Raw genomic sequence first — 72089 nt, 5'->3', positions numbered from 1 at the left:
ATAGGAACAAAGTTGAAGTAAATTTCTGGTTTTAATTTTTGAGTATTTGTTTATTATTAAGTTAATGATAAGATTTAAAAATCTAAAATTTATAAGATTTAGGGAACGCTATAAAATTTTGGTTAGTCCTATAATATAATACACATATTATTTTATTTTTATATATTTTATTTTATTTTATATTTAAATAATAACTAGACTAAATTATCATTTTATCTTCCGATTATTGTATTCACGAAATTTGTCTTTCTATTTTAAACTTAAATGATTTGACCTTCTCTTTCATGTTTTTTATAAAAAAATTGATGAAATATTTATTTTTTAATTTATATTTTTATTTATAAAAATTTACAATAATTTGTCATGTTTCATAAAAATACTTATTATTTTAAAAATAAAAATATTATTAATTTTAAGTATAAAAAATGAGAAATAATCAAAACTGTTTAAATTTAAATAAAGAGATTAATTTTGTAAATAAACAAGATAGATGGTTAAAAATTGCAATTAAATCGAATAACTATATTATGTATTCTAATTTAGTAAAAACATTATTTTTTATTTTCTTTATGGCAGACGATAGACTAAATTAAATGTCTTTCATTTTATTTTTGTATAAGAATTTGTTCTAAATTATCATAAATTAAGGGTATTGAGTCTTTAAATATTATCTTATGAATTAAATTTAAAACACTTAGCAAACTAAAATAGTGAAACAGTGACAAAGCTGCCTCCACTATTATAGGAAAAATTACAGACACGCAGCAAAGAACATGTGGATATGAACAGCAACAATTTAAAACTAGAATAGGTTAAAGGTACACGTGCCCCCACCAAGACAATGTAGGTGACATGATATATGAGGAAAAACAAGCATGCTTATGTATCACAGTTATGTAGGGTTCATTCATAGTTCTCTTTTATTGGTTTCTTGCTTTGAGAATTTCTTTTACTGTTTTTGTTGATATGTAACTATGTCCATTTTAATGTTCGATGGCTTCTTTTATGTATGGTCACACCAATATGCTTCCCTTTTTAGATGTGTGTTTGGTTGGGTGTTGATTATTGAATATGTTTGTTTTTTTTTAAATGATTTTTATAGTGTAATATATTTTAATGTAAAAAAATTTACGAAGAATTTTTTTATAAAAGTTTCAAATAAAAATTTAATTTAAATAGTTATTCTTGATATTTTATTATTTTATTAAATAAAAATTGATATCAAAATTTTAAAAAATTATTTAATTTTAAAACTATTTATTTTTGTAAAATTCATTTTTAGAAATACAAAAAAAATCTATTTTTTTAAAATTAAAACAAACGAAAATTCAGAGAATCAAATTCATACAATATTATACCTCCTAGATATTGAGATAGAATTAATTAGGTTAAAATGAAGAATTGGATTAAGGTGTAGAACCATTTGTTTATTTGGATTCTGAAAAATATATGCATTAGTACTTGTATTCTCATTATTATTTGTGTTAATCCATACTTCTTTTATAGGAAAAATTCTTAGATGAAAACAACTATAGCACAAATTTATACATAATATTTTTATTAATTAAAAAATAAAATAAAATTTTCTCTCTCCTTTATATCACAACCATCTCATTAATCTAATTAAAAAAGAAATTGAATTTTAAATAAAGTTAAAATTTTCTATCTTCTTATTGGATGTTTCTAAGAATTTGAATTGATGTGTGTTTCCGAGCAAGTATTTCTCCTCTTTTAGTCTATTATAACCAAAATGCAAGTGTTTTATTTTGTTTTAAAAAAGATATCTCGTAAATAGATTTTCTATTGGTTTAAATAGTCATTTAATCTTTGCAAGTTGACGTATTTTTTAATTTGGTCCCTGAATCTTTTTTTGTTTGGAAATGATCCATGAATGTTAAATTCTTTTTGTTTTAGTTCTTAAAATTAAAATTCGCAGAAAAATGTGTGAATTTCCTACCGATTTTCCTTTGAAATTTCCTGTGGATTTAAAATCTGAGGGTTTATTTCAAATTTTTCTACGAATTTTCATTTTAGGGACTAAAATCAAAATTATTTTAACATTCAGGGACTATTTCCAAAAAAAAAGATTTAATAAGCAAATTGAAAAACACGCTAACTTACATAGACCAAATGATTATTTAAGTCTTTTCTATTTTATCTAATTATTATGATATTATGTAATTACGCATTCGAATGAGTGAAAATTCAATAAGACATATCCTTTTACTACTTTGTTTGATTATGTTTTATAGTTTAGATAATGAACTTTCATTTTCACTACTTTGATAAATTAACTATTTTGATGCAAAATACACAATTACAAGAGTGAATAACGATAAGACTACATTAGTATTATTTATTAAAAAATACTGAGATTTTAGAACTAATTTATATAAGATTTATAAATGGAGTCTTTGTTGTTGACCAAATGACTTTAAACACAATAGAGTGGATTAATTATAATTAAAAAACTTTTCAAAACTTAAGATTTTTAAAAGATTTTTGAGTTATTTTTAAGAATGTAGCAGAAGAAGAAAGAAGTTGACAGATAAATAATTAAGGTAAAGTAAAGAGATAGGGATAAGTAAGGAACACACCTGATTTATCATGGTTCGACATCAAAACTATGAGGTCTACGCCGTGTCCCCAATAATAACACCATGAGATTTTCCACTATCAACAAATCTTTTATTATAAGTTCAACCCAAAACCTCTTGCATCAAACTTTTATCTCAAGTTCAGCGTAAGTTTTATATTATATAAGTTCAAGAGAATAACACTCTTATGGTTTTACAAATAAAGATTTGGGTCATATCTTACCATAGTCGATTAGGTTCATACCATAATCAATTACTAAGCATAACACAATTCATAATCGATAATACCAACTTCAGAATTGATTATATATGAACCATAATGATTGTTTGGTAAAAAAGATTTTTGTCTTTTTCAAAGATTTTTTCATAAGTTTTTAGAATGACATGAAGTTTGAAAAAAGAATCTTAAGTTTGGATAAAGTCTTAATACTTAGAGAGAAACATGCTAATTTTACAATTGGATCCTAAAAGATATAAAAACTTGAGCTTCACATCAGAAGCATGTTTTGAACAGACACGTGTGTTTTTTATGATGTTCATAAAATTTGATCTTTATCAAATCATTCATCTGAAATTTTATTTCACGTTTTTTATTCATGTCTGTTATTTCATTATGTTCATTATGTTTAATCTTGTTGCATATGTTGGGATTACAAATTGGGGGATCAACACGAGAGAACATTTTTACATTTTGAGGCTTTTCTTTAAGAGCATCACATCTTTGTGAGAGACACATCACACATCCACCCAAAATCTTAAAGTAATAGATATGTGGATTCTCCCACTTATAAATACTTAAATCTCCACATTTCTAACCAATATAGATCTTTCTCACACTACTCTCACTTTTTTTCTCAATAACATCATCATCAAAACATGGATGTATGTAGAACCACATCCTTTATTCCAAGATGTGACACTACCCATATATGGTAATAGTAATTATAACCAAGTGTAATTTAAAAGATATGATTAAAGTACAATTGCAAATAAAGGAATACATATAAGAAAATGTTACGAAAAATTTAATACAACGAAAAAGAAGTGTAAATTTTTTTTTTACACTTCCATTTTTTTTGACACTATTCATTTGTTTCCTCTTTTTATTTGAAAATAATTTTTGCATAAAATATTAAAAAAAACACTTAAAACTAAATCTAAACTAGCAAATTAATTTTAAAATATAAACCTAAATAACGATTATTTTATGTATCATCCTTCACAATATTATGTAATCACAAAAAATTTCATAGGGCTAATGAGAATAAACTTTATCAGTCCAGTAGTGTAGATAATAGATTTAACATCAATCTTTTAGAGATTTAATATCTGATTTTTTTCAGTGTTGTTGTTATCGATATTGTAAGTATGATTTTAACATCGGTTTTAAAAAAGGTATGGTAAATCGATTTAACATCGGTGATAAACTAGTATTATAAGTGTTATATATTAGTGTTAAAACTAACATTCGACACATTTTTACTCCTTCAAAGAGGTGTAAACACTTATAAGTCGTACCTACTTTTTCAAAAAATCGGTGTTAAAGTTTATTGGGGAGTAATTTGTTTAGAAACCAACTTATGACACCTATTTTTACCTAAAAAAGATATAGAACATATATATCATATCAATTATCTCAAAAGTTGGGTGTTAAAAGTTTAACAAAGTTATTTGATCAAAAACTAACCTTTCATACCTTCTATTTTTCTTAAATTAGTTGTATAAATTTTTCTTATAATGTTTGTATATCGTATGTATCACACCTGTTTTTTAGTAAAGTTAGTGTTATAAATGACATCAAATGTGATTTGGTTTTAAATGAACCATCAACAAATATTATTCTCTAAAATGGATGAGAAAAAATACATAACATAACTGTTTAATATTCTTAATTCAAGTTGAGGTCACATATGACACCTACAAAAATTTTATTATTGTTTTAACAGATCAAAATTAAACTCACAAATTTTGGTTTAAATTTAACAAATTATACCAAAGAGTGTAATGTAAATCCAAATTCAAAAACAAAATTATATTTAAAAAATAATGTTAATTCTTATGAAACGTCATCTTTTATCGAATTCTCTATTTCTTTCTTTTCAAGTTGATGTTGTTCTTCAACTATTTGCAAAAATAATTGAGTCCAAAGTTGTCGGATAATATTAATAACATTCTTGTCATATGATGATGGATCATCATATATCTACAAATGCAAAAAATAAAATAAAATAAATGAGAACATGTTAAAACATGAAGTGATGCGATTTACATATTAAGCATTGAAATCTTTTGTTATTACCTCATCTAATCTTTGAAATATACCCGTCTGGATAACGTCAAAGATATTTTTCATTACATGATAACCACAAACCCAACTATTGTCTTGTCGACGTACCTACAAATTAAATAAATAAATAAATTATATATATATATATATATATATATATATATATATATATATATATATATATATATATATATAATTCAAATGAAATATCAAAAAATTTAAGACAATTAACTTGCCTTAATAGATATAAAATTAGATTTTTTTATTCATAATAAGCCTCTCAGGATGTTATAAACTCTCATAGCCCTAATAAAAAAATATATTTAACAAAAATATAATTATGTTTAACAAACATATAAAGCTAAACAATAGAGAAATCTCAATATAAATTTTGAAAGAGACATTTTACCTTAAAAGTGTGTCTCACACCAATACATTGTCATCAATAGATTTATATCAATACGTTTATTAATAAAGACAACTAAAAAGAAGCTTATTAATAAAAAAATTAAATAGTATTGATAGAATAATATTATCTTCCTATTAATTGTATAACAATTAAAATTATCGTATAAAAATTAAAATTGATTAAATTGTATTTAACAAGTAAATTTTTTAAAATAAAGATGCAATTGATTTTATTATCAATTAAATATTACACAAATTGATACTGATAACTTTTTTGGTACTAATTGATAACTTTAATTTAATAAATGATTTTACATATTCAAAAAAAAATATTTTTCATTTATAACTTAAATTTTTGATACAATATGTCAAATAAATTTGTGGTACTTATTTCTATTCTATTTCTATTCTAACAAATTTAAAATTTGTAAAATATAAAATATTACGAAAATTTCAAAATTTGTTTTTCTTAGTTTGCACACCAAAAATTCAATTATTAATTTATTAGGGTGAGCGAGTAGTTTGGATAATTGATTTAAATTATAGTGATGGGTGAATATTTTTGGGAGCAGAGGTAAAAAAAATTTACTTCCATAATGATGGGTGAATATTTTGGGAGCAGAGGAAAAAAACTCAGCATGACATGACGAGGGATTTTATAAACTTTTTTATCTATACAATTTTTTGCTAAAAAAAATGATTGAAAATCAATTATATTTGACCTAATAAAGAAAATAAACTATTAAATATCATAAGTCAATTCAAAAAGGGAGGTCTAAATCTGAATATTTTGCATAACCATGTTTAAAACTTCATACCTCTTCAAATTGACTTTTCGTTTCTTCAATTTCGAAGTGAAGTTGTATTACAAAACAAATCAAAATAAAATAATTATCACAATCCATGACCAATGAATTTCAAATTAGTAAAACATATTATGATGAAAATCAAAATATGTTATCTTTGATTAAGAACTAATCACAACAAATAATACATAGAAATCAAATATCAAATAACAGAGTTATAACTTTGAATCAAAGTAATATGAAATTTTATTTTCAAAGAACACAAATTAAACAAAACTAACTAAATTAGAGTGAGGGTTTAAGAAAAATAATTATGAGTCAAAGGACATACCACGAGGATCTTGACACGGCGGCGTATGGCAAGCGGAAGGGAATATCGATTCTAATTCGATAGTAAAATTGATTAGAAAAAGATTGAAACTTAAAAGAAAGGGATTACGTTTGTGATTATTCAAAACTGATTTTGAGAAAGTTTTTTATTCTGAACATTTTTTGAGAGGACTTTTCAAGTTTGATTGACTGAGAGAAGAATTAAGAGAGAAAATGCAATGGTAAATCGTTGGTCGTGAAATCCTAATATGAGAGCATAAGTGTTTTATGTGATATGCAACTTCAAGTTTTACAATAGGAATTTTCTAAATTTTAGCGGCAATTTAATTATTTATTTATTATGTATATAATTTTTCCAAATCAAATCAGATATAAACTTAAATTTTGGTATTCACGTCTAATATTTCTAAGGTATGAATATATATATATATATATATATATATATATATATATATATATATATATATATATATATATATATATATATATATATATAATATATATATATATATATATATATATATATATATATATATATATATATATATATATATATATGACTTATTTTTTTTAAAAGTAGATATCTTACATTAAAATATTTATTTGTAATAAAGGTAACGTACATTAGACACTAGAATTAAAAAATTTATTTTAATTACAAAGTTGCCATTGTATATAATTTTCTTTATAATAAATATAGGTATTATATCAATAATTCTAATGATATTTATCTACTAGTGACCCCAAAAGTAAAGGAAACATTGTTGAGGCAAAACTCTTTGATCTTCTAATGAATATTACTTATCTCTTAAATCACTATGAATCATAAATACTTCTCACAAATTACTTAAATAATAAAATTTTGAACTCAACATCAATATGATAATCATCTTGCTTTAAGACAAAATGAAAGTCATTAAGATAATACACTTGGGTTTAAAACTTTTATGGTTATTAGAGATGTTACAGGTCTTTTTTATTTTTCTAGAAAGTTATGATGAATAAATGAAGATGAACAAATGAAGAATAAAGTAGGAAAATAAAGTGCAGTAAATAAGTTGACACAAAATATATCTTGGTTCCCCTTTCTAAACAAAAGTATTTCACTTCCCTTACACTCTCCGTAAGAGATTTCACTATGTTAAATATTTGTACAAGCTTACATCAAGCCCACTCTTACAATCTTATAACATAAACACTAAATTTATGGTGGATTTTGAATCAAACAAATTCAAAGGACATTTTCCAACAAATAGAAAGAACATCATTTCTTATTTGCAAACACATGTAGAAAGTATAACCATTTTTCCTTTAGACAAAGTCACCACACACTTTGTGAACATATACAAATTATGAATAATTTTTTTTAATTTGACTTGAATTCCAAGATATAACAATTTTTATCTTCTCTTTCACTTGTATACAAATCAAGAATATATATATATATATATATATATATATATATATATATATATATATATATATATTAAGTGCTCAATATATTTAAGAAACTTTTATCTAATGTATGAAATTTATGCACATAAGTTTTTATCAAAAAGTTATGAACACATAAAAACAGTAGATGAATTATTTGAAAAATAAGATGGGAAAAAGTAATTTGAAATCTGAAAAAATATTACTTTAATACATAACAAGATGTCTCTTGAAATGAGGAGCAATGTTTGAAAAATATTCGTGATTAATTTGCAATGATTTGGAAAATGCTTCGTGAGCATGTGAAATGAAGAGGTGTGACATTGACTCGTATTTTTCAAAGAGTTGTAGATGTCAATCAATTGTCACAACTTGTCAATCGATTGTCACAAAGTAAACGTTTAAAAAAATAAAAAATTTCACAATGTCAATCGATTGCCACAACATATAAATCGATTGTCACAGGTTTGTTTTTCAAATTTTGCTTTGCAAAGAATTTGATCAATCGTTAGTTGCAATAGTTCGGTCGATTGGCATTCCAAAAAACATGAAATATTGTGGAGTTAAAGATGCAACTTGACAACGGTTGATGAAAAAATTGTTAGAAATGGTTTAGATGAAAATACTTGAGCACATAACATATATACACAAATGAATTTCCATTAATACCTTAATATTCATGATTCAATCATTTGATTTTTAAAGCTTATGGAATCTTCATACTTGATTTTAATTTTTCTTCTTCTTTGATCTTTCTTCATTGATAAGCTTTTGTCTTCATCAAAACTAATTTAAGATAGATGAAGAAAATCTTTTTCACACTTTAGATCGTATGCTTTTATATGCTTAAACTTTATGATTATGGTGTATTTTAGGTTATGTTCTTAGAATGGGCTTCCCCACAAAAGAGAAGTCATTAATTTACCCTCTCTTTCGGCTTATTTCTTGGGTAGGAGGTGGACTCCATTAAGGAACTCTTGAATGTGAGGAGGAATAATCTAATGAAGCCTATTTTTCTCTCAATCCTCATGGGATTGCTTTGTTGATTTATTTGAGCGGGGACCAGAAATGCACAAACTTAGAGCATGTGCCTTGCGCATCTAGACCATGCACCTCATGCAGAAGCCACACACCTAACGTGTATTTTTATTCTATGTGATTGACTGCGTTATGTAAAACAACATATGTACAAGATGTATTTTGTACAAAGACGACATGTGGGACAAAATGTTACATCATGTGTTCCAGTGTATGTATTTTGTGTAGAGGCAACATGTGGAACAAGATGTTCCAGCATGTGTATGCAACATTTAGCCTCAGTCTGCATTACAAGATTTGTGAGTGAATATGTGTGCGTGGTGTTTGATTTATGGAAGATCTATTGTTGTATCTTTTAGAAAATATTATTCATTAAGATTTGCTAAAAAGATTTTATTAATCCATATACTTGAAGAAGATTTAATTATATGGATTAGTTGAAAAGATTTAGAGTTGGAAGATTTGCTTGGATTTACATTGAAACAAAAATATTTCATTGGATATGCATTGAAGATAGATTTGATTAAGTTTTATCTAAGATTGTGTTGAAGATTTAATTAAACAAAAATTCCATGAATATATTTAATTGAATTTGTTTTAATTATAAGATATGGATTTGCACTTAATGAGAAGATATTAAAGCCAAGATTTAGAAGAGATTTATTCTGAATCCTTTACCTGAGAAGTTGGAATTGTGATTTATATCAAATAAAAAATTTATGTGATTTGTTCAAGATTCCGAATTTCGTTACAAGAAAAAAATATTGAACCGAATGTTCCAGCATATGTGCAACATCTGGCCTTTGGCAGTAGGTTATGGTTGTTGTTGTTGTTCTGAGCGTAAATTATGGAGATTTTGCAATGTGGTTGGTTACTATCTTTTAAGAATGAGTTATTTGATTTGTTTGTAAAAATATTGGCTGAGATCAATTTAATTTAAATGGAGATTTAAATTTGAATATGAATCAAAAAAATAAATCATGTCTTTTGGAGGCTTTTGTGAAAAAAAATAAAACCAAATCTTCTACATTTCTGGATGTAATCTTATTCAAGTAGCAAAAGCTCAGAGTTATCGTTGCTATATAAGGAGAGTCAAACCTAGAGTTTGAGGTGTGCGCTTGAACACTCTTTATGTTAGGGTTTCTATTTTTGAGTCCTTGTTTGAGTTATTATTGTGCACCACTCTAGCGCCTGAATTCATATCTTAAGGCATAGAGTTTGGTATGTTAGTTGAGTTGTAAAACTTTGTTCCAATATACTAGCTCTTCAAGCTTGAGAACAAAGTATTTATGTTAATTGTACATCACATTATTGCTTCATTCATAAGGCATAAATGTTGGTTTGTTTAATTGAGTTGTATTCAACAATTATCATTGTGTTTATTAGTGTTAATCACTTGAGATTAGTGATTGAGAGAAAGTGATAGGAGTTCTCATATTTAGGGGGGGTCATAAATAGAAAGGCAATAGGATAGAATTAAGAATATAAGCATTGAACAATGGGCTTGTTCATCTAAGACACTTTGTATTAATTCTATAGGAGAGTGAATTTCCTTTCTTGGGTAGAACTCTCCCCAGATATAGGTGTGGTTTACACTGAAATGGGCTAACAATTATTGTTCTTTATTTATTTTCTGCTTCATCATCTTGTATAAGTTAATATGTCATAACTTGGTTGTGTAATTGGTTTTTTAATTTCTGGTATACTATGTCCCATACAGCATGTCTGACATTTGTCCCCATAATTTGTTATTCGTCATAAACCAGTTGTACATGTTGTCCCATGCATCTTGTTCTGTTTAGGTGAGTTCCAGGATTCTTATTATGTTCAAGATGGAGAATCTCAATGAAGGAGGAGCAGTTCATAGATCAAATATTATTTATCCTCCAAAGCATAGAGCCAAAGGAAGTTGTGAAGATTGTGAAGACCAAATAGAATGTATATCTGAATAAAAGCTCAAGCTTGCTAAGATCTTTAGCAAAGTTATAACAAAACTTGACAATAGATCTGGGAATAATGTGCCTACAAATATCAATAACATTCAGCATAAAGAAAAAGATGATAAAAGACAAAATCTCAATTATTCTTACAAGCGCAAAGGGATCAAGTGTCTTAAATGCAAAGATTTTAGACATATTCAAGCTTAATGCTCAAGTTTTCCAAGGAAATAAAGAATAATGAAAAAGGTGAATCTAATAAAGAAAACATTTGTTTCGAGTTCGTGGAATTCCTTTTCTGAGAGTAGATTTTGTTCTAAAGGAGAAGTTAAAATTGTTGAAAGAAGCGCTTAGAAAATGGAACAATGAGGTTTTTGGCATTCTCGATCTTGAGGTGGATAAATCGATTACAACCGTCAATGAGCTGGAGAATCTTAAAGAATAAGGGAAAGTAAAGAATGTTGTTGTTTTTCCAAAGCTTTAACTGAGGCCGACTGTCTGTGTCAGTCCTTGGCAGATATGGGGAGCTTTTTGCGTCAAAAATCAAAGCAGAAGTGGATTAAAGAAGGAGACTCAAACTCCAAATTCTTTCACCGAACAATGAAACAAAGTTTTTCGGGGGAAAATGGTGGGAATCTTAACTGAATCGGGTTGGACTGAGGAGGTTCAGGGGGTGAAGAATGTGATACAACATCATTTTGAATCTTCCTTCAAAGAGCATAACTTTCATAGACCGAACCTTGATGGAGTGGAGTTCAACATGCTATCTTTGAAGGAGAGATTATCTTTGGAAATCCCCTTTGAGGAGGAGGAAATGAAGACTATGGTTTATCAAAGTGCTAATGACAAAGGTCCCGGTCCTGACGGTTTCAACATGAACTTCTACAAGGCTTGTTAGGACATTCTTAAAGGTGATATCATGAATTGTTTCAGTTCTTCTTCAGTTGTACTAAACATCCTAAGGCTATCACAACTTCTTTTATCACCATTATTCTAAAATATGAGAATCCTCAATCCTTGGAGGAGCATAAACCCATTTGTTTGATTTCAAGTTTGTATAGGATGATTGCTAAACTATTGGCTAATCATTTAAAAAGGGTTACAGATGGCTTAATCTCAAAATGGCAATCAACTTTTTTAGCCGGGAGATCGATTCAAGATGGGGTGCTCGTTGTTAACGAGATTATGGATTTTGCAACTAGGAACAAGAAGGAACGTTTGGTGGTTAAGGTCGATTTTCAGAAGGCCTACGATGGTGTTTCGTGGGATTTTTTGAATTACATGTTCAAACGGATGAACTTTGGATCTCGTTGGTTGCAATGGATGGATGTTGTTATTTTTACTAGTTCCATGTCTGTTTTAATGAACGGAAGGTGGAGAAAGGCTTGAGACAAGGGGATTCATTATCCCATTATCTCTTCCTTTTGGTGGCTCAAGGTTTAACCGGGATCAAGCAGCAAGGTTGGGGAAGTTTAATGGTTTCACATTCAACATGGTTAGAAAATTCGACATACTTCAGTTCATAGACGATACCATTTTCTTTTGCGATGGAGCTTGGTCTAACATGTGGAGTATTAAAGCAATTCTAAGGGGTTTTGAATTAGCTTCGGGTTTCAAGGTTAATCTTTCGAAAAGTAAATTTGTTGGAATAAAATTTGAGAAGGACTTCATAACAGCAACGCCGATTTTTTTGGTTTGCAGTGTTGATTCTCTGCCTTTTATGTTTTTAGGGGTGGAAGTTGGAATAAACCCTAGGAAGACCACTACCTAGACGAAAACAGTTAGCAAAATTCAGAATAGACTAGCATTATGGAAAGGGAGATTTTTGTCGCAAGATGGAAGAATAACTTTGATCAATGCTTTCTTAACTAACATAACGATTTATCCGTTTTTGTTTTACAGGGTTCCTAAGGCGATTATCCAAAAGATTATCAAGACTCAAAGGTCTTTTCTTTGGGGGGAAAAGAAAATAAAATAAAATTGTGTTGGGTGAGTTGGGATTCGATATGTAGAGGAGGAAGGAGGGTGGTTTAGGAATTAAACATTGTGGTTATTTCAACCAATCTCTTCTCAGCAAGTGGTTATGAAGGATTACGATTGATTCACCCGTTATTTAGAAGGATCTCTTGACTTTTCGCTATGGTGATGTGTTATCTTTAATTTTTAATCAATCAACTTGTTCTTGGAAGAATAAAGACTCAATTTGGTGGAGGGATTTGATGGGCCTTCGCATTATTCCCCCCTCTTCTTGCAATTGGTTCGCACATAACGTTTGTTGCAAACTGGGAAATGGGAAAATAATTGGGTTTTGGATGTTTATTTGGATGGGTATCAAACCTCTTTCGATTGTTTTTCCTCTTATCTTTAGTTGTGCAGCTGACCAAGATTCGAAAACCGTGGATGTATGTGTGTGGAATAATGGAGTTTGGGTCTGGGATATTAATCTCGTCAAGGACCATTTGGATGCGGAGGAATCTGCCCAATTATGTGAGATGCATCTGTTACTTCTACAGGTTACACCTTCTGCGGAAGCTGAAGACAATTTCAGTGGTGGGCTGGCAACGGATGATTTCGGTCAAAAATGCGTATTCAGTAATTTCGGTGAATTTGGATGGTCAAGTTGTAGGTGACACTGTGGTTTTATCAATTCTTAGCATGATTTGGAAGTCAAAAATACCTAGTAAAATCCAGGTGTTTTGTTGGAGATTGTTTCTCAATCGGTTACCGTCGAAGGACCAGTTGCACCGTCGGGGTATTTTGACATAACCAACATGTTTGTTATGTTCTTTGTGTTCGTCCACTGATGAAGAAGTTATCCACCTTTTCTGGACTTGTAACTTCAACAAAGCATTGTGGATTTAGGTTTTGAGTTGGCTTGGAATCAAGTCGATAATTACAGCCACGTCCATGTCTGAGTTATTCACTTCTTTTTCTTGCAGTTTTACCAAGGTGTTTAAATCACGGGTTATTTGTCTATTTTGGTCGAGTGTTTGCTGGTCTATTTGGTTGCGTAAGAACTTATCGATTTTTAAACCAGAAGAAGCTCCAGGATGAGATTGTTTGGACAATATCAAAAAGCTAACTTAGGACTGGTTTCAAGCTTTCTACCTAGGAACCTCGTTATCAAATTGGAATATTTGAAAGATCGATCTGCTTAGATGTTTCTCTTGTTTTTAACGTTTTTTTTTTCTTCTTAATTCCTTGTTCTTCCTTGTCTTGTATTAAGGATTGAGTACGCATGTACTCCTCATAATACATTTCTTATTTATAAAAAATAATAATTTAAATGTATGCAATAGAATAAAATTTTATAAATAAAATAATTAATCAATAGAATATATCTTTGTCACATTCCTATGTACTCCATACCATTTTATTTCATATTTTTTCACTTTATTCTAGTCCAGCATCCAAAGAAATTGTTAGGGTATTTATAAATGTTCTCAAAAATAGAAATTTTACATTGGGAATTATACATTTCATTATTAAATTACTTAAAGATATAATTACTATTTTTAAAATCATTAATAATTTTCTTAAGATAAATTAACATATAATGCAAGGACATTCGATGCATCTGCGACAGATCCACATGTAACATTTCAATTATTTATTTTTGAAAAGCTGGAATTCAACAATTAAGTTATTTGAAAGAAGAAAATAAACATAAACTAACATTAGTTTTAACATAGTAATAAATTTTATAAATTTTGTATTCATTTGATACATTTTTATTAAGGAAAGAAAGGAGAATTAAAAAAAAACTATAAAAAATCATTTTGAGTACTTCTTAATAAAATAATTTTTGATAATATTATTTTCGTTAAAATGTGATTTTCACTATAAACAAACATAAAATATCTTCTTGTTTATAAATAAAATATTTAAAAATTAATTGCAAAAAGATATTAAATTACAAAATCATTTTTTTTATTCGATAAACACTTTAAAACTCTAGAGTTCGAATCATGATACTACTACATACTCATTATCCAATTATATAATTTCTTATTATTTTTTTATATTAATTTATTTTTAATTAATTTGTTTGCAGTTATTCAACAAAACTTTAAAATGCTAAAGTTTTTTTAATCCATAATTTTTTTTTTATGAAGCTGATTCCATTAACTCTTGATCACACGAGTAGTAATAAAAACAATTAAACATTTTTTTCCCATACATAAAAGAATGTTAAAATTAATTATCGTAACTAAATGGCTTTTGGTAAGAGATTGGGAAAATAAGCATAAATTTGACAATTCAATGCCATGAAAGAACATTGGCATGTCACTTTTCATATTCCTGTACATCTTTCTTTGTTAATGAAACATGATTCTTGTTTTATCCACTACGACAAGGAAAGTATATTATTATTATTGACATAGCGACCATTGGCTTGTCTTTTTTTATTTTTGAGAGAAAAATAGTAACAAAATATATAAGATTCCTAATGACAATTCATGGACATATTTGTGTATATATCAAAGTGGTTTCTATCATTATGCCCTTCCGGTCACTCTTATGACAAATTCGTTTCAATATTCAAAAGTTTGATTTTCTGACTATTATTAGTATCCATGTGAAAGAATCTGGTCAAATGTGAAAGTGATTATCAAAGAGTAAACAGAGCCATGTGGCAACAACAGTAGTACATATTAGGAGTGCAATTGAATTTGTTAAAACTAAATCCATCCAAAAAAATAAATTAATTCATTCATTCTACCATATAAAAATTAAATTAATAGTTTGAACTAAATTCATCAATTTATAGATATCGATTGATTCAATCCATCTAATATATTTTAATTTAATAAATTATTTTTATCACCATTAAATTTATTTTTAAAATAAAAAATAAACGATTTTTTCCGAAAATTAAAAAACTGTTTTTTAGAAAATCTAAGATTTCGACTTTCTTTGAAAAAAAATGTTTTTTTTTCAAAAAATACAAAAAATATTTTTTTTCTAAAATACTAAAAAACCGATTTTTGCGAAAATTAAAAAATCATTTTTTCGGAAAATACCAAAGGTCTGTTTTTTTTCTGAAAATACAAAAAATAAAAAAATGATTTTTTCGAAAAAATTTGATGTTTTTAAGAAAATGGACTTTATCCTTAATGGGTGGATTGGATTGGATATTTTTAAGAAAATTTTAGTGGATTGTTAATGGACTATTAGATTGTTTCGATTCATCCATTAACAATCCAATTCATCCATTTTTTCATCCTTAGTATATATATACCCTTATTAGAGTACATAAATACAATACTCAATCTCACATTTTGAGCTATAGCTACCAATCCATCCATTACTATAGCTGAACATAAATACAATACTCCATCTCACATTTTCTAATTCCTTGAAGCTTGAAAAATGAATCAATTTTCATATTCCAAGCTCTAGGAGCTTGTTTCAATTTATATAAGACTTTATGCAACTTGTACATCATTCCTTCCTGATTCTTTTTCACATATTCAGGAGGTTGTGACACATAAACTTTTTCTTGTAAAGGACCATTCAAAAATGCAGATTTGACATCTAAATATATTAGAGGCCAATTTTTATTAGCAGCTATAGCAATCACCTGATTGTTTCATGCCTAGCTACAGGAGGAAACACCTCAAAGTAATCTAATCCATATTTTTGTAGAAATCCACTAGCTACTAACCTTGCTTTGTATTTGCCAATTGATCCATCTGGATTCAGTTTTAATTTGTAAATCCATCTCAGTTTATGGCTTTCTTGTTCTTTGGAAGCTTAATCAACTCTCAAGTCTTGTTTCTTTCTATAACCTCAAATTCTTCTTTCATGGCCTTCAGTCACACTTTCTTCTTGAGAGTTTCCTCAATACTAACTGGTTCAGAGTCTACCTACATGGCACATTGAATGACTCCCCTTCAGAGTCTTTCTCAACATCTTACAACATCTACAACTCTACAAATGTTCTTGGTATTTGTCTGATTCTTTGTGGCCTCTGAACTTGTTCAACATCTTCTTCAGATGATGGAATAGTATCAAATGTTGGACTACCTTCAGAGATTGGACCACCTTCAGAAGCATGACCATCTTCAGAGGCATGATTACCACCAGAGTCTGGATCATCATCAGAATTTGGATCAAAATTTGGATCAGAATCAGATTCCCCTTGAGAGTCTTCTTCACACTCATCTTCAGAGGAAAAATCTCCTTTAGACTCTTCTTTAGACTCATCTTCAGAGGAAGATTCTCCTTCAGAGTCTGAAATATCTTGAGAAGTTAACTCATGTGTTAACACTAAACTAGAGTTGGATTGAGACTTATTCCAATTCCATGCTTTTGTTTCCTTCACAATGATATCTTTGCTGACTTCCAGCATGTTAGTGATTGGACAATAAAGCTAAGCACATATACTGTGGTACCCAATCAGTAACATTACTTTACTTCTATCATTCAACTTCTTTCTAGTAGCACCTGGAACATGTTTTTAACAAACAAAACTAAATACTCTTAAATGACTCACAATTTTCTTATCTTCGGTCCACTTCTTAAAAGGAACAATTTCCTTCAGCTTCTTGGTTGGACACCAGTTAAGCAGATATGCTGCAGTGGCAACATCTTCTCCCCACAAGGTGTGAGGGAGCTTCTTCTCCTTCAGCATACTCCTTGTCATATCAAATAAAGTCATATTTATTCTTTCAGCAAGACCATTGTGTTGTGGAGTATATGGAGCAGTCACCTCATGTTCAACTCCATTCTCTTCACAGAACCTTCTGAACTCTTATGAGTTGTATTCACCTCCACCATCAGTTCTGAGAACTTTTAGCTTCTGACCACTATATTTTTCAGCCTTCACCTTAAACTTCTGAAACTCAACACATACCTCATGCTTAAACTTGATGAGTGTTACCCAAGTCATTCATGTTAACTCATCCACAAATGACACAAAGTACTTATTTCCTCCAAGTAAAGGTACTTCAAATGGTCCACGTACATCATAATGCACTACTCCCAAAGCATGTTTTACTCTTGGATCCACTTATGATGCAAATGGAAATCTAGGTTGCTTGACTTTCATGCATATCTTACATGACTTCTCGGGACTCACAGTCTTAGGAATACCATGTACCATCTTCTTACAAATCATATGGCATAAGATTCTGAAGTTCATATGCCCCAATCTCTTGTGCCACAACTCACTATCACCTTCAGCACCTTATGCACTAAGGCATTTAGTTTCAGTTGTTTTCACATTCACTTTGAATGTTATATTGCTTCCCTTTTATTATTGCATAATCAGCTTCTTATCAGAATCATGCAACTTCAAGATATTTTCCTTCATAGTAACTAAGAAACCTTTCTCAATTAGCTGACTTACACTCATCAGATTGCTCTTTATTCCAGGAATATATCAAACATCCTTGATCATAACAGTTTTTCCATTCTTTACTCTAACTTTGACATTTTCCATTTCTTCCACATTAAGGTACTTATCATTAGCACATTTTATATTTGTCATCTTTCTAGAGTCAAAATCAACCAGTCATTGTTTGTTTCAAGTTAGGTGATTTGAGCAGTCAATGTCCATATACCACCAGTCTAATAAATATCCACCATCAGATTTATAAGTCATCAATAGCACAGATTCACCATCAGACTCTCATATGGCTATGTTTGCTTCTTCTGATTTCTTTTCCTTGTTTAACCAACAGTTAGCAACAAACTGGATAAACTTCTTACAACAGCAGCATTGAACTTTCTTCTTGTCAAACTTCTCTTTTGCCTTCTGATGCTTCTTCTCATCGGAGTTAAAGGCTTCTGACTTCTGATAACCATCACCATGTCTCTTCTTGGCCTCTGACAAAGATTTCTTCTGATTCTTCTTACAAGATGACGCTTTCAGAGCCTGCTTTACCTCTCTTTCAGAGTTTTTCTCAGTCATACGCAACTTTTGTGCCTCTAGATTACTATGCAGCTCTTCAATTCTAATGGTGATGAAGTCCTCAGTGTCTTTTCAATGATTACTTGTTCAGAGAGATTTTCTCCACAATATTTCATCTCATTTATGATCAAAACCACTCGATTGATGTAATCATGTACCTTCTCATTGTTCATCAAGTTGAGATTCTCATACTGCTTAAGTAGAGATGGGTTTTCACCTTTTAAGCTGATGTATCACTGTCGTAGCATCGTACCAGTGTGTCCCACACAGTCTTCTTCGTTGTTGAATCAATGATCTTCTCAAACACATTTGTATCCATACACTGATGGATATAGAATAACGCCTTATGATCCTTCTTCCTTGTTTCTCTTTATGCGTTTCTATGTGCTTCTATTGCATTTGCTGCAACCGCCGTGTAACCGTCATTGACGAGATCAAGAACATCTTGAGCGTCAAATAACAGACGCATCTGAATCATCCACTGATTCGAATTCTTACCATCAAATACTAGAAACTTTGCGTTCAAGATACTGTTTCCTCCGTTCATTTCGTTCTTGTGCAAATTCACTCAGATCTCACCAACACTTGTGTTTCCCAATCCTCAGAATCAAGAAATATGATTGTGTTTCGGTTAAGATTTTCAATTCACTGTGAGTTGAATGAACATAATCAATCACACACACCTCACGTACACTCATGTTTTCCATTCCTGAATCAGAATCGGAGCTCTAGATACCAATTGTTGATGCACAAGAATGAAGAAGAAAATGATGATGGAAGAGAGAGAAGTATAACTAACTTTCAACTGAAAATGGTTACAAAATGAGTTAGGTATTTATATCATCGGAATCACTAAATGAAAATCAAATTAAACCTAAATGCAACTTAAAATGAATGTAAATTTGGATTACACTTCAATATATATATGGGGAATGAATATTACAATATTTATATTTTATATATGGGGAATGAATATTACAATATTTATATTTTTTATATGCGGAATGAATATTATAATATTTATATTTTTTTAATCAATTATATTTTTATATGCGGAATGAGTATTACAATATTTATACTTATATAATTAACTTTTTACATCAATTATGTTTATATTCATATCTACAATAAAAATATTAAATTTATGAGACAAAATATACGTTTGATTAAAGAGAAAACAAAATATGTGTATTTTATTCAAGCAACAAACAAACATAAAATGAAAGTGTTTATATATGAATGGAGAAGAAATATTGAAAGCTTGATTTTTAAAAATAGAAGATAAAAATACAAACAATTTTCTCATAAAAATATAATTGCACTCAATCTTTACTGTTTTATTTTAGTTTTGAATATATTATACATATTTAAGAGTTAATATCGAAATATATACTTTTTATAAATAATATAATTTTACTTTGAGAGTGTATGAAAAAATTAAATAGAAAATTAGAGATTGAAGATAAGTCTTAGAAACTTATAGCTTCCGTATGAATTAAAGTGACACAAAGAATATGAATAGAGAAGAAGAATAGATAGTGTTAAATAACACTAAATAGATGATCAAAGTTCTCTAGAGTAAGAGAGATGCATATCACTTAATATATATGATAGCAAAAGGGTAACTTCATACACAAGCAATATAGTTAGTTAAGATCATAGTGTAACCTCATGTAATTGTCATAACATAATTCTGTTATGAATACTACATTACTAGCATGTGCATGAAAGTTATAGTATAACTCATGTAGTCTATATATATGATCACACTCTCATTATAATTCTAAAGTGATTCAATACATCTTTCACTTCTTCTTCTTCACTTACTTGAGTTTCAACCATGGAGTTTTCATGGAGTTTTTAATCTCTTAACATGGTATATTGAGCCTCACGATATGAGAGTGCATCGTTTCCCCATTTAGTGGCTCTTCCTCACAATCAACCTCCTATAGATCCTCAACTGGACCAATCAAGTCCTTACTTTATCCATCTGAGTGATGGACCTTCTTCGGTCAGTGTATCACCTAAATTCAAAGGCGCAAATTATCATTCTTGGGCTCGTTTGATGCATCGAGCTCTTGGAGGAAAGATGAAACTTGAGTTTATCGATGGCATCATTAATCCTATCATTGATAGCTTTGATCCATTGTATAGTGCATGGAATTAGTGCAAAAACCTCATTCATTCGTGCATCATCAATTCAGTTTCTGAATCGATTGCACAATCTATTATTTTCATGGAAAATTCCATTGATGTTTGGATCGATCTCAAGGAATGCTTCTCCCAAGGTGATTTGGTGTGTATCTCTGAGCTGATGCAAGAAATATATGTTATGCAGCAAGATTCAAGGTCTGTTACTGAATTTTATTCTGATTTAAAGATCTTATTGGAAGAACTTGAATTTTACATTCCAATTCCCATATGCATTTGTCGAATCAAATGCTCATGTCAAGCTATGTGTAATGCTCGAAAGAATCATACCACTTTGTATGTTATTTGTTTTTTGACTAGTTTAAATCATAATTGTGTTGTTGTTAAGTCCCAAATCCTATTGTTGGACCCACTTCCCCATATGAACACGATTTTATCTATGGTTCTTCAACATGAAAGACAGGGAAACTTTTATGTTTCTAAAGATCCTACTTCCCTTGTGAATGTTGTTGATTCTCAAAGATTCAAGGGAAAATCGCATGGCTCAAACTCTCTTGGTAAAGGTAACAATCGTGTGTGTACTCGCCATGGTAAAACTAACCACACGGTTGATAATTGTCATGCCAAGCATGGATTTCCTCCTCACATGCAGAGGAAATTTGAAAATCACTCTTCCATAAATGATCAAGAAATGGAAACTGCTTCACAGGCTCTTGATGCAAAATCCACATCTCTATCCATTGCTTATGAACAATATCACCAGCTGATGCAATTGGTGCAACAATCTACTATAACTTAACATACCTCTTCAAATCAAGTTCACTCAGTTGGTGTTCATTCAGGTAGTAAGCACTCTACTGCAGTCTCTTATTCTTTTTCGTGTCAAAACTTAACTTTAGGCTCTTGGATCATAGACTCGGGTGCAAGTGATCACATGTATGGTTCACTCAAATGGTTTCATTCATATAATGAAATTCCCCCTATCCATGTTAGAATGCCTACAGGTCAAGTCAGTTTGCAGTTGCTAAACATGCAGGCACCATCAAGTTTTCTCCTGATTTTATGTTGACAAATATGCTTTATGTTCCCTCATTTTCATTAAATCTAATCATTGTGTCAATTCCTTGATTGCACAGCTGAATTTAATGTTTTCAATTATTTCATTCAGGCAAGGAGCACAAGGAGGATGATTGTTTTTGGTGAAAAGGTTCAAGACATGTATTACTTGGTCATGACAAATAAGATAGTGTGTAACTCTAGTTCTAGCTCAAATTCTATCACTCTACCTGACCATGCCATTTGGCATTTCAGATTAGGACATATATCTTTATAATGCATGAATACCTTACATTCTACTTTTCCCTTCATAAATGTCGATTCAAAATTTGTATGTGATGTTTTTCATTTTGCAAAACAAAGAAAGTTTCCATTTTCCAACAGTTCAAGCAAAACTTTACAACCTTTTAACCTTATACACTTTGATATTTGGCGACCAATTGCAACCCCTTCTATTCATGGACACACATATTTTTTGACTGATATTGATTATTACAGCAGATTCACTTGGCTTACACTCATGAAATATAAAAGTGACGCCAGGTAAAATGCGATCAACTTCATAAACCTCGTCCTCACCCAACATAACCATAAAGTTGAGATTGTCATAACTGACAATGGTCCAGAATTCAAAATCCCTTCCTTGTATGCTTCTCATGGCATTGTGCATCAGACAAGTTGTGTGGAATCTCCTTAGAAAAATGGGTGAGTTTAGAGGAAACATCAACAAATTCTGAATATTGCATGTGCCATCCTTTATCAATCAAACTTACTAAAATCATATTGGTCATATGCAGTTTCACATGCCTCTTTCTTTATTAATAGACTCCCCACACATTGCTTCAAATCCCATTTTTTATGAACGAAGCACTTAGAGATTAACTGTCATTTTGTTCGAGAAAATGTTCAAAAGAATGTCCTCAAGTTGTTGTCTATATCCACTCAAGAACTGCTTGCAGATTTTTTGACAAAGGCATTGGCTCCACCAAAATTCGATACTTTTGTTTCCAAGCTTGGAATGATAAATATTTATCATTTTCGAGCTTATGGGAGGGTGTTAAATGACACTACAATAGATTATTGAAGTTCCCTATAGAAAAAGAGATGCTCATCACATAATATGCATGATGACAATAGAAGAACTTCACACATAAGCAATGTAGTTAGTTGAGATCATAATGTAATCTCTTATAGCTGTCATAACAAAATTCAGATATGAATATTACACTACTAGCATATATAGATATATATATATATATATATATATATATATATATATATATATATATATATATATATATATATATATATATATATATATATATATATATATATATATATATAATCACACTCTCATTATAACTTTCAAGTGATTCAATATATCTTTTACTTCTTTTTCTTTTTCACTTACTTGAGTTCCAACCCGAGAGTTTCCATGGAATTTTGAATCACTTAATTTGATAATTATATCACATCATTTTTAGTAAATATTTAATCAAATTAGTACTTTTCCTTCTTGTTTTGTTTATGGCTAGGATAAATACCTATATTTTGTTTTGTTGTTAGCTTTGATGAAATATATATATATATATATATATATATATATATATATATATATATATATATATATAAAAAAAGAATTAAATGTACAATTTTTAAAATGATATTTTATATTTAGTTTTTTAAAGATGTACTCTTAAGACATAGATAATGTTTTTTATATATTATTTCCTCATATGTTTTTAGGTTACTTTATTCATGTTGGTAGAACTACATTACATTAGATTATATTTAAATTAATTTAATCGAATGAAATTTTATATTGTTTGATTGATTAAAAGTAGATGAAATGGAGTATATGTTGCATTATTTACTTTTATTATTTTTATCCTTCAACTTGAGTGAGAATCAGTTGGGCCGAGATAGTTTAATCAAACTCATGTTTGGTTTGTCAAAAAAACTGAAGTCTAAGTCTGATATGTAGTTTTTCTTAGGCTTATTTTTAGGCTTGAGTTTGGTCTTTTCGAAAGCCTTGTTATCCTGTTAGTCTACATAAAAGCTTGTTTATTTTAGACATGTGTAAATAAGCAATTCAAATCATGTTTAAATAGACTAACAAACTAAAGACCAACGGGATTAAAAGTTTGTTTGTATTAACTTATTTTAACTTACCTATTAGCATAAGTTTTGTGAGACTATTTGTTCAAGAGAGCTTATGAAAACAACTTATGACATTGTTCATAAGGTATTTTCATCTTATTTTCATAACTTCTCCAACATAACCAAGTTTTATTTATATATTTTAATTCGAAGTACAAAATATAACATAATGATAATAAAAAAAGTATATACTTTTTTAAATAGATCGGCCTGATAGACTTAAAAGGTTTTTTTATGGTCCGAAACTTATCATTTTTAACTAAAGAAACTTATAAAAAAAGTCGGACCTGACATAGGCATGTGTAGGCTAAGTCGTAGGCCCCTATTAATCGGTCTGACCTATTACCACTCCTAAGTAAGATAACAATTTTATTTCATTTCCAAAAAATATAATGTTCTTCTTTTAATAGAAAAGCAAAATCTTATATTAATAAAAATATAAAATAATGGTTTACAAAAAAAACAAAGAGCACCACTAGTGCTCAAGCGCAACAAATAAAGCAAAAGAATCAATAGTCGAAATCACGACTAAAACCAGCAGAAAAATACAATACACAAATAGAAAAAGGGATGAAAAACAAGTCGGCCAAAACAAAGATCAAAACTACCCAAAAACCTCGGGCTTAAACAAATCTTCATAAAGAGATAGTTGAAAGGGGGTATACACAACCACATACATAAAAGGAAAAGATGACAGTTAGCCACCAACTTAACCCTAAGAGTAATCCATGTGAACGGGTCTCGCTCCCGGTTTAACAAAGAAGTGATAAAATCTGAAGCGTGAGCATGAACCCACTTCCACACTAAGCTAATAATTATAGACATCCATTGATTAATTATCAATCTTTTTCGACAAAAAATAACTTTGTTACGCATTTTCCAAAATGTCTAGACCACTGAATTCCAGATCGAGATCGGACCTAAAGATTGTTGTTTATCTTGACCTAGACCCTGAAACAACCCAAACAGACCTAAGATCGACTGTGACAAAGACCCTGGTGGCCTCACCAACCTAAAAACTCTATATCAAATAGCTAAAGCAACCTCACACAATACAAAAATGAGTCACCTACTCTTGCCCAACATACACCCCCACGCCCCACATTACTATAGTCAGACACTATATGACTTACTTACTCTCCAAATACTCCATCTCTTCTAAACCCTGTAAAGACCCCTTAAAACCTTGACTTACCTACTCTCCAAATACTCTGTCGAAGCCAATAGACTGTCATAAGCTGACCTAACCGAAAACCCCTAGTTGGATCAGGTTTTCAAATCAAGGTATCTTCCTGGTCAACCCTAACCACGCATGAAATGAGACCAAGTAACTCCTCCAAAATCTCTTCCTCTTAAACATGGAAGGAACGACTCCACACAAAGTTCCATACCCAAACACTCTCTCCCGACAACCTAAAGAATCCACCACGTGAGACTTTTTCTCTAAAATATTAAGAAATAACCACTCAAAAGCCTCATACAAAGGAATTGACCTGACCTAGACGTCAAGCCAAAACCTGGTCTTCATATCGTCCCCGACTACCTTGAGATAGGAGGAGGTGAACCAATCTGCCTCCTAATCAGTGGGAGACCCAAACACTTCTCCACAAATGAGACACCCTTTTAAGACCATCATCCATACCCCCTATGGGAGGCTAAACTTTGATAACCATACCTTTCTAATGTAATATCTCTCCAAATGGAAGGAAAATCCAAAAGAACCTTCTACCTTCACATACTTAGCAAGGCAATATTACCAATCTAAGATCCTTCACCCCTAAACCACCATCCCTTTTAGCTTTAAAAACCTCCTCCCACTTAACTCAGACAACATTTACTCCGCCTTTGGAGCCTTCCCAAAGAAACCTCCTCTGCATACCAACCAACTTCTGTCAGAGCGAAACTAACATATTCATAAGAGACAGAAAGAACACAAAGACTGAATTTAACACTAAGTTCAACAAGAACGCCATATATCCTAAATTCATAAATATGTTCCTCCAAGAAGTTAATCTCTTAGAAACTAACTTCACAAGAGGATCACAAGTCCCATTCTTTCTCGGACTCGCATCCACCATAAGCCTTAAATACTTAAACGGGGGGACCCCCTAACCATGAAGATACTCCCCCCTAACCATGAAGATACTCCTGAGCCCAATCCAAAAACGACATTCCCACATGAACGCTATACAGGCAACTCTTGCCAAAATTGACTTTGAGGTCCGAAGCAAGCTCAAAAATTCTAAGGACCGCCTTGTCATTTAGGAGATTTTGAACTGACAGAACCCCGACCAACATTATATCATTGGCATATTAAAAATGAGTCACCTCTAACCCCTATAAACCCTTCAAAAACACCATTTGAGACCGTCTTTTTCAAGGAACCACTAAAACCCTCTACCACAAGAAGAAACAAGAAATTGGCTAAAGGATCTCCTTATCTCAGACCCTTTTGGATACAAATCTCTTATGTTGGACATCCATTCACTAAGATAGAAAGACTCCCTGAAAAATCACATCCATTAATCCACGACTTCCACCTACCATCAAACTTAAATCTTCGAAGCATATAATTAGAAAAAGACCAATTGATAGAGCCATAAGCCTTCTCGAAATCAAATTAAACATAAAAAATTCTCTCTTAGATACCTTTGCAAAATCAAGGACCTCATTAAGCGCATACACTCCATCCAACAACAGCCATTCACTAGGACAAAGATACTCCCTAAAAAACACAAGCTCTAATCCACGCCCTTCACTTATCATCAAAATCGAATTTCTAAAGTATACTGACATAGTCATAATCTACGTCTTATTTAGCCCCTTAAAAATAATATCATTTTTATTTCACCTCGCTTCATTCCACTCTGCATAATTTTATCTTGTTCTGTATCATTTGTCTTAAAATATTTAAACGTGATCTAAATATTCTTCAATTGAGCTCCAAAAGTTAATAAAGAAATACGCATATATCTTTATATTTTTTGTATTTTTAACTCTGAATATTTTTTTTAAGAAAATCACTAGCCTAAAAAACCTTAATATTTGTTACACTCTAAATTAGAATGGTGGGTACACCTCTAAAAAATACCTTATTTCCTTTCTCCTAACATGCATACATTATGAATGGTACGAAAGAAAGACAAAAGGGAGATTCATAGACCTTTCTACTAACATGCATACATTATAATGGTACAAAAGAAAGACAAAAGGGAGATTCATAGACCAAATATCATTGTTATATAAGTGAATTCTCATTTATTCCTATAAGTGTCTTTTTTGCAAAATTAACTTTCTTATAGGAATATTCTGTTTTGTAAAATTATTTTTTTTAAAACTAATATTGACTTATAAAGATTCTATTATTTTAAATTTATAAAATTATTTTTTTTAAAATTAATCTTGTAAAATTATTATTTTTTAATTAACTTTGTCATATGAAAATGATAAGGTTAATTTAAAAAATAATAATTTTATAGAATTTAAAATAATATAATCTTTGTATGATAAGATTAATTTTATAAAAAATAATTTCACCGAATTTAAAATAAGATAATCTTTATATGACAATGGTAATTTTACAAAGTTATAGATGAATAAATCAGAATTCATCTATATAACATAGATAAAATGGTATTAATCAAAATATTAAAAAGAGAAATATTATTTCTACACCAAAAATTATAATTTATACCGTACTTTCATACGGTTTTATTATTTTATTATATTTAATTATTATTTTTTATTTTTTAATACAAATAAATAATTGTTTTTGCTTTATTTTAGAAAGTATAGCTATACGGTGTAAGATTTTTTTTTTTTAAGAATAGCAATCCTCTATTAAAAATATTTCATTTTTTTTTATCTATTAGCTTAATGACTAAATTTTTACTTTATACAAATAAGTGAGACGTAGTAGGTTTAAACTTTCTCCTTCCTATCAAATGAATTTCATTAATATCACATTTCTTTTTTATTGAAATAGCACAAAAATAGAATAGATAGATTAAAAGCATTTGAGGCTCATCTTTCTTCTTTTTAAGTGAAGTGTGAAGAAAGTATAAATTTTCCAATAAAATTAACCTTTTTTTTCTTTGTGATCGTTCTCTCTCCACTCAATAATATGTTTCAACTTTCAATCCACGAATGTTTTTGCATCAAATTCAAATCATCAAACAATTTACATTTCAATTTGCAACTTTATTTTATTATTTTATTTTACTTTATCCATTTCAAAAAATGTATTCTAGTTAATGTATTTTTTTATTTAATAAATGTATTTAATAAGTAAAATAATAATAAATTAATTAATTTAAATCCTTTAAATTAATTATTTAAATTCAAAACATGAGTTACTATAACATAATTTAATGAATTAAGTTTGATAATATTTTTTCTTTAAAAATTTTTTTGTACTTTTATAATAATTAACAATTACTTTTTTTATATTTTTCTCTTCCTTCTTTTATAAGATCAATACTTTAAATTTTTTTATTTTTTTATCTCTTTCTCTTTTCTCAAATGATTAGAATGCTAAAGTGACCTAATTTCCAATGTTACTGGTCTCTATTATTATAATCTCACTTTATTATGCTACTTTTAAATAATATATATTTATAATCCCTTTAATAACACCTATATGATTAGATAGTTGAATTGTGTATAATTTTTTATTGAGTTTTGTTAACAAGTGTCATACCAGCATTGATTGAAAAATCAATTAAAAAATTGTCTTATATTGTTATTGATGGTTAATTTAATTGATAAAGATTTAAGTCTTTAAACACTTGTTAATTTAATTTTTTTTACACTGTTAATTTAATATTTTTAAAAATGGTTTCTTTAACTATTATGATATAAGATGTAACATTATAGTCACAAACGGTTTGTCTAATTATTTGCCTCATTACTTAGTTATAAATTTTCCCTTCACCTTAAACTGTGTCACCTTAAATCACAATGATTATTATATTTCTTTCAAGTAATCATCAACAACTAAGAAAGCAATTGATAATTTAATTTAATATATAGTAAAATAAAAAAACCTTGAAAAGTCCTTGCTGGCACTATTAATATTAATTAATTAACTTAAAGAAAACTGAATGATAAAGCTCCAAGCTTGAGTTCATTTTTATCATCAAACAGAACAATGTAATAAAGAGCATAAGCTTTTCAGTCATCTACTAAAGTGAAGGTAGGAAACTGAATTGTTAAAACTTACGGTTTAATATTCAATTAGTTTAATTTATTAAATTTACGATCAAACTATTTATTAAATAAATTAATAATTTAAAATTAAATTTTATAAATATATCACATATAATAATATATTCACAACTTAATAAAATAAATATTTTAAAAATTTATTACAAATTTAATACAATAATAATACATATAATAAATCTACAATTTATTTTGAGATTCATTTAAAAATGAATAATGAAATCAAATTAAAAAATTATATTAAATTAAGTTAAACTAATTAAAACCAAAATTAAAATAATAAAATATAATAATTAAAATAAAGTTCAAATAATTAAAAATACCAAAATTAAATAGGATAAAATACAAAAAAAAATATAATATATTTTATTAGAAAAAACGAATTTGAGTTGAATTATGCCAATAAATTTTAATTGATAATAATAAATAATATTAACTAGAATGAACACATAAAAGTTTGTATGGATTGTAAAAAAACATAAAAGTTTGTATGGTTGTAAAAAAATAGAAAAAAAAAATTTGATTGAAAATGTATGATAACTTTTTTTATATTAATATTATTAAAAAAATGTTAATTTGATATATTCTTTGAATCAGACTGTTTTACAAAATGGTTCTGATTCCTTAGTTCGAATGATTGATTCCTATTCACTCCAATTTTTAAAACATTTGGTGCAAGCATGAAAGAGTGGCCATGTTCAAGGTACTGCTTTGACATGAATGCCGTGTAAGCTTTTGCAACCTGATTCAGACCCTCTTGTTGGTCAAATCATAACCTAATAATTACCCGAGTTACAAATTGTGTGTAATGAAAAACAACTAATTTAATTCTCTAAAAGAAATATTTAAGACACTAACATTAATCTTAATTGGTCACATCTTAATACTTAATACGTTGTTATTTGGGTTCAACATCATTTTCATAAGAGATGCTAGCATAAAAGCTTAAGCTATTCAGTTCAAACATGATAAAGGTGAAGTGTTCATGATTAAAAGAAGGGCTTTAAATCCTCATGAATTCAAATCCTGCTTTGAATAGTTTAACTAGGTATCTGAGACAATGAGATTTGGTACATCTTGTATTTTCATGTGGTAGAATAAATAAAATTATGATTCTTTTTAACAAACATCAATATGTCCAAAAATAAACAAATTTCAAAACCACTATCTCATCATAGTACAATCCACATGATTTACAGACAAAACCCCCAAGTTATTTCTTCTGTTGAACTCTTAAATTGGAAAGTAAACTTCCGGGTTTCAACAAGAACCCAAGGAGCATTCCCGCGTGTAACTTAATGACAGCACTCTAGATAATCCAATGAAATCTACACATTTTAGAATACAAAGTTAACATAACATTTAAGGAGAAAATTTGTCATGCATTCCCAAGGACACGAAGGTGATATGGTGGTCCACGACAAAAAATAGGCTCAGCAGCTGAAGTTGCCTTAGCACGAGCCCGGAGGATGTCATTCGCATCATCGATCACTGCTGCGGCAAGTAGCGTATACTCTCCTGGGACAAGGAAATGCAGGCAGAAAGAATGATTGATTTGTTGAAGTGGAGGAATTTCAATGGTAATATCACTCAGAACTCCTGGAAAAAAATACAACGTTTAGAGATCCATAGAATGCCTTTCAATTACAGAAAGCAGGTGAAAATTGAATAATACCGGTCCACAGAACAGTTGATTTGGTACCATCTACACAGTTTTCCCCAGCTACATCTCTGCATGTAATGTTAAGATTCATTTTGATCATATCCTTTGTGTTATTACGGACCACAGCTACCATTGGTGTCATTTCATGTGCAAGGACAGAACTTTTGGAAGCAGGGGATTCAAGTAAAACAGATTCTTTGACAGGATCGGGATTATTTGATTCAACACCATCTCTAACAAGCCTGAAGCCAAATGTCAGTGGATCTGGCAGCAACACGTCCATGATTGATGTCTGTAGAGCAGCCTGGATAGCATCCTTGATATTTAACTCTCCGGAGCTATTGCGTCCTGAGTGCCAATGAACCTTAATCCTAGATACAAGATTCCTGATACAAGCATTGAGTTCGGCTTTGCTGCTCTTTTCAGAGAATGATGCAGTTCTTCCTCCACCAACCCCATCTGTTTGAGTGTCCTTTGTTAAAAAGGAATCATCAAGGACAGGTAATTTAAAATGCTCAAGAGGCACAAGAACCCTTGCTGAGCAATCTCTATCAATTCTTGTTTTAGGATAGCCATATTCAGTAGCATCCTGGTCAGCTAAATGATTGTCTTCGTTACTGTTCTCCAGTTTGACAGAGACATTGATTTCAAACACAACATCAGTTGGATTAGACAGCTCAAGTTCGAGAAAACGCAGTCCCCAGCTTCCTCTGAAAGGATCGATTTTCACCAATCTGTCTATTTTCGACTCCGAGTTAACATGTTCTCCGGTGGGACTATTACTTACATCATCAAACTTAGGAAGACTTTCACTAACATGAGCAGGAAATTCCATTGAAAGCAGCTGAGCCTTCACAAAAGACAAACCCTGCAAAACACAAATCTGCAGAGGAACAACAAGGCGTCTACCGGGGGATACAGCGTTTGGATCTTCAGATGTTTTCAGTGGACCTGAAATAAATGTGGAAAGAGCCTTAATGCCAGATATAAAAGAACTCTGCACAAGTTACTAATGGTACTCAGCAGCACAAGAAACCACCAAATGACAATGACAGAAATCTAAAAATCCATGTTATTGCAAATGTTAAGAATGCCAGAATTCAACATAATATGGGAGCTGCATAAGGAACCTTATCAAATAGGCATATTTCAACTATTTAAGATGATATTCGATTAAATGCAAGAGAAAAATGATAGTGTCTAACAAAGGGGGGAGATAAAGACATGGAAAAATTGAAAAGGGGGCAAATCAAGCTGCACAAGGTAGTAAATGAGTAAAACATTATAATCCACAACAAAATGTTGGATCTGAATGTAATCCAATGAAAGGCCTGCAGACTGAACTTCTAAATTCATCATGAAAGAAGAAAATATTGTTATCTTGAAGACTGTACCAGCGTAGTGGATCAATAGCGATGGGCAACTTCCATCTTTGGAATGCCTCGTATTATCAGCGTCTGCCACGCTAACCTGCCAGGCTCGCAAAGTCACAGGGAATGTCACTTCTGCTCCAGGCTTTAGAGGGAGGCGGGATTTTAATGTTTCAGAAGAATATGAAATTACGGAATCTTGATTTTTCCCTGACAATGATATATGTGCTTGCTCAATAGGAACTGTGCCTGCATTAGCCAGGCTTATCCACACATCACGAATTTCGCCTTCATACAAAATGATGGCCCCATCACCTCCAACAACATGTGATATCAGCAATGGAAGTGGCGGTACTACAGAAATACTTGGAACAGATACATTCTTCAACTTTGGAGATCCACAGCATCGGAAAGGGTCAGAAAGGACGAGCCCTTGTGCAGCCCCAAGAAGCAGATTATCAACCTCTCTAAACAGGTGTTCAGTAATAACACCAAAGCAATGAACAATGCACCCAGGAATTGTAACTGGCCCCACTGATGTTGGAATGCCAGATAAGGTAATCACTTTTGAAGAATTTGGTAGAAGGCTTATGCTCACAGGAAAAGCATCAAAATTTCCTGAATGCACAGACAGATAGATGCTATCGACTCTTAAATCAAAGCCACATGGGTTTGCCAATTCCACTAAAACCTGGATCGGCTCTCCAACAATCCAAACAAGCTCTTGCTTCTTGATATTATTTGTATCTCCTTTACTGAATGGCGTGTAAATGAAAGGGCCCGAAGGAGCAGAACCCACCCACCAGTCTTCTCTAGCAGGATTACGTTTTACAATGTCCATTTGTCTTTGGTGGACAGGAAAGGAATGCACCCTGAAATTTAACAATTAAATTGCTTATTGTATTAGCTCTCCAAAATCAATTTAATTGACCAAATTAGCATTTGAAAATTTGGACCTAAAAGGAAAGATGAAAGAATATGACTTGGTCAGAATGAATTGCAGGGAAAAATTCTGTATCCCAATAAATACCTTATAAAAGGTAAAGCAGGATCAGCACAACGAGTCCCTGGTGGTAGCCTCTCAGACGAATTTGAAAGTGCATTAGCAAGGCCATTTTGCCCAGCAGGAGTTATTAGAGGATAGTAGGACCTAAGTAGTCGTGCCGCTGCACTCCATGCAGTTAGAGGGTCTCCGGCACGAACTGCAGAGAGCAGAATTTCTCTTAATACAACCATCTGGATGGTACTCCATTGAGACTCAAACAATGAGACAACTGATTGGTGATGTATTTTCCCACCATCGGCTTTATCTGATCCAATTCCCTTCTGTGAAGAAGCAACGGTTTAAGTTACATTATTATAACTGGAAAAGTTCAAGCAGAACAAAGAAAAATAAGAGAAGCGGCAACAGTTTACTATCTTAGCAACTAATAATTTCTAGGTTAAAAAAAACGTGACATCAAAATCATCTCTCCAAGCCATAAAATGATTATATTAGAAACAAAAGAAAGGTCATGGGCATTTCAAGCAGCCAAAGAAATAAGGTGTTTTGATGGGTGAGGCATATACACTCACATTATGAAGAGAATGATCTGAGATTAAAAAAAGCGTGACATCAAAATCATCTCTCCAAGCCATAAAATGATTATATTAGAAACAAAAGAAAGGTCGTGGGCATTTCAAGCAGCCAGAGAAATAAGGTGTTTTGATGGGTGAGGCATATACACTCACATTATGAAGAGAATGATCTGAGATTGATGATTTACTTTGAACATGATAAGCTTTTGTGGTCATTGCCAAAACTTGCATCGCACTAATTGCAGCCAGCCTATTTTCTTGCTGCAAATATAACTGAGCAACCTGCCTTGAAAAGAAGGCGGCTTTTCTCTGGTATCCAAGACTGCCATACAAACGAGCTATTTCAATGTATAGTATGAGTCTATCACTTGCATCAATTAGAGATTTAGCACCATCTGCAGCTGTGGTCAACAACTCTACCACCTCCTTGGCCAGCTCTCTCCTGTTGATTAAAAGAACTCAGCCATAATTGCTTTGAAAATAATAAAAGTGAAACGTATTGCTTGATATACCATAAATTCTTCTTGATAACAAACTAGTATAGATATTCCAAATCTCGTGTATACCAACTGTTTTGAGTAAACAGAAGCATGAAATTTAAAAACTCAAACTAGTATAGATATTCCAAATCTCGTGTATACCAACTGTTTTGAGTAAACAGAAGCATGAAATTTAAAAACTCGTGAAGCACCGTTCAATTGAAATGCTGGTCTAACTTTGAATCATAATGGCTTAGACCCGGTGCATATATTGAAGAATCTGATAGAGACTTGGGTATTATTAGGTGACCAAGTCCCACGCCGAGTAGTGTGGTGTGGAATGCTTAGTGGAGTACTTAAGTGACTTGGTTCTTCCCCCTTGATAGCTACTTCTAAGAATACTAAAGTTAATTGAATTATATATTCATAATGGGCATCAATATGGCACATTTATAATATTACAAAGCACAGCAAAGAAAGTACCTGCAAAGGAACCTCGCTAATTTCAAAGTAGCTTCAAGTTCAAAAGTTATGGGAGAAACTCTGCACAAAATAAATAAAAACACTTGGGATTAACAAATAGAAATTGGAATAATCAGCACGAGGTGTAAATACAGAAGAGTAATATAACTACGGAAAGCACAGTTAAGCAATAGGCGTCGGAGAAATTGATTAATGGAGGCTCAAAGGATAACTTCTTACCGCTGAGTATTATCTTGTGACTTCTTATAATTCAAGATGACGCTATTATAACGATATCTAACTTCATCCTCCAAGGCTGAATCTTTCTGGCCCCTTCGGTCAATCTGAAACCATAAAAATGAAAAGAAAGAAATAATCAGAGATAGAGATGTGATGTGTCATGTGAGTGTAGACAAGAGACAATGTTGACTTTCCAGGACAATTATGGTCTTCAGATGACTCATATCTATACTCCTATGCCATGCGACAAGCACTGCCACTACTCTCATTTTATAGAAAAACCAACTCTTTTACTACAGATACCATGCAATACCAGAAAATTGCCTATACAATGAATCAATAACAAATTATATATGCCATGCAATATTTTACCAAGTTCAATTAATTTCGGCCTAATCCCCATGCCCTTGCACTAATAACTATAAGTCTATAACCACAATCTAAAGCAAAATAAAAAATGAAGACAAGATCCATATGACAGTCATATGAACATATAATCTGTCCCTTTTAAGAACCGAGATCTTGCTTAATTGGAGCAAAAATTAGGGGAGAAAGATTTTGAACATTGGAGCAAAAATTAGGGGAGAGAGAATTGGTACTCTAGCCTACTAGTCCATGCTTTCTAAATATATAATATATGAAATAAGTATTTGTCCATACATTGTGTGCAAGTAGAAAAACAATTAAGCACTACAACAACCAGTTAACTTAAGTAAATAGACAAATCAAAAAACCACTACAACCACACGCCTCAATCCATTCCAATTTAAAAATGCAAAACAAATCACCAGAGAAAAACAATATTTAGCATATATTTGGGTAAGTATTTGACAATCGTGATCAAGAATGAAAATAATTTTGTGAATTTGAGTTTAAAATGGAGTGATTTATGCTAAAAATGTTTTCACTAAAAAATTCAAGTTTGAAATGCAACTTGGTGTAAGGTTTTAACTTAATGCAAAAGTTAATCTTTGTCATTTCTACTCAAACCAAAGTTTGGAAGCAAGACAAATTTTGATTGAAAGTAACCACGCGTTTAGATGTTTACTGCAATCACATTTGATAAGAGAGAGAAAACCCTCTACCATGAACTCAAACACACACTTCGGATACAATCACAGATGGGGTTCACAGAACCCATAGTGAAGAGAAGTTTCTACATATCCTCGCATGATTCACTAAGTCGAATGAAAAACACAACACGTGTGGATTGCCTAACCATACAATCCACAATCTTTAATTATGTTGGATTGTCCGATGCCTATTCAAATTTAAATCAAACTGAGAATGAAAGAGCGAAAAGAAAAGGAGAAAATAAATAAAAATATACCAGCAAGGCACAAACACTACCCTCCAATGCTCCAGCATACCAGAAGTAATCCCCAGTCAACCTCCCAAGTTCTAATGCAGTAGAATAATGAGCATTAGCATCAACAGGAGAACCTGCCAGCAAGCAGTAATCACCAATGGTCTTTTGAGCACGCCCAAGTCTCCTCTTTTTGGCCTTGATAACCTGCATTCCACACACAAAAATATCAATCAAATTGAACTTAACCACAACAAGAACACAGACCGAAAAAATCAAAATCCACATCACACCATCACCACAAAAATAGTACTATTAAAAAAATATATAAAACAACAATAATAATAATCATGATTCATGACACCTAAAACATGAACACCTCCTCTGAGCTGAGACTAGCTTGAGAATCCAATGGCGTCTTGAGAATAGTTCCAGAAGATTCCGCTTGAAGAACCCATTTCTCAAACTCCATAAGCAAAGAAGCAGCTACTTCTTGCATCATAGTATTCAAATGAAACTCTAACGTTGCACGATCCGCAGGAGGAAACAATCTCAAATTTCCACCTCTCTTACTTCCCTCCTCAAGCTACAATTAAAAAAGCAACACAAATAATATAAGAATTTTCTTTTTCTATCCATTTCTAACCAAAATCTCCACACAAAAAAAGTGAGAAACTAAATAAGAATAATTCCTATTTTGATCCATTTCTCATGGAAATTAAATTACCAAAAATAGTGAAAATATAAATGAAAATAAGAAAGTACCTGTGAATCGTTAGGGTAAAAGGCGAAGCATCGTTCAACGAGCGAGGAAGGATTAGATTTATACGAATTCGCGAATTGATCGACGACGGCGTTGAGATCCGGCGAGGAAGGACAGTGAACAATGCCGATGACAGCGAGGGTTTTACGGTGAGATTGAAAATCCTCCCATGGACTCGGAGTAGCACCGCCGAGAACGAATTTGAAGCGGAGAGTACCGGAATCCCAAGGTTGATGTGCGAACGGCGATTTCTGGTGCTCAGTATAGAAGGAACTGATCGCGGAGAGAGGGATCGTGTGGAGCGGGAGTAGCATGGAGTAATAGTCTCGCAGTACGTTCGGCGGTACAGTTCCGATCGGAATTACGGCGACTTGGATCATGGATGATCCTTCGATGCTTACCTCCGGTTCCATGGTGATGCACCGTACGGTACCGGTTGGTTACTTCTCTTTTATCAACACTCACTCACTGGACTCTTTCTGGTTATGTTAAACAAGATCTAGAAAATGTAAAATGATGGAAATGAAAGGAAAGTCAACAATTTTTTTGGGTAATTAAATGTAAACTATTTTTTTATTGAATTGTTGTTAAATTATAATTTAAAACTAGCAAATGGTTGACCAAAAAATTTCAAGAGAATTGAATAATATCTTTTTAGTAAGAGAGTAAAAATTTCAAATGGACTAAATACGTACTAAGTCCCTTCATTTAAGTGTTTTTTTTAGTTTTGATATTTGTATTTTTTATTTTACAACAAATTTTTAAATAAATTTATTTATAAATTAGAGTTCAATGCATTTTTATCTCCTATTGATAGTTTTTAACTATTATATTTTAAAAATTAATTTTTTTATCCTTTAATTTTATAATTTTTAGTATTTTATTAAGGGTAATGCTAACTTATGTCCTTGGGGCACAAGTTAAGAGATAAATATAGAAACAATATCTTGGAAATTGTGTATTGAATTTATTAGAAAGTTATAATTAATAATTTTATTTATTTTTTTAATACAAATTTTTTATTTATGAGTTTCTTAACATGTGCCCTTGGGGCACAAGTTAGCATTATCCTTTTATTAATTTTGTTTCAATTTTGAAAACATAACAATAATAGTTAGAACAAAATAATTATTTTTAATGAATTGATTATGATAATTTATTTATTGATATTTTAAATTATTAAATTAATTAATTATTAATATTTATAATTATATTGAATCGGTCCCTCTATTATATTTTATTTTTGTTTTGATAATCTCATTTTAAAAATCATAATTTTGATTATATTTTTTAATTTTCGTATTGCATTTTAGTTCTAAAAAGGAATCAAAATTATAATTTTAGTGTCATTATTAATAGGTGGTATTTTATTTTTATTTTTAAACAGATTTGGTCCTTATCCCAAATTTTAGTCTAAGTTGTAAAAAGAATTAATAGGTGGCATTTTTTTATTATATGTCGTGATATTTATTATTTTTTTATTATCCAATTCATTGTGTAATTAAATTTAAATTTATAATTATTATTATTATTATTAATATTACTCCCTTCGTTTTGTTTAATTGTCGTTTTCAAAATTTAAAATAATATTATTTTATCAAAATTAGGGGTGGCAATTGGATCCATTAAGACAAAATTCATCCAATCAATCCATCAAAAAATTCATTCAATTCATCTCCTACCTAAAAATTAAGCTAATGGATTGAATTAAATTCATCCATTTATAAGCATGGATTATCCGATCCATCCAATACATTTGAATTATCTAATGAATTCTTTTATCTAATTTTAAAAAATAAATTTTTTCAAATATTAATTTTTTTTTTGAAAAATAAAAATAAATTTTCTTTTTCGAAAAAAAATCAATTTCTTTTTTAAAAAAAAAATTGAAAATACAAAAAATCGATTTTTTCCAAAAATTTAAAAATCATTTTTTTTTAAAATACCAAAATTTGATTTTATTTTCGAAATATTTATTTTTTTATGAATATAAAAAAATGATTTTTAAATTATTTTTTTCAAAAATACAAAAATATTTTTTTTTTTGAAAAAAAAATGGATGGATGCATCCACTAAAAATATGATAATTGATGAATTGGATGGATTTTATTCTTAATTGATGGATTGGATTGGATATTTTTTATAAAAAATTAGTGGGTTGTTAATGGACTAATGGATTGTTTTGATCCATCCATTAACGATTCAATTCATATCCAACCAATCCATCCATTTTGCCACCCATAATCAAAATTGTCCTTAATTATTTACTGAAGAGAGAGAAATAGTTAAATAAAATAATAAATAATTAAATCATAATAGTAAAAGTTATTAACTTTTTTAGTATAAGCAAATAGTTAGTAATTTTTAAAAAATGTAAATTTGAATGAAGGTCCATCTCTCTAACCCACATTGCCTAACTTTTTACCCACATTGTCAAACTTTTTAATCCCCAAGTAGCAATGGGGTAGTATTTGATCATTTGTTCCACTTAATTTAAGTGTTTATATAGCATATATAAACAAATTCAAATATTAGTACGTGGGTTAGAGAGATGGGTCCCAATTTACATTTTTTTTAAATAGTATTAATTTTAATTATTATTATAATTATAAATTTAAATTTAATTTAATTATAAAATAACTTTGAATGATTAAAAAATTTATCATGTCACATCATCAAAAAAGTGTCACCTATTAAAAAATTATACCTCTAAGATAGTGCATGTAAGATATGTGTTTATAGAGTTTGACCATACAGGCCACAACCTGAGGTCAGAGGTCAAGGAGGTTGAGATGGAGTTGCCCGAGGTATAGGCGCCTAAGACGTAAGTGTCTGAGATGTAGGAAACGAAGGTCGAGGTATATCCATGATGTCCACTTATCCACTTATGACACATTTCTATTATGACACATTTTTATTATGTTATTATAGGGAGCATGTGGTAAAAGATATACGAAAGGAAAATGTATGATATCTCTCTTATGTATTGAATTATATTTCATTATAATTTATGTTGCTTTTAATTAATTTTATTATTATTAGTTATGTGTTGGATACCTGAAATGCATCAATAACTAGAAAAAAAAATCACCTTTAAGACTCGTGAAAATGACTAGTTCACTGATGTCATTCAAGGCAGTCGACTAATCGACCTTGCCAGCACTCACTTTAGCATACTTGAATGTGGATTGCTAATAACTTTCTCAAAGAGGTAGCACAATAAGACGAATGTATTCCACCTTTTAGTTAAGGAGATGAGAATAACACTTGAGGACGTATCATGTCTTATGCATCTCCTTATGTATTCCACCTTTTAGTTAAGGAGGTGAGAATAACACTTGAGGACGTATCATGTCTTATGCATCTCCTTATACATAGACGTCTCTTTCATCATACAATAATTATTAAAGATGAATGATCATATTTTTTTGCTAGAGTTCCTCTATAAAAAGTTTTAAAAAATATCAAGGGGCTCATGCACATTTCAACTTTCTCAAAAAGGAGTTTCATAAATACATGTTAATTATTAGTATCACAAAGGAGGAGGGTGACATTCTCGAAGCTCGTATTTCTAATGAACTCGACCATTTACCCATACAAGAACACCACTTAGGACCAGGGCCGGTCCTCTGCAAGTGTTGTAGCACACGGGCCCAAATTTTGATTTTTTTTTATAAATATTAATAAAAATAAATAAAATATTATAAAAAAACTCAATAATTGAAAAAATATTATGATAAAAACTCAATACATACAAAAATTTAGATTGATCAAAACTCAAAATAATTATAATTAAATTATTTTTTTATTAATACATAATTGTATTTTTGATATATTTTTTTAAATTATTATAATTATATTTTTATTTTTAATTTGGGTCCATTTTTGAAATTAGAACGGGGCCTCCGAGATGATTGGGTCGGTCCTACTTAGGACCACCTAGTATTTATCTAGTTTTAAGAGATCTAAAAATGATGGATGACTAAATTTGAGGGACTATAACACTAGATTTCTTGCAGGATGAGTTAAATGTTACGACGAAAAACAGAATGAAGCAAACAACAAAATATATGATATTGATTTAGGTGACATTTCCACATAATGATTTAATTAACTATTCAAAATAAACTATTATGCCATGTTGCTTATTTATTACTAGCTTACATTGACGAAGGCATTGAACTATCACGAGATTAAAGGTATTAGTGGACGGGAGTTTGACTGGGGGTACACGAAGATGAACCTCATGTCAATGTCTTCATTTTGACGAAGGGATACCCTACTACATATCCATATAGAGAATGCCTAATTTTCCTAATAACGGAGGATATGATGTTCGAGAGCTAAACCTTTCACGTAGTCAAACACTTGTTGGATGACATATGCTTCTTTTCTGGTTGGATTAGATGCATATCATGCAGTGTTTGAAAACCTAGATAAATGAATATTATGCCACTATGGGTATATGCAGTATATTCTCAAACATATTGTTATTTATACTCAACATATTATGAGTTCATCCTAGATTGATTAGAGGTATATTAAGTACTTGGACTATATTTTGTCCCATGAGGACTGAAACGCCTAGATCCTCCTTCGTTGGAAAACTATACCAGGATACACTGGGTGGTATTGAAGGATATCACATCCCTACATGATTCTCACGTCGGCGGGTCGGACACTTATATCAACTAAAGAATAAGCCATTATATAATAGGTAGATAAGGGTGACAGTGTGGGTATTGGTCCCTACGCGCAAATTTAAGACATCGTTATCATGTTACTCTCCTATGGGAATGTACATGAGGGATCAAATGTCGACACGATTGTCCAGAGGATTTTAAGGGAGCCAAAGTTTTATTGTTGATGAATAGGATGAAGGTGAGGGTCATTTATTCATGTGCGAGCCAATATGATACCTTTTTAAGGATTGTTTCGTTTTACAATTGTATTTTTGTGTACAATATTATCGTGTAGTCGACTTCACATGTTACATTATATATGATTTGGATATTTTTTGTTCAATTTTTTAAATGCTTTTTATGTTATTATTTATGTTGTGTAATTTAATTGTGTTACTGTTGAAGAAATGAACTATGACATTGTACCAGGTAATTTCATATTCTATAATATGAACTAATGGTAATGGATTTTCAGCAGAGTGTTAATTAAATAATTTGAACTCGTGTTTAGCTTTTTCTTTTGGCATAATCCATATTCTAAATATGAAACATGTTGAATTCTTTTGTGTGGTATAGATTGCACCGATATTTTATACTTACTAGAATGCATAGGAACTTGTATAAAATGATGTGTTTGGTTCATTAGCAACTCACATCATAAAAATAATGAAATCTTTTTACCATACTCAATAAGAACAAACTCTTACACGTATGAAATTTACTATAATAAGAGGACTCGTCCTTATTTATTTGGGGTCAAGATCGATGTTACAGTATCTAATTTGAACCATCAATTGGACCAAAATAATATTTTTTTTAACCACTACGACACAATAATGATGTATAATGTAGAGTATCATCGTCCGCTCAACGATGATGATGGATGTGTTTAGTTCACCAACATACAACTTTAAAATGACAATGATGTAAGAGTCGTGTTCTCAGTATTCGGTTAGTGTAGTACAAAGGAACCAATCAAGTTAGATATTACCTTGGTCATATTAGTTTGTGTTATTTGTTAAAGTTTCATTTGTCTCAGTATATTTGATGAGATCATGACGTGCATGGATTAGCCCAGTGAAGATGTAACAAGTTTGTTTAATTTATAATGTGATATTGTTTGTATTTAATTGATCAATTTGATTATTCACACTTTATTAATGGTGTTTTACATGTAACATGGTGATAGATTTCACGTGGGTTAATGAAGTGTTCTATTTCGCCATGTTTGCCCATAAATTCAACCATTTTGGACTCTAAAATATGGAGGCCTTAAAAACACACTATGGATTTTAGAATCACAAAGACATCTTTATCAATTCTAGTGTTTTTTAGATTCGAATGGTGGAAAAAATCGCCATGGGTTGTAAATAAGCAAGAGCACTTTTCAAACAAACATTATTTATTTATTAACTTATTTATTTTTTAATAATAATAATAATAATAATAATAATAATTATTATTATTATTATTATTATTATTATTATTATTATTAACTACTATTACGAGGAAACTTGAGTGTAATGCCTTGTTGATCATATATATCTCCAATTAGATCATTACATGTGTATTTTTTTCACAAAAATTACAATAAATAAACTGTTATGACAATTTTTCGATAACGAAGGATTGTCTTCTCGGATTTACACCGCTAAACCTCAAAACATCCTTTCACTCCAAGAGCGTAACATTGTTTTAGAATCTTCCTTGTATTATACTTTGTTTTGTTTATTAAAACACAAATTGATATTTTATTTACAATTTTCATCCATAGTATGTAGTGTCAAAAAAGTATCTATCAATATCAAACAAATTTAATTGGGGAAGTATATTAAATTTTCCGTGTATAGTTAGTGAAGGAAAACAAAGTGTGAGGTAGTTCTAGGTGATCAAGTCACTTGGCAACTCATAAGGTGACTTTGTCCTTTTCATGGAATAATATAATTTTTTGATAACTCTATTTTTGTTAATTATTTAATTTTTATGTGTCATACAAGTTTTACCTCGAAGAATAAAGCATATGAAAGATCATAATATGATTAATACATACTGTGCGCTAAACCTAAGTCTTTTGTCTTTAGTTTTTACCTCATTTCCAATTGTTAAATTTAGAGTTTGTTAGTAGTTTATTTTGTACATCTAATTCACTTACTTATAGTTTGTTTTCTGTTTTAAGGTTGTGTAAAACATCTACTTAATGTTCAAGTAACAACTAACTATAACTATTGTACTCGTCAAAAAGTACACATGCGTGTGTGTGCCTCCTGCAATGGGCAGGGGGACTCAGAGACTTTAGTATGTTTAGTTCAATTGTAGGTGGTTAGGGCTTATCCATGACATTTTCAAATCAAAGTAAAATACATTTTTGAAAGTTTTTTTTATCATGCCTAGAGTTTTAATGAATTATCTACCGAAATAGTCAACATTTTATGAACAAGCAAAGAAAACAAAAGTAATGAAAAGGCCTGAAAAAAGGAAATTTGTATTGATGATTTTCACCTGTGAGTGGGTAACAATACATGAAGAGGTAACTTCTATAAGAGGAAGTTATCGAAAGCGGAAAATAAAATGGCAATGGGAATCTATTCGAGTTTCCACTAAATTATAACACATGATACTTTTCCGTATGAACTCAAAGTCGCAATACTTCGCTTATGGAGATGATGATTGGACTGCTCTTTTCCATCTGAGTTCTTGTTGCAATATAGGCTCGAGTGCTACAGTCATATGCCTTTTGGATATACCTAAGTTTTGTCTGGATCGTTCTTTCGAGTCTTAGTCACCATAATGATATACCTTTTCTTGCCTAAGTCGCCCTTTTGGGTTTTCGACTTATCGGGTTTTGTTTTTTGTAAGTCCATAGTTTTTGCCTAGACTGATCTCTCGAGTTTTCAATCCACCGGAACATCCTAAGTTTTGCCTAAGTCGCCCTTTTGGGTTTTCGACTTAACGAGCTTTTTATCCTCTTTTTTCTAGGCATAGTAGTTTTTGACTACTTTGAAGTTCACTAGTAGTGGTAACTCCTATAATCCATGGTTGTGATGATAAAGGCTCCGCCAGAGAAGGCTTTTTCACGACATATGACCCTTCATAGTTTGGGTTCCATTTACCGTGTGAATCCTTATGGATGGGTAATATCTTTTTCAGTATTATTGCCTTCTTTGAACTGATAAGGATGAACCTTCTTGTTGAATGCTTTCTTGAGCCTCTGCTGATATAATTGCATGTGGCACGGTGTGGTCATACGCTTCTCTTTTATGAGATTCAGTTGGTCGAATCTTGTTTGTACCCATTCTTCCTCTTCCAATTTAGTCTTCATCAATACTCTCAATTAAGGGATTTCAATTTCTAGATGCAGTATTGCTTCCATGCCATATACCGGGGAAAAAGAGCTTCCCCCTATTGAAGTAAGAACTGGAGTTTTATAGCCATGTAGTATGAAGGGAAGCATCTCGTGCCAATCCTTGTAAGTCTTCACAATCTTCTGGATTATTTTCTTGAGGTTCTTGTTTAATGCTTCTACAACACCATTCATCTTTGACTTGTAAGGCGATGAGTTATGATGTTCTATTTTGAAATTCTTGCATAACTCCTTCATCATCTTGTTATTCAGGTTCGACCCATTATCAGTGATAATTTTGTTAGGAATTCCCTAGCTACAAATTATCTATTTTTTTATAAACTGGGTGACCACCTGTTTCGTCAGATTAGCATAAGAAGCAACTTCTACCCACTTTGTGAAGTAATTGATGGCAACTAGTATGAATCGATGTCCATTTGCAGCTTTGGGTTCAACCATTCCAATTACGTTTATGCCCCACATGGAGAAAGGCCAAGGAGTAGTTAAGACATTTAAGGAGGTAGGTGGCATGTGCACTTTATCCGCATAGGTTTGACACTTGTGACATTTCTTGACATACTTTAAGCAATCAATTTCCATAGTCAACCAATAATAACCAACACTGAAGATTTTCCTGGCCATTGCATGTCCATTGGCATGAGTGCCAAAATATACTTCATGAATTTCTCTGATGAGCATGTTTGCTTCGTGTCTATCCATGCATCTGAGCAGGACCATGTTGTGTTTTATCTTGTAGAGCATATCACCATTTAAGAAGAAATTTGATGAAAACCTTTTTAGAGTTTTCTTGTCCCCACTCGGAGCCTTTACAAGGTACTCCTATTTCTGAAGATAACACTTTATGTCATGAAACTAGGACTTGTTATCAGACCCTTGTTCAAATGTTGAGCAACATACTGGTTCATCTCTACGACCCATTCTTATAATTGGGGCTTCATTGTGGAAGTTCACTTTGTACATCGATGATAATGTTGCCAAAGCGTCAACTGTCTGATTTTATTCTTTAGGAATATGATGAAACATGATTTCCTTAAAATTATCCATCACTTCTAAGACTCGAGCACAATATGGGATCAGTTTTGGACGTCAGGTTTCCCATTCTCCTTTTATTTAATAAATGACCAATGCATAGTCCACGTACACCTCTAAGATCTTGATCATAAGTTCTATAGCAACTTTGATGTCCATGATACACACTTTGTATTATGCCATATTATATGTGCAGTAAAAAACATAACCTTGTTATGGAGGGAGTATATCCATTCCTTGGAGAGATTAAGACAACTCCAGTTCCATGACCCATTGCATTCGAGGCTCCATCAAATGTGAGTTTCCATCAAGCTCCTGGTTTGGGCCTTCGCCGCCACCTATGACCTTTTCGTCATTCAAAACCATAGTATCTTCGTCAGGAAATTCAAACCGCATGGGTTGGTAATCTTTCACTGGCTGGTAGGCAAGATATCATGATAACACACTTCCCTTTATCGCCTTCTGAGTAACATATTAGATGTCGTATTCAGATAACAACATCTGTCAGCGGGATATTCTTCTAGTGAGAGTCAACTTCTTAAAGATATACTTGATGGGATCCATCTTTGATATCAACCATGTGATATGGGTCAACATGTACTGCCTTAGGCATCGAGCGACCCATGTGAGTGCACATAAAGTTTTCTCTAGTAACGAGTATCTGGATTCACAGTCTGTGAAATTCTTACTCATGTAGTAGATATCATGTTCTTTTCTTCAAGTTTCATCATGTTTCCCCAGCATACAACCCATTGATCCATCGAGTACTGTTAAATACATAATGAGAGGTCTCCCTGGAATAAGGGGTATCAAGATCAGTGGTTTTTGCAAATATTCTTTGATTTTATTGAATGCCCCTTGACAATCTTCATTCCACTCGATGGCTTTATTTTTCCTAAATAACTTGAAAATTGGTTTGTAAGTGGTCGTGAGATGTGAGATGAATCTAGCGATGTAATTCAATCTTCCCAAGAAACCGCATACCTCTTTTTAAGTTCTTAGAGCTGGCATGTCCTGTATGGCTTTTACTTTTTCAGGATCGACTTTAATTCCTATTTGGCGGTGTTATCTACCAATATGTTAATGTGAGGTTGAGGGAAGTCGTCTTTAGGACCTTCTTTGTTCAGATCTCGATAATCCATACATATTTTTAGTTTTCCATCTTTCTTATGGATGTGCACGATATTGGTAACCCATTGTGGATACTTTACAACGACTAAGAAACCTGCGTTGAAATGCTTTCTGACATTCTCTCTAATTTTAAGGGACATGTCTGATCTGGTTCTTCTTAGCTTCTATTTTATCGATGGGCACTCTAGCTTGAGCGACAACTTGTGCATGATGATGTCCATGTCTAGTCCTGGCATATCTTGGTATAACCGAGCGAACACGTTGTAATACCCCAAAAAATTTCCTACATTTTTTCCTGGAAGCATGGGATTATATTTCACACTTCATTGGCATCAACTAGGTCATACTCATTGCATATTGCATTAGTGACTTGGTGTCGCATCGCGCGAAAAACCGGCGGGAAAAGAAAGAAACAACAGAGCCGCCACCGTGCGTTATTTATCCCAAAAGAGGGAAAGGAAACGCTCGAAGTAAACCTAGGAAAAGACATGGTCTCGCGACCAAAGAGGATGGGTTCGGGAGTCGGTTATGCGAAGGGAAGGTGTTAGGCACCCTACGCATCCGTAGTACTCTACGGGATCCACGCACAAAAGGAAGGAAAATTGGTTGCTAAACACTGCTCAAACACACGCCCACTGGCTGAAAGAGACAAAAGAGACTGACTGAAACTGACTCGGCAGGATGTCGCATCCTGGGCCTACTTAGTCTATCAGGCATAGACATCAGAGTCGAGGTAGTTCGGACTGGGGAAACGACACATGCTCGCTAGGATATCGTATCCTATGCATACGTATCTTCTCGGACGAGAGAAGAATCAGAGCATTCGTAGCTCGGCTGACACGCACACAAACAAACAAAACACACAGGCAAACGTGGAGCCCGACTGCCAATCACTGGACTTATGTCAGCATCCGAACCTAAACACACACAGGAAACCAACTGCCAATCGCTGGACTTATGTCGGACTCCAACCAGGACACACACAAGGGTGGTTAAGACACAAAGGGTGGAAAAAGAAAAAGGGCGAACAAACAAACTAAAAGGGAGACTAGAGCTCGAGCCTAATAGTTGCCAAACACACACAAAAAAGAAAAAGGGCGCCCGGAGAGATCAGCTCAATCTCCTGCCTACATACTTCATCTGGTGTGAAGATCAGGGCGATGTAGTTCCCCTACGCAGGGATAAAGATCTAGCCTAACCAGATAACAGAGGGAGACACAACTCTAGGGAGACTACGACTCGAGCCTAGATGTTGTCATGCAAAGTCAACCCTAAGTTAAGGTTTCTAGCTAGATGGCACAAGGGCCAACCTATCCTAAGCACGGCTTGCACAGGAAGCAAGGGTCTCGATTGCAACTAGGGCAAGAGAAAAGGGAGGTCTCAATCGCAACGAGGGCGAGAGAAAGGATCGCAACGAGGGCGAAAACAAGCACGGATTAGCTGTTAGTTGTTAATCAAAACTCGGCAAGACATCGCGTCTCGTGCCTACGTATCTCACCTGAACGTGAGAATCAGAGTTGCCGTAGTTCGGCCGGCAGGGAAAAAGGACTCGATCGCAACGAGGGCGAGAGAAAGGAAAAGGCTCGATCGCAACGAGGGCGAGAGAAAGGATCGCAACGAGGGCGAGAACAAGCACGGATTAGCTGTTAGTTGTTAATCAAACTCGGCAAGACATCGCGTCTCGTGCCTACGTATCTCATCTGGACATGAGAATCAGAGTTGCCGTAGTTCGGCCGGCAGGGAAAAAGGACTCGATCGCAACAAGGGCGAGAGAAAGGGAAAGGCTCGATCGCAACGAGGGCGAGAGAAAGGATCGCAACGAGGGCGAAAACAAGCACGGATTAGTTGTTAGTTGTTAGTCAAACTCGGCAAGACATCGCGTCTCGTGCCTACGTATCTCATCTGAACATGAGAATCAGAGTTGCCGTAGTTCGGCCGAACAGCTTTAAGTGTGGCTCACACAAGGGTTAAGCCACACAGACTTGACTTGCACAGGAAGCAAGTCAAGCACAAACCTATTGCACAAGGGCAAACCTAAACTAAAGCCTAAAGAGGCAAACAAAGCAAACACAAACACATACAGCATAAAATAAACACACCAACAAGGGGGCTCAAACATCAAAGGTTAGGCACTAGGGCCAACTGGAATGGGGTAAGTGTGCTCTTAACCTTGCCATTGAGAGGCTAAGGTGAAGCAGATGAAAGGAGATGAGGGGTGTGCCTCATTGCTTCTATCCCTAATCAGGGAGAGCATCAAATAATAGAAAGTGGGGGAGTTCAGAAAGATGGAACTCTTTCCCCATTATTGACTCGATCAGATCTTGGGTTTTTATCTCGATGCTTCAACCATGTAATGGGAGCAAAGAGAGGACACACTGAATAGTGGGGGATAGGCTACTTATCCCTACCTTCCACCAATTGCCTTACTTGAAGGACTTTTCCTGCTTGGGACAATTTTAAACAAACACAGGCATTGCCTCTTAAGGAGGACTTCAGACAGTTTGCCCGGTCAAATAACAGACCGGGTCTCCAGACTACATGAAGAAGAAGTAATTATACCTCAAAGCAAATGCTAAATAGCAAAGCAAGCAAGTTCAAAGAACTTAGGCAACTAAGGTACCTGAAAAAGTCAAACTAGTTAGTAAACAGCTCAACAGTCAGAATCAAAAGGAAATAACCCAATAGTTAGCCACAGAGGGACCAATTGTGCAAGGCACAAAGACTCAAGCATATGAGTCACCTACAAAACAAGTGTTAGCACATTAAACAATCAAACTAGAACACATTTGAATGATCCTCAAGGCATTGGTGCTTAACCTGAAACAGATGAACTCAACATGAGCTTAGAAGACCACTAGGACTAGCCTAGGGTCAAAGATGAAAGAAAAAGTCAAGGCAGCAAGGAAAAGTCAACCCAAACCAATTTTAAACATTCAAGAAGCATTCTCAATTGGATTCATAATTATATCATGCATCATGGTCATTTCATATGCAACAGGATGCAAAGCATGGCAAGAGAGGCATACAAAAGTCAACAGCAAAGACTTCATTCAAAAGTCAACTCAAACAATCTCAAAAATCATGAAATAAATCATACTCAATCCTAACATCTAACATGGCAAGCATGTCAAATTTCATGGCATTTGGATGAGAGGAAGGCAGTCAAGTAAAATCATGAAGTCAAACCAAATTCAAGTAAGCATGGTGAAAGTCAACAAGCATAGGTCAACTTCAAAAAATCATATCAATTTGAAAACAAAAGAGAAATGAATGAGATTAACACCAATGCAAAGCTCAAAGAGTCTAGTTATCACATATGAAATTTCATGGACATACAATATGATTTGAGAATTTCACAAAAGATTTGGCAATGCATAGCACAAAAAGTCAACAAATGACCAAGCATGGAAGAAAATTCACAATCAAATGGAAAACAGCAAGATAAATTCCAAGAAAATTCATACATGAAATAGACATACAAAGGATCATTCATGCAAAAATTGGGGGGCATTTGGATGTGGGGAAGTGTGTGAACAAAAATTGTGAAAATGCATGATCATGGTATTGCAACAAATGTAACACATGACTTCAAAAAATCATAACTCTCAATCCACAAATGATAAATGCACAAAGTCTATATGGAAACAAAGGTGAATGAGTGTAGAATGCTCATAAAAATTTTCAGAACCAATGGATGCAACATGAGTATTTCACAATTGTTTTGGCAGAATGTGTCTAATGAGCATACATGTTAAGAAGTCTAATGTCCTTTAAAATCCAACCACCCAAAAATGATTAAAAAATATGATAAAATAGTGGACATTCTTGTGAAAAATATGCAACAAACTTCAAGATTTTTGGAGTTAAATTGAGTGAGTTGTGAATTTTAGAAACCGAGTGATGAATTGGAACAAAATAACAAAATGAACATGGCTTAATTGGTCAAGGGAAGTCAACATGGCAATCTTGTAATTCAGCAACCCACTTATCCAAACGTTGCGTTTCAGGCAGACAAACCAAATATTTTTATTGGTCAACATGGGATGGTACAGTGAAGCACACGAAAATCCCAGCAACAACAGCCAATAGCATTTTGAACAGAAAAACTGGAGAGAGCTCTTAGGGTTTTACGCATACGGCAACAGTATTCATCATTTCAAATTCGACTCAGACATTAAAAACGAAACACAACCAAACATCAATAATCAAATACAGCCTATGAACACTACCATTTAACCAACAACCAAAACAACAATTAATCAAGCAAAATCTGGGCAGAGTCGAAACTTATGAGCAAGGTATCAACTTCAACATCATCACACGAATTTCAAATGCAATAAATCACAACCAACATGGCATACAAACATCAGCTAGTAACAACCAAACCTAAGTTCATGCAAAATCTGGGCAGGTTTGGAAGTTTCGAAACATCAGGGCATATTCATGTTCATCATCCAACATCAACAGACCAACATTCAACAAGCATCTCATAATGGCATGGTATGTTCAACTTCACAATTCATTACCAACATGTGATATCCAAATAGCATGACAGTGGGAACCACAAACAACATGCCAAAATAAGCAAAAATGAGAAATTCTGGGCAGCTCAAGTTTTAGAAACAGCAGCAGGGTTTGAAATTCATGTACATCAAAATCAACATCAATCTACAGCATGGCTGTCAGCATAGCAGTAACAACATGTTCACGCAAATACAAACCACAGCAGGCATGACTCTCGGAGAAAACAAACTGTAAACAAAGCTAGGGTTTAAATACAACAGTGTTCATCATTTTCCTAAAAACCAGCATGAGCAAATGTGCCCAAGAGTTAACAATATGTATACCAATAGCTTCAACTAGCCAAACACAAGCACAAACCAACATCTATACTCATTGATTCAAGCACATAACAGAGAAATCCACACAAACAAATTTGAGCATATAACTTCGAAACTATATTTCTCTCAACACAGTGGATCATTTCAAGCAAGCGAATGCTCATTGGAATCAGCATGAAATGGACTATCATAAGCAGGTCATCATTTTGAGAAAAGGGGTGGTCGAAAATCCTACCTGATTTGAAGAAACTGATGATACAGTGTTGCTTTGGTCGATTCAAACTCAAACAGTTGGAGATGGTGCTTGGTAGTGAAGGATGATGGAGCTTGTTCAGCTCAAACTTGCCTGGAAGCTTCCACAATTCGAATTGCCATTAAAAGATGCTTGAAAAAAAACAGAGTGAGAAGAGCTGTTACAGTTAGCAATTGATGGTTCAAAAAGCCTCTAAATGTTGTTCAAGTGATGGAGGAAACAAGGGTTTATTGTGGTTTGTGATGGTTTGCTCAGAATTTCCTCTTTTGCCAAAATGCACAATGAGGGAATGAAAGGTTTTTCGCGCGATGCGACAGCTGGCGACTCTGCTGGGGATTCTCAACTGGGTAAATCTGCAAGCACGGGCCTGCTGGGGAGAAGCGATCTTTAGATCTGCTGGGAAAATAACTCTGATAGCTTCAAAACGGGTTGGGGAAACGTCTTTCATCCTGGGAAACATCTGCCCCTGACACTCCCACCGGGGACGTGACAACCTTCAGGCTTGCTAAGGAGACACTGATCTCGACTCTGTCGGGGAAATCACACTCTCAATCCTCTTGGGAGACATAGCTTGTTTGACAGGGATGTTGGCCAACTCGTCGAACACTGGTATCCATCATCCACCCACAGTGTTGACTTTCCACTTTTAAGAACTCCCAGACTCTTCTGGACTTTTCTGCTCCATCATCTTGTATTCCCAACTCGTCCGTACTTCACGGAGATCGAACTCCTGGGGTTTATACATACTTTCCAGTTATCAGACTTTGAAGAGTCTTCTTGATTAACTTTCCAGGATCGTCGTTGTGACTCTGTCGCGGTCTTCACACTGTTCAACTATCTCTTGCCCCTGATCAGGCTCCGCAGCAGAGATCGTTAGATAAAAGCGTGCCCCAGGTATGCCCCAGATGTTCTGGTATTTCAACACTTAGGTCATTCAGACTTCCGAGTAAGATTTCCAGGTTTTAATCTCACAAGCACGCATCGGAAGGGACCTCTATGTTTCAAAATGCAATTATTCTTATCAAACTAAACGGATGTTTTCGTAATCAAAACGGTAACGTCACAAAAACAAAATTTATTTGACTGAACACGCATTTTATTGATTGGAATAAAAAAAACAAAAAAATGGCTCACAATCGAGCAACGCACAGGAAGCAAACCCTGGAAAGAGGTGATTGCACATAAAAGGAAAAAATCTATCCTAATGGCAACGTGAAACCATGATCTCATCGGGTTCCAACTCAGTTACACCTCATATGTCCTCAAGACCTTTCCGCACTTTCTGTCTTCTGAACAAGACACTTCTAATCGGTCTCTATCGGAGATTAGCCAAGTCATCAAGAGCACAAACGATCATGCTGGACGCAGTTGTTCGTTTCATTCCCTCTTTTGCCTGGACCGCCCTTTCGGGTTTCAGTCCACCGGGATACCCTTTTTTGCCCAAGTCGCCCTTGCGGGTTTTCAACTTGCCGGGTGTACAGTTCTTTTCTTTTATTTTTCCCTAACTTTTGCCCGAACCTTCCTCTTTTTCTTGGTTCGCCGGGATGCCCCCTTTTTTTGCCTGGACTCTTTATTCTTTTTGTCCAGCGGGTCTCTTTCACGAAGTATTTTCTAACTACGGCAACTCTGATTCTCATGTTCAGATGAGATACGTAGGCACGAGACGCGATGTCTTGCCGAGTTTGACTAACAACTAACAACTAATCCGTGCTTGTTTTCGCCCTCGTTGCGATCCTTTCTCTCGCCCTCGTTGCGATCGAGCCTTTCCCTTTCTCTCGCCCTTGTTGCGATCGAGTCCTTTTTCCCTGCCGGCCGAACTACGGCAACTCTGATTCTCATGTCCAGATGAGATACGTAGGCACGAGACGCGATGTCTTGCCGAGTTTGATTAACAACTAACAGCTAATCCGTGCTTGTTCTCGCCCTCGTTGCGATCCTTTCTCTCGCCCTCGTTGCGATCGAGCCTTTTCCTTTCTCTCGCCCTCGTTGCGATCGAGTCCTTTTTCCCTGCCGGCCGAACTACGGCAACTCTGATTCTCACGTTCAGGTGAGATACGTAGGCACGAGACGCGATGTCTTGCCGAGTTTTGATTAACAACTAACAGCTAATCCGTGCTTGTTTTCGCCCTCGTTGCGATCCTTTCTCTCGCCCTCGTTGCGATTGAGACCTCCCTTTTCTCTTGCCCTAGTTGCAATCGAGACCCTTGCTTCCTGTGCAAGCCGTGCTTAGGATAGGTTGGCCCTTGTGCCATCTAGCTAGAAACCTTAACTTAGGGTTGACTTTGCATGACAACATCTAGGCTCGAGTCGTAGTCTCCCTAGAGTTGTGTCTCCCTCTGTTATCTGGTTAGGCTAGATCTTTATCCCTGCGTAGGGGAACTACATCGCCCTGATCTTCACACCAGATGAAGTATGTAGGCAGGAGATTGAGCTGATCTCTCCGGGCGCCCTTTTTCTTTTTTGTGTGTGTTTGGCAACTATTAGGCTCGAGCTCTAGTCTCCCTTTTAGTTTGTTTGTTCGCCCTTTTTCTTTTTTCACCCTTTGTGTCTTAACCACCCTTGTGTGTGTCCTGGTTGGAGTCCGACATAAGTCCAGCGATTGGCAGTTGGTTTCCTGTGTGTGTTTAGGTTCGGATGCTGACATAAGTCCAGTGATTGGCAGTCGGGCTCCACGTTTGCCTGTGTGTTTTGTTTGTTTGTGTGCGTGTCAGCCGAGCTACGAATGCTCTGATTCTTCTCTCGTCCGAGAAGATACGTATGCATAGGATACGATATCCTAGCGAGCATGTGTCGTTTCCCCAGTCCGAACTACCTCGACTCTGATGTCTATGCCTGATAGACTAAGTAGGCCCAGGATGCGACATCCTGCCGAGTCAGTTTCAGTCAGTCTCTTTTGTCTCTTTCAGCCAGTGGGCGTGTGTTTGAGCAGTGTTTAGCAACCAATTTTCCTTCCTTTTGTGCGTGGATCCCGTAGAGTACTACGGATGCGTAGGGTGCCTAACACCTTCCCTTCGCATAACCGACTCCCGAACCCATCCTCTTTGGTCGCGAGACCATGTCTTTTCCTAGGTTTACTTCGAGCGTTTCCTTTCCCTCTTTTGGGATAAATAACGCACGGTGGCGGCTCTGTTGTTTCTTTCTTTTCCCGCCGGTTTTTCGCGCGATGCGACAGCTGGCGACTCTGCTGGGGATACGGTCTGATGGGGTTTCGAACACATGAATGCATATGTTTGAATTTTTCTATAGCGTAATGCTCCATTTAGGAATGGAAATGCTACGCGATTTTTGAAGATGCAATGATCACTACATGCAAAATGCAAATGAACCCTGGCTAGGGAGCCAAAAAGATCAGACATTCCAACTCTGTGGGGTCTTTGTATGTCTATTTCATGTATGAATTTTCTTGGAATTTATCTTGCTGTTTTCCATTTGATTGTGAATTTTCTTCCATGCTTGGTCATTTGTTGACTTTTTGTGCTATGCATTGCCAAATCTTTTGTGAAATTCTCAAATCATATTGTATGTCCATGAAATTTCATATGTGATAACTAGACTCTTTGAGCTTTGCATTGGTGTTAATCTCATTCATTTCTCTTTTGTTTTCAAATTGATATGATTTTTTGAAGTTGACCTATGCTTGTTGACTTTCACCATGCTTACTTGAATTTAGTTTGACTTCATGATTTTACTTGACTGCCTTCCTCTCATCCAAATGCCATGAAATTTGACATGCTTGCCATGTTAGATGTTAGGATTGAGTATGATTTATTTCATGATTTTTGAGATTGTTTGAGTTGACTTTTGAATGAAGTCTTTGCTGTTGACTTTTGTATGCCTCTCTTGCCATGCTTTGCATCCTGTTGCATATGAAATGACCATGATGCATGATATAATTATGAATCCAATTGAGAATGCTTCTTGAATGTTTAAAATTGGTTTGGGTTGACTTTTCCTTGCTGCCTTGACTTTTTCTTTCATCTTTGACCCTAGGCTAGTCCTAGTGGTCTTCTAAGCTCATGTTGAGTTCATCTGTTTCAGGTTAAGCACCAATGCCTTGAGGATCATTCAAATGTGTTCTAGTTTGATTGTTTAATGTGCTAACACTTGTTTTGTAGGTGACTCATATGCTTGAGTCTTTGTGCCTTGCACAATTGGTCCCTCTGTGGCTAACTATTGGGTTATTTCCTTTTGATTCTGACTGTTGAGTTGTTTACTAACTAGTTTGACTTTTTCAGGTACCTTAGTTGCCCAAGTTCTTTGAACTTGCTTGCTTTGCTATTTAGCATTTGCTTTGAGGTATAATTACTTCTTCTTCATGTAGTCTGGAGACCCGGTCTGTTATTTGACCGGGCAAACTGTCTGAAGTCCTCCTTAAGAGGCAATGCCTGTGTTTGTTTAAAATTGTCCCAAGCAGGAAAAGTCCTTCAAGTAAGGCAATTGGTGGAAGGTAGGGATAAGTAGCCTATCCCCCACTATTCAGTGTGTCCTCTCTTTGCTCCCATTACATGGTTGAAGCATCGAGATAAAAACCCAAGATCTGATCGAGTCAATAATGGGGAAAGAGTTCCATCTTTCTGAACTCCCCCACTTTCTATTATTTGATGCTCTCCCTGATTAGGGATAGAAGCAATGAGGCACACCCCTCATCTCCTTTCATCTGCTTCACCTTAGCCTCTCAATGGCAAGGTTAAGAGCACACTTACCCCATTCCAGTTGGCCCTAGTGCCTAACCTTTGATGTTTGAGCCCCCTTGTTGGTGTGTTTATTTTATGCTGTATGTGTTTGTGTTTGCTTTGTTTGCCTCTTTAGGCTTTAGTTTAGGTTTGCCCTTGTGCAATAGGTTTGTGCTTGACTTGCTTCCTGTGCAAGTCAAGTCTGTGTGGCTTAACCCTTGTGTGAGCCACACTTAAAGCTGTTCGGCCGAACTACGGCAACTCTGATTCTCATGTTCAGATGAGATACGTAGGCACGAGACGCGATGTCTTGCCGAGTTTGACTAACAACTAACAACTAATCCGTGCTTGTTTTCGCCCTCGTTGCGATCCTTTCTCTCGCCCTCGTTGCGATCGAGCCTTTCCCTTTCTCTCGCCCTTGTTGCGATCGAGTCCTTTTTCCCTGCCGGCCGAACTACGGCAACTCTGATTCTCATGTCCAGATGAGATACGTAGGCACGAGACGCGATGTCTTGCCGAGTTTGATTAACAACTAACAGCTAATCCGTGCTTGTTCTCGCCCTCGTTGCGATCCTTTCTCTCGCCCTCGTTGCGATCGAGCCTTTTCCTTTCTCTCGCCCTCGTTGCGATCGAGTCCTTTTTCCCTGCCGGCCGAACTACGGCAACTCTGATTCTCACGTTCAGGTGAGATACGTAGGCACGAGACGCGATGTCTTGCCGAGTTTTGATTAACAACTAACAGCTAATCCGTGCTTGTTTTCGCCCTCGTTGCGATCCTTTCTCTCGCCCTCGTTGCGATTGAGACCTCCCTTTTCTCTTGCCCTAGTTGCAATCGAGACCCTTGCTTCCTGTGCAAGCCGTGCTTAGGATAGGTTGGCCCTTGTGCCATCTAGCTAGAAACCTTAACTTAGGGTTGACTTTGCATGACAACATCTAGGCTCGAGTCGTAGTCTCCCTAGAGTTGTGTCTCCCTCTGTTATCTGGTTAGGCTAGATCTTTATCCCTGCGTAGGGGAACTACATCGCCCTGATCTTCACACCAGATGAAGTATGTAGGCAGGAGATTGAGCTGATCTCTCCGGGCGCCCTTTTTCTTTTTTGTGTGTGTTTGGCAACTATTAGGCTCGAGCTCTAGTCTCCCTTTTAGTTTGTTTGTTCGCCCTTTTTCTTTTTTCACCCTTTGTGTCTTAACCACCCTTGTGTGTGTCCTGGTTGGAGTCCGACATAAGTCCAGCGATTGGCAGTTGGTTTCCTGTGTGTGTTTAGGTTCGGATGCTGACATAAGTCCAGTGATTGGCAGTCGGGCTCCACGTTTGCCTGTGTGTTTTGTTTGTTTGTGTGCGTGTCAGCCGAGCTACGAATGCTCTGATTCTTCTCTCGTCCGAGAAGATACGTATGCATAGGATACGATATCCTAGCGAGCATGTGTCGTTTCCCCAGTCCGAACTACCTCGACTCTGATGTCTATGCCTGATAGACTAAGTAGGCCCAGGATGCGACATCCTGCCGAGTCAGTTTCAGTCAGTCTCTTTTGTCTCTTTCAGCCAGTGGGCGTGTGTTTGAGCAGTGTTTAGCAACCAATTTTCCTTCCTTTTGTGCGTGGATCCCGTAGAGTACTACGGATGCGTAGGGTGCCTAACACCTTCCCTTCGCATAACCGACTCCCGAACCCATCCTCTTTGGTCGCGAGACCATGTCTTTTCCTAGGTTTACTTCGAGCGTTTCCTTTCCCTCTTTTGGGATAAATAACGCACGGTGGCGGCTCTGTTGTTTCTTTCTTTTCCCGCCGGTTTTTCGCGCAATGCGACAGCTGGCGACTCTGCTGGGGATTTCTGAGAAGTTGACCTGTGCTGGTCCATCTTCCCTGAGCGAGTCTCTCCTAGCGCTCTCTAGGATTAGGGTTTTGGTTGCTTTCTGCTTATTGTATTTTATTGCATTCATCGTATATATGTACATTTATTGTTTGCATTGATTGTGTGCATTGATGTTTGCTTTCATATTCATCATTTGCTGTTGCCTGGCTGGTTGTCTGTTTTCTCTGTGTGGGGGGGAGTCACTTGAGGTAAAAGGTCCAATACCCAGACCATGAGTGAAATCTAGGATGATTAGGAATAGAGTGATTCATGGGAAGCGGGTGGTATGGCGCCACTTAGCGGAACATTGATATCACGAGCAGTTCAGACCCTGGTGGGGTATCATCGTTACATACTTCGGGTGTGTATATGATGGTATTCTGCGAAAGGTTATTTATACTGCGTTTCTCTCAGCTTTACCCTGGCCTAGACTACACCCGTGAGTGGGGAAGGGTTATTCATTACAGGTACCGTTGGTGACTTTGGTTCTGATGGTGACTTTATGTTCAGACAGTGTGATCAGTTTGACCTTAAGTTGGATTTAAGTTCCGAGTTTTGACTGAAGCTCCGACCTAGTCAGAGATCGCACAATCAGCCAGTCCAGTCTGCATCATGTGCATCATAGCATATTTATTTTTCAAAAGAAACGCAAAAAAAAAATCGAAAAAATATTGAAAAAAAAAAGAAAGAAAAAAAAAAGAAGGAAAAAAACTAATCTCTGCATGCATATCATTTCTCAGGTACATTCCCGAGCTTGTCTACTGATAGAGATGGCAACGGTTCCCGAGTTGAAGAGGAAGACCTGTTCCTACAGTTTCCACCGTGAGCCATTGACTCCGCTAGTTGAGTTGGGTAGCCTTGTGAAGGATGATCACCTAAAGAGTTTCGTTGGGCGGTATGGAGACATCTTGACAGTGTTGAAGACGATAGTGGATCCAGTACCTCTGCAGACACTACTTCAGTTCTATGATCCAGAGCTCAGATGCTTCACTTTCCAAGACTATCAGCTTGCACCTACTCTCGAAGAGTATTCCATCCTGTTGAATATCCCAGTACAGCATCAGACTCCCTTCTTGGACGTCCCCGAGGAGGTCGACTTCAGATTGATTGCCAGAGCTCTCCAGTTGAGTATTGAGGAGGTTGGTAAGAATTGGAAGCCCTGTGGGGAGGTTGTAGGTCTGCCATTGAAGTTTCTGTTGAGAGTAGCCAGAGCTGAAGCAGATAAGGGTAATTGGGAAGTTTTTCATGCACAGCTAGCTGCCATGATCTATGGGATCATCCTATTTCCTAGTATGCCGAACTTCATAGACCATGCTGCCATCAGCATTTTCATCAGGGGGAACCCAGTCCCTACCCTCCTAGCAGATACTTACTATGCCATCCACAGTAGGCATGGTAAGGGTGGAGCCATTAGATGCTGCTTACCTCTTCTGTACAAGTGGTTCATGTCGCTTCTGCCAGCCAGTGGACCATTTGTAGATACCCAGAGCACTCTGAAGTGGACTCAGAGGGTCATGTCGCTCACTTCCTACGACATCAGGTGGCAGTCGTATCGGATGGACGTGAAGGATGTTATCATGAGTTGTGGTGAATTCCGGAACGTGCCGCTCATAGGGACCAAGGGTTGCATCAACTACAACCCAGTCCTCTCCCTTCGCCAGCTAGGGTTTGTCATGAGTAGAAGGCCGCTCGAAGCAGAGATAGCTGAGAGTTTTTGTTTTGAGAAGAAGGATGACCCTGCTAAGTTGGAGCAGATAGGGAAAGCCTGGAGAGATGTTGGAGTGAAGGATGGATCCGTCCTAGGAAAGAAGTTTGCCATTGCAATGCCCGATTACACCGATTGGGTAAAGAAGAGAGTGGAAACTTTGCTGCTTCCCTACGATAGGATGGAGCCGTTGCAATAGCAACCACCCTTGGTACTCGCTGATAGTGTGCCTGCTGAGCACTATAAGCAAGCATTGATGGAGAGTCGTCGTCTGAGAGAAAAAGAGCAAGACACTCAGTTGGAACTGTACAAGGCTAAAGCTGATAAGCTGCACTTGGCCCATCAACTCAGGGAAGTGCAAGGAGAGGATGCTGGTAGAGCAAGGGGGAAAAAGAGATCATATGATGAGATAGAGTCCATGTTGGATACAGAGCATAGGGAGTGTCTGAGATTGCAGAGAGCAGAAGTCAGTTATCAAAAGAAAATCAGAGACTTGGAGAAGCAACTCAGAGACAAAGACAGTCAGTTGAAGAAGGAGATGGAGTTGAGACAGAAGTCAGAGGAGTATCTTGGAGGAGAAGTCTTAGAACTTAGAAGACAATTGAAGGAGAAGATCACTCCCCTACCAGATTGTTCAGAATGCTCACTGTTGATAGACCAGTGTCATTACCTGAAGACCCTCATTCCAGAAGACCGTCTGCCGTAGACTGTATCTTTGTTTGTATTTTTTGTTGAGAATCACCTCCAGGCTTGTTGGATGGGATTCTTTTTCTTTGTACTTTGAGAATATTCTGCTGATCTTGGTTGTATGACTTTTCTACCCTTATGTATATATAAGGCTATCAGCATTTCCCTGTTGTTCATTTTTTCCTTGTATTGTTCTCTTGTTGCTACGGGTTGCCATCTTTTAAGGATGGGTCAGGCTCTTTGAATGCCTGAGAAATGAGCATATCATGTGCATCATACGCATCATTTAATATCATACTCATATCATTTGCATAACAGGTGTCCTTGTGCTGTCTTCTCACTCCGGTTCCTTTGTGAGACAGGATAGCGGATCAAAAACCACATTGGTTTTCAACCAGTGCGCGTAGGTCAACAAATCCAAGCTGATGGATCTTCCCAACGCCGACATCTTTGAGCTGAAAGAGATGATGAGGGAGTTGTTCAGTGTTGTGCAAGGACTTGCCTTGGGGCAGAAAGCCATGTCTGAGAGTTTGGAAAGGATCGAGAAATGGCTGATAGTGGAGAAAGTCCAGGGGAAGGCTCCGTCTTCCGAAGTGAACAAACCTTCTGGTACTGTAGCAAAGAAACCCTCCGACAGTGGTTCATTTAAGAAGAAGGTTGAGCCGGTTGGTGTGCTTGCAAAGAAGGAACGTAGTAAAGATCGTTATCATCCTTATGCCGCCACTGTAACCACTCCTGTCATTAATCCACCTGCTCAACAGCAACAACTACCACCTCAACAGAAGACACTGAGGACTGAAAGCCAGGTAAAAAAGAGTAGAAAGGATCGTCGGTTCGAGGAACCACCCGTAACTTACGCCCTTCTGTTCCAAAGGTTGATGGATCTTGCTTTGGTACGGCCAAGGATATTGCTTCCTATAGAACGGAAGAAGAGGCCACCAAACTATGATGAGAATACCAAATGCGAGTTTCACTCTGGGGCACCTGGACACAACATTGAGGGCTGCAGAGCTTTTAAGCAGGTTGTCCAGGACTTGGTGGACTCCGAGACCATTAACTTGGCCCAGATTATGAAGGAGGATGTCAACCCTGTGCTCAGGAAGGGTTCTGCACAAGTCAAGATGGTGCAGAAGGCCAAGAAGGGAATGAAGATGATTAAGGAGGATCAGCTAAAGGTTCCAATGGCTGTGGTCCCAAGATCTCTGATGCAGGATGGAGCTTTCCCTGCTGTTGATAATGCTTGTGCGACTATCACTACAGAAAGGTGTGTATTGATGGAAGACCCGACCCAGAAGATGAAGAAAGTAGAAATGGACAATGAAAGATGTAAGGCACCCAGTCTGGCAGTTGAAACCGTCCAGGTGGAGAACGCTCTTGTCGCCGAGAAAGAGAAGAAGCTGTCCATTTCTTCTTATAAACAAGCTCTGGAGGTGGTGAAGAACAAAGAAGCCCAAGGCTGGGGAAGGATTATCGACATCGTGATAAAAGCAGACATGTTTGGGGTCGGTTATCAGCCGGGTCAAGAGTCGTCTAGATCAAATAGAGGATGTCGCCCACCTTACACCTTCGTCAGTGCAGGGATGTTGGATCCTGGCCATGCCCGTTCAGTGGGTGAAGATGTTGACAGCGATCGCGAGCTTGAGGCGTGGATAAAGTCGTGCGTGCCAGGCGATTGGAGGGCCTCCGAAAGCATCACTGTCGCTCATCCGGAAGTGTAGTATTTCTGTGTCTTAATTTTGTTTGCATGAAAGCCATACGTGTTGCCCGACACGTAATGGTCCATTGTAAGGGCCACCTCATGTTTCATTTTGCAACATTTCGGCATCATTAATAAATGGATGTTTTTTCAATCAAAAAGCGGTGTTCCCTGTTTTTCATTTTTTTGCAGTTTTTTTTAAAAAAAATATAATAAAAAATGGCAATGTTTTTATTCTCTTTCCTTTTGATTCATTTGGTTCCAACCTTAAAAATGATTCTCCTGAGCTCATCGATAACAATTTGGTTACACCTCCATATGACTTCGACAATCCAAGCTATCATGCCGAAGAAGAAGGCGCAGAAGATTGTGATCAGCTGGAATTAGCCAGGTCGTTGAAACAAGAGGAGAAGATGATTCAACCGCACGAGGAGCGAGTCAAGTTTGTCATCCCAGGAACCGCCGAGGTCAGAAGGGAAAGTGAAGGTTGAGGCCGCTTCAGAGACAAGTCGAGAACAGAGTGGTAGCCCTGTTAGAAGAGCAGGTTGATACGTATGCCTGATTGTATCAAGATACACCAGGGCGGAATACCAATGTTGTGGGGCACGAGCTACCCTTAAGAGAAGACTGTCCTCTAGTGAAGTGGAAACTGTTGCTGAAAGATGAGAGAGTGTATGGACCACCAAGATGCGAACAGAGCTAATATGAAGGATGAATTCCCGGTACTTCACAATGAAGTATTGGTTGATTATATGGCTCAGGTCTCAGTGTTTATTTTCATGGATGGCTTCTTGGCCAAGACCAGATTGAATTGCTGCCAGATGATATGAAGTAAGCCAGGTCCATCACACAAGGGGCACCTTCTCGTTCTAAGGTGATGTCGTTCAATCACAAGAGGCCGGTGCCACGTATCAAAAGTCTACGGTGACTTTGTTTCATGATATGATTCATCGTGAAAGCAAATCCCATGTTGAGGACATGATGACAAAGTCCCGAAGAGAACAGGGGCATCCGGTAGACCTGGGGCAAATGGTTTGACCGTTTGAGATAACTCATACTTTTGAGTCTAAATCAGTGCACTTATGGAGTGCTGTCCATCAAGCTACCGAGGCTTGTTGTGAGCGAACCAGAGATTCTGGGTTCGGTCCCCAGCAGAGTCGCCAGCTGTCGCATCGCGCGAAAAACCGGCGGGAAAAGAAAGAAACAACAGAGCCGCCACCGTGCGTTATTTATCCCAAAAGAGGGAAAGGAAACGCTCGAAGTAAACCTAGGAAAAGACATGGTCTCGCGACCAAAGAGGATGGGTTCGGGAGTCGGTTATGCGAAGGGAAGGTGTTAGGCACCCTACGCATCCGTAGTACTCTACGGGATCCACGCACAAAAGGAAGGAAAATTGGTTGCTAAACACTGCTCAAACACACGCCCACTGGCTGAAAGAGACAAAAGAGACTGACTGAAACTGACTCGGCAGGATGTCGCATCCTGGGCCTACTTAGTCTATCAGGCATAGACATCAGAGTCGAGGTAGTTCGGACTGGGGAAACGACACATGCTCGCTAGGATATCGTATCCTATGCATACGTATCTTCTCGGACGAGAGAAGAATCAGAGCATTCGTAGCTCGGCTGACACGCACACAAACAAACAAAACACACAGGCAAACGTGGAGCCCGACTGCCAATCACTGGACTTATGTCAGCATCCGAACCTAAACACACACAGGAAACCAACTGCCAATCGCTGGACTTATGTCGGACTCCAACCAGGACACACACAAGGGTGGTTAAGACACAAAGGGTGAAAAAAGAAAAAGGGCGAACAAACAAACTAAAAGGGAGACTAGAGCTCGAGCCTAATAGTTGCCAAACACACACAAAAAAGAAAAAGGGCGCCCGGAGAGATCAGCTCAATCTCCTGCCTACATACTTCATCTGGTGTGAAGATCAGGGCGATGTAGTTCCCCTACGCAGGGATAAAGATCTAGCCTAACCAGATAACAGAGGGAGACACAACTCTAGGGAGACTACGACTCGAGCCTAGATGTTGTCATGCAAAGTCAACCCTAAGTTAAGGTTTCTAGCTAGATGGCACAAGGGCCAACCTATCCTAAGCACGGCTTGCACAGGAAGCAAGGGTCTCGATTGCAACTAGGGCAAGAGAAAAGGGAGGTCTCAATCGCAACGAGGGCGAGAGAAAGGATCGCAACGAGGGCGAAAACAAGCACGGATTAGCTGTTAGTTGTTAATCAAAACTCGGCAAGACATCGCGTCTCGTGCCTACGTATCTCACCTGAACGTGAGAATCAGAGTTGCCGTAGTTCGGCCGGCAGGGAAAAAGGACTCGATCGCAACGAGGGCGAGAGAAAGGAAAAGGCTCGATCGCAACGAGGGCGAGAGAAAGGATCGCAACGAGGGCGAGAACAAGCACGGATTAGCTGTTAGTTGTTAATCAAACTCGGCAAGACATCGCGTCTCGTGCCTACGTATCTCATCTGGACATGAGAATCAGAGTTGCCGTAGTTCGGCCGGCAGGGAAAAAGGACTCGATCGCAACAAGGGCGAGAGAAAGGGAAAGGCTCGATCGCAACGAGGGCGAGAGAAAGGATCGCAACGAGGGCGAAAACAAGCACGGATTAGTTGTTAGTTGTTAGTCAAACTCGGCAAGACATCGCGTCTCGTGCCTACGTATCTCATCTGAACATGAGAATCAGAGTTGCCGTAGTTCGGCCGAACAGCTTTAAGTGTGGCTCACACAAGGGTTAAGCCACACAGACTTGACTTGCACAGGAAGCAAGTCAAGCACAAACCTATTGCACAAGGGCAAACCTAAACTAAAGCCTAAAGAGGCAAACAAAGCAAACACAAACACATACAGCATAAAATAAACACACCAACAAGGGGGCTCAAACATCAAAGGTTAGGCACTAGGGCCAACTGGAATGGGGTAAGTGTGCTCTTAACCTTGCCATTGAGAGGCTAAGGTGAAGCAGATGAAAGGAGATGAGGGGTGTGCCTCATTGCTTCTATCCCTAATCAGGGAGAGCATCAAATAATAGAAAGTGGGGGAGTTCAGAAAGATGGAACTCTTTCCCCATTATTGACTCGATCAGATCTTGGGTTTTTATCTCGATGCTTCAACCATGTAATGGGAGCAAAGAGAGGACACACTGAATAGTGGGGGATAGGCTACTTATCCCTACCTTCCACCAATTGCCTTACTTGAAGGACTTTTCCTGCTTGGGACAATTTTAAACAAACACAGGCATTGCCTCTTAAGGAGGACTTCAGACAGTTTGCCCGGTCAAATAACAGACCGGGTCTCCAGACTACATGAAGAAGAAGTAATTATACCTCAAAGCAAATGCTAAATAGCAAAGCAAGCAAGTTCAAAGAACTTAGGCAACTAAGGTACCTGAAAAAGTCAAACTAGTTAGTAAACAGCTCAACAGTCAGAATCAAAAGGAAATAACCCAATAGTTAGCCACAGAGGGACCAATTGTGCAAGGCACAAAGACTCAAGCATATGAGTCACCTACAAAACAAGTGTTAGCACATTAAACAATCAAACTAGAACACATTTGAATGATCCTCAAGGCATTGGTGCTTAACCTGAAACAGATGAACTCAACATGAGCTTAGAAGACCACTAGGACTAGCCTAGGGTCAAAGATGAAAGAAAAAGTCAAGGCAGCAAGGAAAAGTCAACCCAAACCAATTTTAAACATTCAAGAAGCATTCTCAATTGGATTCATAATTATATCATGCATCATGGTCATTTCATATGCAACAGGATGCAAAGCATGGCAAGAGAGGCATACAAAAGTCAACAGCAAAGACTTCATTCAAAAGTCAACTCAAACAATCTCAAAAATCATGAAATAAATCATACTCAATCCTAACATCTAACATGGCAAGCATGTCAAATTTCATGGCATTTGGATGAGAGGAAGGCAGTCAAGTAAAATCATGAAGTCAAACCAAATTCAAGTAAGCATGGTGAAAGTCAACAAGCATAGGTCAACTTCAAAAAATCATATCAATTTGAAAACAAAAGAGAAATGAATGAGATTAACACCAATGCAAAGCTCAAAGAGTCTAGTTATCACATATGAAATTTCATGGACATACAATATGATTTGAGAATTTCACAAAAGATTTGGCAATGCATAGCACAAAAAGTCAACAAATGACCAAGCATGGAAGAAAATTCACAATCAAATGGAAAACAGCAAGATAAATTCCAAGAAAATTCATACATGAAATAGACATACAAAGGATCATTCATGCAAAAATTGGGGGGCATTTGGATGTGGGGAAGTGTGTGAACAAAAATTGTGAAAATGCATGATCATGGTATTGCAACAAATGTAACACATGACTTCAAAAAATCATAACTCTCAATCCACAAATGATAAATGCACAAAGTCTATATGGAAACAAAGGTGAATGAGTGTAGAATGCTCATAAAAATTTTCAGAACCAATGGATGCAACATGAGTATTTCACAATTGTTTTGGCAGAATGTGTCTAATGAGCATACATGTTAAGAAGTCTAATGTCCTTTAAAATCCAACCACCCAAAAATGATTAAAAAATATGATAAAATAGTGGACATTCTTGTGAAAAATATGCAACAAACTTCAAGATTTTTGGAGTTAAATTGAGTGAGTTGTGAATTTTAGAAACCGAGTGATGAATTGGAACAAAATAACAAAATGAACATGGCTTAATTGGTCAAGGGAAGTCAACATGGCAATCTTGTAATTCAGCAACCCACTTATCCAAACGTTGCGTTTCAGGCAGACAAACCAAATATTTTTATTGGTCAACATGGGATGGTACAGTGAAGCACACGAAAATCCCAGCAACAACAGCCAATAGCATTTTGAACAGAAAAACTGGAGAGAGCTCTTAGGGTTTTACGCATACGGCAACAGTATTCATCATTTCAAATTCGACTCAGACATTAAAAACGAAACACAACCAAACATCAATAATCAAATACAGCCTATGAACACTACCATTTAACCAACAACCAAAACAACAATTAATCAAGCAAAATCTGGGCAGAGTCGAAACTTATGAGCAAGGTATCAACTTCAACATCATCACACGAATTTCAAATGCAATAAATCACAACCAACATGGCATACAAACATCAGCTAGTAACAACCAAACCTAAGTTCATGCAAAATCTGGGCAGGTTTGGAAGTTTCGAAACATCAGGGCATATTCATGTTCATCATCCAACATCAACAGACCAACATTCAACAAGCATCTCATAATGGCATGGTATGTTCAACTTCACAATTCATTACCAACATGTGATATCCAAATAGCATGACAGTGGGAACCACAAACAACATGCCAAAATAAGCAAAAATGAGAAATTCTGGGCAGCTCAAGTTTTAGAAACAGCAGCAGGGTTTGAAATTCATGTACATCAAAATCAACATCAATCTACAGCATGGCTGTCAGCATAGCAGTAACAACATGTTCACGCAAATACAAACCACAGCAGGCATGACTCTCGGAGAAAACAAACTGTAAACAAAGCTAGGGTTTAAATACAACAGTGTTCATCATTTTCCTAAAAACCAGCATGAGCAAATGTGCCCAAGAGTTAACAATATGTATACCAATAGCTTCAACTAGCCAAACACAAGCACAAACCAACATCTATACTCATTGATTCAAGCACATAACAGAGAAATCCACACAAACAAATTTGAGCATATAACTTCGAAACTATATTTCTCTCAACACAGTGGATCATTTCAAGCAAGCGAATGCTCATTGGAATCAGCATGAAATGGACTATCTTAAGCAGGTCATCATTTTGAGAAAAGGGGTGGTCGAAAATCCTACCTGATTTGAAGAAACTGATGATACAGTGTTGCTTTGGTCGATTCAAACTCAAACAGTTGGAGATGGTGCTTGGTAGTGAAGGATGATGGAGCTTGTTCAGCTCAAACTTGCCTGGAAGCTTCCACAATTCGAATTGCCATTAAAAGATGCTTGAAAAAAAACAGAGTGAGAAGAGCTGTTACAGTTAGCAATTGATGGTTCAAAAAGCCTCTAAATGTTGTTCAAGTGATGGAGGAAACAAGGGTTTATTGTGGTTTGTGATGGTTTGCTCAGAATTTCCTCTTTTGCCAAAATGCACAATGAGGGAATGAAAGGTTTTTCGCGCGATGCGACAGCTGGTTTTTCGCGCGATGCGACAGCTGGCGACTCACTGGGGAGAAACAAACTTTCTGTCACCAACAGGTGAGGAAATAAACCTCTGTGGGGACACCAAATGCTGACTGGAGCAACTGTGGCAAATGCGTTGTACAGGTTGAACAAAAATCCGTCTCTGCAGGGGATACGGTCTGATGGGGTTTCGAACACATGAATGCATATGTTTGAATTTTTCTATAGCGTAATGCTCCATTTAGGAATGGAAATGCTACGCGATTTTTGAAGATGCAATGATCACTACATGCAAAATGCAAATGAACCCTGGCTAGGGAGCCAAAAAGATCAGACATTCCAACTCTGTGGGGACACTCTGACTGAGGAAACTCTGCGGGGAACTCTGCTTGGGGAATAGCAAAGCGACTTCACTGGGAAGAAGACCCAACCAATCCTCGGATAGGATAAACTCTGCTTGGAGAATATCTGTTATTCCACTGGGGTGACCCATGCCGACTATAGGTAGAATCAACTCAGCCGGGGATGCAAATATCAGTCTACTATAGGAACTCGTCCAATCCACTGGTAGGATGAACTCTGCTGGAGTGAATAATTCTACCCTACTAGGGACGACCCAACCAATCCATATGTAGGAGAATTACTGCTGGAGATGTATTTCACTGAAACCCGCTCCACTCGGGGAACTTGCTGAGAAAGAAAAAAAAAAAAAAACCACACCATTCTGTTGAGGAGAACAACCAAAGTGGGGAGAACAACCATAGTGGTGAGAATAACAACTCTGTTGGGGATGATAACACGTCATATCATACTGGAGACGAATTCCCAGACCTACTGGGGATACGCACTCAAGGCCAAACTGGAGATAACAGCATCACAAACCAATTGTTGGGAAACATACAAGCAATCTACTGATAAACTCCACTGGGGTGCTCCCGTGGAAAATAAATGCCAGAAGGCGAACCTCCTCTTTCTTCTAGAAAATTTCCGAATTGTTCTAGAGCAACTTCAAAAATAGACTTTAACCAGAAAGAATTTTGTTCTGATGTAAGATACCTATCCAGAAGTTTTCGCAATTCAATGATGTAGGATGGAATCATCAAAGATTTGACCTGTTCGAACTCTGTCTGTAACTCGTTAGAGAATCCAGAAACACAGACAAGATGTGCATAAACTAAATATCCAGTAATAAGAAGAAGTAAAAGGATTGAAAACAGGAACTCCTCAATATTTAGTGATCTCAGATGGAATGGTGACTCATTATTTGTGTGAAAAAGATCTTCGTACACGTCTACAACAAAATTATGTAAACACTTACTCGAAATCTCACTTATACGGTTCCGTTGTGCAATTTCCCGAAGAATTGCCTTGGCTCCATGTAAAAAATTACTAGGAGAAAAAATAGATACAAATTTTTTCCATTTAGGACTCTTCCTTAGTATTACAACTAGATCCCAAAAAGTCTCTATAAATGGTAAAAGTAGAGTTTGTTGCCCTGTCCAGGTAAGGAGCGCCGGTATTATATACGGGTACAATCGCTTCAATTTGGATAGAAAAATTGAAAAACAACTCTTTCTTTGAAAGTTTCTATACATCTGCCCTTTTTTAAAGAATTTTTTTAGAGGTTTTTTTCTCTTTTCGGATGGTAAAATTTTATCAGAGTATAGAGTATATAGAGTGTCACGCAAATCAGTGTCAAGCAAATCGATGTTTGAATTGAAATCCAAATATTTATGCAACTTCTTCCATTTTGGATCATAGAGATTAATAGCGGAAAGAGGTTGACAAGAAGTTCTTTCAAAATTCACTATTTCTTCCTCTGTTAGAGGTGTTCCAGAAATGTCCGCGATCGAGTAAATAGCTCTAGGAACGCGAGTTGGAAAATGGAAAGATTTGTACAACTCATATCCGTCATCACCACTTTGCGGAAAAGTATTTGCTATCAATATGTTAGAGACCTCTAACTCGCTTGGTGAAATAGTATCTCTGTCCAAAAAAGCATGTTTTTTTTTCCCGCCGCACAAAGAAAATATTTTCTTTCCACTGAACAAGACATTGAGGAATTGTTCATACAGAAAATCATAATTACAGGACCTTTCCCCATAAAAAGAGAATCTTTTGTTACAATCGAAAGAGAAGTTATATTGATTATTCAAGAATCGAAGTCGATTGACTTTATAAAAAGAAGAAATCAATGAACTTCCATGAAAACATTTCACAGGATTCAGCCAATTGTCTTGATTTGCTATCTCATTGATCCATAATTTAGATTTTTGAGAAGTATAATAGTCATCCAATAATAGGGGTTTCCTTTTTTTCAAATGAACTGTTTGCAGACCTATTGATTCTAATAACTGATTCCCGAGTGCATCATTCATCCGTTTCAATTCATCCATATGGATCTGGGACCTATGAATGGGCATACTTCCGAAACTCACAAAGAAAAAAGGAAGTGAGTTCGACAAAAGGGGAAGAAGCTTGGACAAAACTGTCGCATCGCGCGAAAAACCGGCGGGAAAAGAAAGAAACAACAGAGCCGCCACCGTGCGTTATTTATCCCAAAAGAGGGAAAGGAAACGCTCGAAGTAAACCTAGGAAAAGACATGGTCTCGCGACCAAAGAGGATGGGTTCGGGAGTCGGTTATGCGAAGGGAAGGTGTTAGGCACCCTACGCATCCGTAGTACTCTACGGGATCCACGCACAAAAGGAAGGAAAATTGGTTGCTAAACACTGCTCAAACACACGCCCACTGGCTGAAAGAGACAAAAGAGACTGACT

The 72089-nt window shown here is 35.1% G+C and overlaps 1 protein-coding gene across 1 annotated transcript; it reads right to left on the bottom strand.

The window, feature by feature from the left end:
• Positions 1 to 30480: 30480 nt before the first annotated feature.
• LOC127098638 (trafficking protein particle complex II-specific subunit 120 homolog) lies at positions 30481 to 37747 on the bottom strand. Its single transcript, XM_051037283.1, has 10 exons — positions 37209 to 37747; positions 36823 to 37029; positions 36468 to 36650; positions 35138 to 35241; positions 34919 to 34978; positions 34110 to 34398; positions 33409 to 33704; positions 32403 to 33250; positions 31021 to 31959; positions 30481 to 30944 (listed from the first exon to the last, which is right to left on the bottom strand). Exons 1-10 carry the CDS (start codon positions 37617 to 37619, stop codon positions 30724 to 30726), a joined length of 3558 nt encoding a protein of 1185 aa, XP_050893240.1. The 5' UTR covers positions 37620 to 37747; the 3' UTR covers positions 30481 to 30723.
• Positions 37748 to 72089: the final 34342 nt, after the last annotated feature.

Source organism: Lathyrus oleraceus, chromosome 6, assembly GCF_024323335.1.
Source record: "Lathyrus oleraceus cultivar Zhongwan6 chromosome 6, CAAS_Psat_ZW6_1.0, whole genome shotgun sequence".
Taxonomy (NCBI): domain Eukaryota; kingdom Viridiplantae; phylum Streptophyta; class Magnoliopsida; order Fabales; family Fabaceae; genus Lathyrus; species Lathyrus oleraceus.
This window is presented reverse-complemented; position numbering and strand designations above follow the sequence as displayed.

Excerpts from the sequence above, each read along its gene's own strand:
- LOC127098638 (XM_051037283.1), bottom strand. The coding sequence starts at position 37,619 with ATGGAACCGGAGGTAAGCATCGAAGGATCATCCATGATCCAAGTCGCC. Across the intron at positions 37,030-37,208 it reads TTTACCCTAACGATTCACAG|CTTGAGGAGGGAAGTAAGAG; the intron begins GTACTTTCTTAT and ends TTTTAATTGTAG. Across the intron at positions 34,979-35,137 it reads TCACAAGATAATACTCAGCG|AGTTTCTCCCATAACTTTTG; the intron begins GTAAGAAGTTAT and ends TATTTTGTGCAG.